Source organism: Amblyomma americanum, chromosome 2 (assembly GCF_052857255.1).
Source record: "Amblyomma americanum isolate KBUSLIRL-KWMA chromosome 2, ASM5285725v1, whole genome shotgun sequence".
NCBI classification, from domain to species: Eukaryota; Metazoa; Arthropoda; class Arachnida; order Ixodida; family Ixodidae; genus Amblyomma; species Amblyomma americanum.
In genome coordinates this window covers 152,129,780-152,201,868 of record NC_135498.1, presented here as the reverse complement: position 1 = coordinate 152,201,868, position 72,089 = coordinate 152,129,780, and the positions used below count along the sequence as shown (strand labels likewise).

At 47.4% G+C, this 72,089-nt stretch overlaps 1 protein-coding gene, 1 long non-coding RNA gene and 3 pseudogenes across 2 annotated transcripts; 4 read left to right on the top strand and 1 right to left on the bottom strand.

Annotated features, from left to right (window-relative positions):
• Positions 1–12,991: 12,991 nt before the first annotated feature.
• LOC144119177 (uncharacterized) lies at positions 12,992–28,074 on the top strand. Its single transcript, XR_013312283.1, has 4 exons — positions 12,992–13,027; positions 18,480–18,548; positions 24,968–25,027; positions 27,939–28,074. It is a non-coding gene; the product is annotated as an uncharacterized LOC144119177 (long non-coding RNA).
• A 12,839-nt stretch (positions 28,075–40,913) lies between these two features.
• On the top strand, positions 40,914–45,416 carry LOC144120157 (uncharacterized; annotated as a pseudogene).
• A 432-nt stretch (positions 45,417–45,848) lies between these two features.
• LOC144120156 (uncharacterized) lies at positions 45,849–51,420 on the bottom strand (annotated as a pseudogene).
• LOC144119115 (uncharacterized) lies at positions 46,583–49,586 on the top strand (annotated as a pseudogene).
• Positions 51,421–52,685: 1,265 nt separating the features above from the next.
• On the top strand, positions 52,686–67,441 carry LOC144120155 (uncharacterized). The gene is made up of 4 exons (XM_077652586.1): positions 52,686–52,952; positions 65,525–65,718; positions 65,789–66,863; positions 66,914–67,441. Exons 1-4 carry the CDS (start codon positions 52,686–52,688, stop codon positions 67,439–67,441), a joined length of 2,064 nt encoding a protein of 687 aa, XP_077508712.1.
• Positions 67,442–72,089: the final 4,648 nt, after the last annotated feature.

Here is a 72,089-nt window from a genome sequence, read left to right as displayed (position 1 = left end):
CACCCCACCCTTTCGAGTTCTTCCCAGGCCCAATGTGAAAGAACCGCCTGGTTGTTTTTCTTGATCTGAGATGAAAGTCTAAATTGATGCTCTTAGCACCCTAGTTTACGAAATGCGGTGTAACCCTCGCAACCAAGATGAGCACGGTGCGCTCGAAACCGCGGATGTATCCGTAAATTGATGAATTCGTAGATGTTTTCAAGTTCTGGAGGTGTTTAACAAGCGAGCCAATCGCTGTAAAACGAGCATACGAGACATAAATGGGAGTAATTGGGACATTCCGTATTACTTGCTGGAGCCGAAGCAGCAACACAAATAGATATTTATTATCCCTGTGATGCGTATTCTATTACAGCACCGAAGGTCGATAAAAATAACGTGCATAAACACAGGTTGTTAACCCTTGCGTTGTTGTTAGCTATCCTGGAATTTTAGTACCACTTTGATTATGCTTATATAGAAAGATGTTTGCTTTCTAAATACAGGATTGCGTGAAATATCAGCAAGGCACACGGCTGAGCGATCCTTGGGCGGTGCTGTCGGTATGTGACGTTGGATGTCATCAAGTTGGAATATTCATTTAAATACTCACTCTTTTTTCTGACGCTACCGAACTGAGACAGGCACCGAAAATACGCAAAGCTTAATGTCCTCAGTGCTCTATCGTGTGTATAGCGTCAGCGGCCTTATGTTGCGCTGTTTCCACAAGATAAATTTCTAATTTGTTCGCCCTCACACTCTTAAACATGGCGCGCATTCTACTGTTATAAAAAAAAGCGCTGAACGTAACTTGACAGAAAGAGCTTCCGTGATGAGCATAAGAAGTGTGAAAGCTCACCTGATGATGATTAAGGCTGATGACGATGGTGGATAAAGATTATTTTTCTTTAGAGTCGCAATATAAACCCTGCCCCATTGTCGAGAGAGCCAATATAATGATATACAATTTATTCTAATATTTAGCGGGCAACCCCTACAGTAAACTGCCGAAGAAGACACAGGGTCATCAGAGAGCGATGAATGGAAACATAGGACATGTGTTGATTGCCTATCTGTAGATCTGGTCATACAAAGCTTTGAGCAAACTTGATTTACGTACTCTCTATGAAAAAAGCACATCTGTCCACAGTCACCCAATATGTATGCATTAAAGACTTTATGACGCTTGATATCAGACAGCAAAGCAATTCTGAATGCTTTTGTAACGCCCCCAGAAACATTCGGTCCAGGCCGTTCGCTAATTTTGGATCATTGCCTAAAAGAGATTACGTTCTTCGTGCAGGTAAAGAAAATAAATCCACTTCCTCTTAAGCAGAAAACCAAATAAAGGAAAACATAAAACATAGCCTACCATAGGATTCATATTATAAAACGACAGGAGCCCGAGGAGTATGGTTCTAAGGCATGCATTGGGGCTTTTGCAGAAGCTGTGGTAGTTCTAACATTCCGAGAAGCCATGCAGACAGTTGTACTCAACTTTAATTGAATTTGCGCGCAGGCTCAACGTAGCCGGTTCGGCTGGGAAGAAAGCGCCCTCGGCTGCATCTCTGCTGCAGTATGTATAATACTTGCGAGCAGGAGGAAGCAGTGGGTTATCCCCTATTCCTGAAAAGATCTCTGCCGATCTTTAGTGGTTCAGTGGAATCACTCGATCACTGCCGGCCTTTAGGGGAAGTAGTTTCAAAACTTAAATTCTCAAAAGCAGTCTCTTTGCGCTACACAAAAAAATCAAGACGAAAAACTGAGCATGCGAAACGTATTGCACAACACATTTCGCCTCTTATATGACAATGGTTTTATTCCCAAATTTGCGAAACTTTGTGTGCACTTTATATAATATAAAACACAACATGCAAAATCCATTTTAGACTTAACAATTGTCGCCATACTAAGTACACTTTGATGATCTTTATAATTCTTCATTGCAGGAGGAATCAAAGGAATTTCTGGCCTTCCGGGCAGGGAGATGACGGAGCGATCTCTCGGTGGAGCCATTGGTATGTTACCCTTCCACGTCGCCGAAGACTTCCAGAAGGAATTTCAATGAAATACGATTAGCAATAATTTAAACACTACAAGTGGTCACACTAGATGCTAAGTAATTTTTAATACCCGTGCCAGTTTACGTCATGGAGGTAACTGAACGAATTCCGCCATTTCCAAGCTTCTCAGAACAGAACTTGCGTTTGACTACACTTCAGCAAAATTTCCGGCGTGCACTCTACATAATATAAAAGCTCTACAAGCGAACTCCATTCCAGACTTAACGATTGCGCCATACTCAGTATCCGTTGATGACATTTACAATTGTTCATTGCCGGAGGAATTAAAGGAATTTCTGGCCTTCCGGGCAGGGAGATGACGGAGCGATCTCTTGGTGGAGCCATTGGTATGTTACCCTTCCATGTCGCCGCAGGCTTCCAGAAGGAATTTCAATGAATTACGATTAGCAATAATCTAAACACTAGAAGTGGTCACACCTGATGCTAAATAATATTGAATACCCCTGCCATGTTTACGTCACAAAGGTTACTGAAATGATTCAGCCATTTCGACGCTTTGCAGAATAAAAGTTGCGTTTGACCGTACACTTCAACAAAATTTCCGCCGTGCACTCTATATAACGTAAATGCACTGCAAGCGATCTCCATTCCAGACAACGATTGTCCCCATACTGAGTATCCGTTGATGACATTTACAATTGTTAATTGCAGGAGGAATCAAAGGAATTTCTGGGCTTCCGGGCAGAGAGATGACGGAGCGATCTCTTGGTGGAGCCGTTGGTATGTTACCCTTCCACGTCGCCGAAGACTTCCGAAAGGAATTTGAATGACTTGCCATTAGCAATAATGTAAACCCTACATGTGGTCGCACCTGATGCTAAATAATTTCAAATACCCCTGCCAGTTTACGTAACGGAGGTTACTCAAATGATTCTGCCATTTCCAAGGTATTCAGATCACAACTTGACTTTGACTGTACACTTCAGCAAAATTCCCGGCCCGCACTCTACATAATATAAAAACTCTACAAGCGAACTCCATTCCAGACATAAGGATTGTCGCCATACTGAGTATCCATTGATGACATTTAATACTGTTCATTGCAGGAGGAATCAAAGGAATTTCTGGCCTTCCGGGCAGGGAGATGACGGACCGATCTCTTGGTGGAGCCATTGGTATGTTACCCTTCCATGTCGCCGAAGGCTTCCAGAAGGAATTTCAATGAATTACGATTAGCAATAATCTAAACACTAGAAGTGGTCACATCTGATGCTAAAGAATATCGAATACACCTGCCAGTTTACGTAACAGAGGTTACTGAAATGATTCTGCCATTTCCAAGGTTTTCAGAACAGAACTTGCGTTTGACTAAACTTCAGCAAGATTTCCGGCATGCACTCTACAAATTAGAAAAGCTGTACAAGCGAACTCCAGTCCAATCTTAAAGATTGTCGCCATACTAAGTATCTATTCATGACATTAAAAACTGTTCATTGCAGGAGGAATCAAAGGAATTTCTGGCCTTCCGGGCAGGGAGATGACGGAGCGATCTCTTGGTGGAGCGATTGGTATGTTACCCTTCCATGTCGCCGAAGGCTTCCAGAAGGAATTTCAATGAATTACGATTAGCAATAATCTAAACACTATAAGTGGTCACACCTGATGCTAAATAATATTGAATACCCCTGCCAGATTACGTCACAAAGGTTACTGAAATGATTCTGCCATTTCCACGCTAGCAGAATAAAAGTTGCGTTTGACCGTACACTTCAACAAAATTTCCGCCGTGCACTCTATATAACGTAAATGCACTGCAAGCGATCTCCATTCCAGACAATGATTGTCCCCATACTGAGCATCCGTTGATGACATTTACAATTGTTAATTGCAGGAGGAATCAAAGGAATTTCTGGGCTTCCGGGCAGAGAGATGACGGAGCGATCTCTTGGTGGAGCCGTTGGTATGTTACCCTTCCACGTCGCCGAAGACTTCCGAAAGGAATTTGAATGACTTGCCATTAGCAATAATGTAAACCCTACATGTGGTCGCACCTGATGCTAAATAATTTCAAATACCCCTGCCAGTTTACGTAACGGAGGTTACTCAAATGATTCTGCCATTTCCGAGGTATTCAGATCACAACTTGACTTTGACTGTACACTACAGCAAAATTCCTGGCCTGCACTCTACATAATATAAAAACTCTACAAGCGAACTCCATTCCAGACATAAGGATTGTCGCCATACTGAGTATCCATTGATGACATTTAATACTGTTCATTGCAGGAGGAATCAAAGGAATTTCTGGCCTTCCGGGCAGGGAGATGACAGAACGATCTCTTGCTGGAGCCATTGGTATGTTACCCTTCCATGTCGCTGAAGGCTTCTAGAAGGAATATCAATGAATTATGATTAGCGATAATCTAAACACTAGAAGTGGTCACACCTGGTGCTAAATAATTTCAAATACCCTTGCCAGTTTACGTAACGGAGGTTACTCAAATGATTCTGCCATTTACAAGGTATTCAGATCACAACTTGCGTTTGACTGTACACTTCAGCAAAATTCCCGGCCTGCACTCTACATAATATAAAAACTCTACAAGCGAACTCCATTCCAGACATAAGGATTGTCGCCATACTGAGTATCCATTGATGACATTTAATACTGTTCATTGCAGGAGGAATCAAAGGAATTTCTGGCCTTCCGGGCAGGGAGATGACAGAACGATCTCTTGCTGGAGCCATTGGTATGTTACCCTTCCATGTCGCTGAAGGCTTCTAGAAGGAATATCAATGAATTATGATTAGCGATAATCTAAACACTAGAAGTGGTCACACCTGGTGCTAAATAATTTCAAATACCCTTGCCAGTTTACGTAACGGAGGTTACTCAAATGATTCTGCCATTTACAAGGTATTCAGATCACAACTTGCGTTTGACTGTACACTTCAGCAAAATGTTTGGCTTGCACTCTACATAATATAAAAACTCTACAAGCGAACTACATTCCAAACATAACGATTGTCGCCATACAGAGTATCCTTTGATGAAATTTACAATTGTTCATTGCAGGAGGAATCAAAAGAATTTCTGGCCTTCCGGGCAGGGAGATGACAGACCGATCTCTTGGTGGAGCCATTGGTATGTTACCCTTCCATGTCGCTGAAGGCTTCCAGAAGGAATTTCAATGAACTAAGATTAGCGATAATCTAAACACTAGAAGTGGTCACACCTGATGATAAATAATTTCAAATACCCCTGCCAGTTAACGTCATGGAGGTAACTGAACGAATTCCGCCATTTCCAAGCTTCTCAGAACAGAACTTGCGTTTGACTACACTTCAGCAAAATTTCCGGCGTGCACTCTACATAATATAAAAGCTCTACAAGCGAACTCCATTTCAGACTTAACGATTGCGCCATACTCAGTATCCGTTGATGACATTTACAATTGTTCATTGCAGGAGGAATCAAAGGAATTTCTGGCCTTCCGGGCAGGGAGATGACGGAGCGATCTCTTGGTGGAGCCATTGGTATGTTACCCTTCCATGTCGCCGAAGGCTTCCAGAAGGAATTTCAATGAATTACGATTAGCAATAATCTAAACACTAGAAGTGGTCACACCTGATGCTAAATAATATTGAATACCCCTGCCAGTTTACGTCACAAAGGTTACTGAAATGATGCTGCCATTTCGACGCTTTGCAGAATAAAAGTTGCGTTCGACCATACACTTCAACAAAATTTCCGCCGTGCACTCTATATAACATAAAAGCACTACAAGCGAACTCCATTCCAGACATAACGATTGTCGCCATACTGAGTATCCTTTGATGACATCTACAATTGTTCATTGCAGGAGGAATCAAAGAAATTTCTGGCCTTCCGGGCAGGCAGATGACAGACCGATCTCTTGGTGGAGCCATTGGTATGTTACCCTTCCATGTCGCTGAAGGTTTCCAGAAGGAATTTCAATGAATTACGATTAGAGATAATCTAAACACTAGAAGTGGTCACACCTGATGCTAAATAATTTCAAATACCCCTGCCAGTTTACGTAACGGAGGTTACTCAAATGATTCTGCCATTTCCAAGGTATTCAGATCACAACTTGAGCTTGACTGTACACTTCAGCAAAATTCCCGGTCTGCACTCTACATAATATAAAACATCTACAAGCGAACTCCATTCCAGACTTAACGATTGTCGCCATACTGAGTATCCTTTGATGACATCTACAATTGTTCATTGCAGGAGGAATCAAAGAAATTTCTGGCCTTCCGGGCAGGCAGATGACAGAGCGATCTCTTGGTGGAGCCATTGGTATGTTACCCTTCCATGTCGCCGAAAGCTTCCAGAAGGAATTTCAATGAATTACGATTAGCAATAATCTAAACACTAGAAGTGGTCAGAACTGATGCTAAATAATTTCAAATATCCCTGCCAGTTTACGTAACAGAGGTTACTCAAATGATTCTGCCATTTCCAAGGTATTCAGATCACAACTTGCGTCTGACTGTACACTTCAGCAAAATTTCCGGCCTGCACTCTACATAATATAAAAGCTCTACAAGCGAACACCATTCCAGACATAACGATTGTCGCCATACTGAGTATCCGTTGACGACATTTACAATTGCTCATTGCAGGAGGAATCAAAGGAATTTCTGGCCTTCCGGGCAGAGAGATGACGGAGCGATCTCTTGGTGGAGCTATTGGTATGTTACCCTTCCACGTCGCCGAAGACTTAGAGAAAGAATTTGAATGAATTACTATTAGCAATAATCTAAAAGCTAGAAGTGGTCACACCTGATACTAAATAATTTTGAATACCCCTGCCAGTTTACGTCACAGAGGTTACTGATATGATTCTGCCATTTCCACGCTTTGCAGAATAAAAGTTGCGTTTGACCGTACACTTCAACAAAATTTCCGCCGTGCCCTCTATATAACATAAAAGCACTACAAGCGAACTCCATTCCAGACATAACGATTGTCGCCATACTGAGTATCCGTTGACGACATTTACAATTGCTCATTGCAGGAGGAATCAAAGGAATTTCTGGCCTTCCGGGCAGAGAGATGACGGAGCGATCTCTTGGTGGAGCTATTGGTATGTTACCCTTCCACGTCGCCGAAGACTTCCAGAAAGAATTTGAATGAATTACTATTAGCAATAATCTAAAATCTAGAAGTGGTCACACCTGATACTAAATAATTTTGAATACCCATGCCAGTTTACGTCACAGAGGTTACTGAAATGATTCTGCCATTTCGACGCTATCAGAATAAAAGTTGGGCTTGACTGTACACTTCAAAAAATTTCCGCCGTGCACTCTATATAACATAAATGCACTACAAGCGAACTCCATTCCAGACATAACGATTGTCGCCATACTGAGTATCCGTTGACGACCTTTACAATTGCTCATTGCAGGAGGAATCAAAGGCATTTCTGGCCTTCCGGGCAGAGAGATGACGGAGCGATCTCTTGGTGGAGCCATTGGTATGTTACCCTTCCACGTCGCCGAAGACTTCCAGAAAGAATTTCAATGAATTACTATTAGAAATAATCTAAACACTAGAAGTGGTCACATCTGATACTATATAATTTTAAATACCCCTGCCAGTTTACGTCACAGAGGTTACTGAAATGATTCTGCCATTTCCACGCTTTGCAGAATAAAAGCTGCGTTTTACCATACACTTCAACAAAATTTCCGCCGTGCACTCTACATAATATAAAAGCTCTACAAGCGAACTCCATTCCAGACTTAACAATTGCGCCATACTCAGTATCCGTTGATGACATTTACAATTGTTCATTGCCGGAGGAATTAAAGGAATTTCTGGCCTTCCGGGCAGGGAGATGACGGAGCGATCTCTTGGTGGAGCCATTGGTATGTTACCCTTCCATGTCGCCGCAGGCTTCCAGAAGGAATTTCAATGAATTACGATTAGCAATAATCTAAACACTAGAAGTGGTCACACCTGATGCTAAATAATATTGAATACCCCTGCCATGTTTACGTCACAAAGGTTACTGAAATGATTCAGCCATTTCGACGCTTTGCAGAATAAAAGTTGCGTTTGACCGTACACTTCAAAATTTCCGCCGTGCACTCTATATAACGTAAATGCACTGCAAGCGATCTCCATTCCAGACAACGATTGTCCCCATACTGAGTATCCGTTGATGACATTTACAATTGTTATTTGCAGGAGGAATCAAAGGAATTTCTGGGCTTCCGGGCAGAGAGATGACGGAGCGATCTCTTGGTGGAGCCGTTGGTATGTTACCCTTCCACGTCGCCGAAGACTTCCGAAAGGAATTTGAATGACTTGCCATTAGCAATAATGTAAACCCTACATGTGGTCGGACCTGATGCTAAATAATTTCAAATACCCCTGCCAGTTTACGTAACGGAGGTTACTCAAATGATTCTGCCATTTCCAAGGTATTCAGATCACAACTTGACTTTGACTGTACACTTCAGCAATATTCCCGGCCCGCACTCTACATAATATAAAAACTCTACAAGCGAACTCCATTCCAGACATAAGGATTGTCGCCATACTGAGTATCCATTGATGACATTTAATACTGTTCATTGCAGGAGGAATCAAAGGAATTTCTGGCCTTCCGGGCAGGGAGATGACGGACCGATCTCTTGGTGGAGCCATTGGTATGTTACCCTTCCATGTCGCCGAAGGCTTCCAGAAGGAATTTCAATGAATTACGATTAGCAATAATCTAAACACTAGAAGTGGTCACATCTGATGCTAAAGAATATCGAATACACCTGCCAGTTTACGTAACAGAGGTTACTGAAATGATTCTGCCATTTCCAAGGTTTTCAGAACAGAACTTGCGTTTGACTAAACTTCAGCAAGATTTCCGGCATGCACTCTACAAATTAGAAAAGCTGTACAAGCGAACTCCATTCCAATCTTAAAGATTGTCGCCATACTAAGTATCTATTCATGACATTAAAAACTGTTCATTGCAGGAGGAATCAAAGGAATTTCTGGCCTTCCGGGCAGGGAGATGACGGAGCGATCTCTTGGTGGAGCGATTGGTATGTTACCCTTCCATGTCGCCGAAGGCTTCCAGAAGGAATTTCAATGAATTACGATTAGCAATAATCTAAACACTATAAGTGGTCACACCTGATGCTAAATAATATTGAATACCCCTGCCAGATTACGTCACAAAGGTTACTGAAATGATTCTGCCATTTCCACGCTAGCAGAATAAAAGTTGCGTTTGACCGTACACTTCAACAAAATTTCCGCCGTGCACTCTATATAACGTAAATGCACTGCAAGCGATCTCCATTCCAGACAATGATTGTCCCCATACTGAGCATCCGTTGATGACATTTACAATTGTTAATTGCAGGAGGAATCAAAGGAATTTCTGGGCTTCCGGGCAGAGAGATGACGGAGCGATCTCTTGGTGGAGCCGTTGGTATGTTACCCTTCCACGTCGCCGAAGACTTCCGAAAGGAATTTGAATGACTTGCCATTAGCAATAATGTAAACCCTACATGTGGTCGCACCTGATGCTAAATAATTTCAAATACCCCTGCCAGTTTACGTAACGGAGGTTACTCAAATGATTCTGCCATTTCCGAGGTATTCAGATCACAACTTGACTTTGACTGTACACTTCAGCAAAATTCCCGGCCTGCACTCTACATAATATAAAAACTCTACAAGCGAACTCCATTCCAGACATAAGGATTGTCGCCATACTGAGTATCCATTGATGACATTTAATACTGTTCATTGCAGGAGGAATCAAAGGAATTTCTGGCCTTCCGGGCAGGGAGATGACAGAACGATCTCTTGCTGGAGCCATTGGTATGTTACCCTTCCATGTCGCTGAAGGCTTCTAGAAGGAATATCAATGAATTATGATTAGCGATAATCTAAACACTAGAAGTGGTCACACCTGGTGCTAAATAATTTCAAATACCCTTGCCAGTTTACGTAACGGAGGTTACTCAAATGATTCTGCCATTTACAAGGTATTCAGATCACAACTTGCGTTTGACTGTACACTTCAGCAAAATTCCCGGCCTGCACTCTACATAATATAAAAACTCTACAAGCGAACTCCATTCCAGACATAAGGATTGTCGCCATACTGAGTATCCATTGATGACATTTAATACTGTTCATTGCAGGAGGAATCAAAGGAATTTCTGGCCTTCCGGGCAGGGAGATGACAGAACGATCTCTTGCTGGAGCCATTGGTATGTTACCCTTCCATGTCGCTGAAGGCTTCTAGAAGGAATATCAATGAATTATGATTAGCGATAATCTAAACACTAGAAGTGGTCACACCTGGTGCTAAATAATTTCAAATACCCTTGCCAGTTTACGTAACGGAGGTTACTCAAATGATTCTGCCATTTACAAGGTATTCAGATCACAACTTGCGTTTGACTGTACACTTCAGCAAAATGTTTGGCTTGCACTCTACATAATATAAAAACTCTACAAGCGAACTACATTCCAAACATAACGATTGTCGCCATACTGAGTATCCTTTGATGAAATTTACAATTGTTCATTGCAGGAGGAATCAAAGGAATTTCTGGCCTTCCGGGCAGGGAGATGACAGACCGATCTCTTGGTGGAGCGATTGGTATGTTACCCTTCCATGTCGCCGAAGGCTTCCAGAAGGAATTTCAATGAATTACGATTAGCAATAATCTAAACACTATAAGTGGTCACACCTGATGCTAAATAATATTGAATACCCCTGCCAGATTACGTCACAAAGGTTACTGAAATGATTCTGCCATTTCCACGCTAGCAGAATAAAAGTTGCGTTTGACCGTACACTTCAACAAAATTTCCGCCGTGCACTCTATATAACGTAAATGCACTGCAAGCGATCTCCATTCCAGACAATGATTGTCCCCATACTGAGCATCCGTTGATGACATTTACAATTGTTAATTGCAGGAGGAATCAAAGGAATTTCTGGGCTTCCGGGCAGAGAGATGACGGAGCGATCTCTTGGTGGAGCCGTTGGTATGTTACCCTTCCACGTCGCCGAAGACTTCCGAAAGGAATTTGAATGACTTGCCATTAGCAATAATGTAAACCCTACATGTGGTCGCACCTGATGCTAAATAATTTCAAATACCCCTGCCAGTTTACGTAACGGAGGTTACTCAAATGATTCTGCCATTTCCGAGGTATTCAGATCACAACTTGACTTTGACTGTACACTACAGCAAAATTCCCGGCCTGCACTCTACATAATATAAAAACTCTACAAGCGAACTCCATTCCAGACATAAGGATTGTCGCCATACTGAGTATCCATTGATGACATTTAATACTGTTCATTGCAGGAGGAATCAAAGGAATTTCTGGCCTTCCGGGCAGGGAGATGACAGAACGATCTCTTGCTGGAGCCATTGGTATGTTACCCTTCCATGTCGCTGAAGGCTTCTAGAAGGAATATCAATGAATTATGATTAGCGATAATCTAAACACTAGAAGTGGTCACACCTGGTGCTAAATAATTTCAAATACCCTTGCCAGTTTACGTAACGGAGGTTACTCAAATGATTCTGCCATTTACAAGGTATTCAGATCACAACTTGCGTTTGACTGTACACTTCAGCAAAATTCCCGGCCTGCACTCTACATAATATAAAAACTCTACAAGCGAACTCCATTCCAGACATAAGGATTGTCGCCATACTGAGTATCCATTGATGACATTTAATACTGTTCATTGCAGGAGGAATCAAAGGAATTTCTGGCCTTCCGGGCAGGGAGATGACAGAACGATCTCTTGCTGGAGCCATTGGTATGTTACCCTTCCATGTCGCTGAAGGCTTCTAGAAGGAATATCAATGAATTATGATTAGCGATAATCTAAACACTAGAAGTGGTCACACCTGGTGCTAAATAATTTCAAATACCCTTGCCAGTTTACGTAACGGAGGTTACTCAAATGATTCTGCCATTTACAAGGCATTCAGATCACAACTTGCGTTTGACTGTACACTTCAGCAAAATGTTTGGCTTGCACTCTACATAATATAAAAACTCTACAAGCGAACTGCATTCCAAACATAACGATTGTCGCCATACTGAGTATCCTTTGATGAAATTTACAATTGTTCATTGCAGGAGGAATCAAAGGAATTTCTGGCCTTCCGGGCAGGGAGATGACAGACCGATCTCTTGGTGGAGCCATTGGTATGTTACCCTTCCATGTCGCTGAAGGCTTCCAGAAGGAATTTCAATGAACTAAGATTAGCAATAATCTAAACACTAGAAGTGGTCACACCTGATGATAAATAATTTCAAATACCCCTGCCAGTTAACGTCATGGAGGTAACTGAACGAATTCCGCCATTTCCAAGCTTCTCAGAACAGAACTTGCGTTTGACTACACTTCAGCAAAATTTCCGGCGTGCACTCTACATAATATAAAAGCTCTACAAGCGAACTCCATTTCAGACTTAACGATTGCGCCATACTCAGTATCCGTTGATGACATTTACAATTGTTCATTGCAGGAGGAATCAAAGGAATTTCTGGCCTTCCGGGCAGGGAGATGACGGAGCGATCTCTTGGTGGAGCCATTGGTATGTTACCCTTCCATGTCGCCGAAGGCTTCCAGAAGGAATTTCAATGAATTACGATTAGCAATAATCTAAACACTAGAAGTGGTCACACCTGATGCTAAATAATATTGAATACCCCTGCCAGTTTACGTCACAAAGGTTACTGAAATGATGCTGCCATTTCGACGCTTTGCAGAATAAAAGTTGCGTTCGACCATACACTTCAACAAAATTTCCGCCGTGCACTCTATATAACATAAAAGCACTACAAGCGAACTCCATTCCAGACATAACGATTGTCGCCATACTGAGTATCCTTTGATGACATCTACAATTGTTCATTGCAGGAGGAATCAAAGAAATTTCTGGCCTTCCGGGCAGGGAGATGACAGACCGATCTCTTGGTGGAGCCATTGGTATGTTACCCTTCCATGTCGCTGAAGGTTTCCAGAAGGAATTTCAATGAATTACGATTAGAGATAATCTAAACACTAGAAGTGGTCACACCTGATGCTAAATAATTTCAAATACCCCTGCCAGTTTACGTAACGGAGGTTACTCAAATGATTCTGCCATTTCCAAGGTATTCAGATCACAACTTGAGCTTGACTGTACACTTCAGCAAAATTCCCGGTCTGCACTCTACATAATATAAAACATCTACAAGCGAACTCCATTCCAGACTTAACGATTGTCGCCATACTGAGTATTCGTTCATGACATTCACAATTCTTCATTGCAGGAGGAATCAAAGGAATTTCTGGCCTTCCTGGCAGGGAGATGACAGAGCGATCTCTTGGTGGAGCCATTGGTATGTTACCCTTCCATGTCGCCGAAAGCTTCCAGAAGGAATTTCAATGAATTACGATTAGCAATAATCTAAACACTAGAAGTGGTCACACCTGATGCTAAATAATTTCAAATATCCCTGCCAGTTTACGTAACAGAGGTTACTCAAATGATTCTGCCATTTCCAAGGTATTCAGATCACAACTTGCGTCTGACTGTACACTTCAGCAAAATTTCCGGCCTGCACTCTACATAATATAAAAGCTCTACAAGCGAACACCATTCCAGACATAACGATTGTCGCCATACTGAGTATCCGTTGACGACATTTACAATTGCTCATTGCAGGAGGAATCAAAGGAATTTCTGGCCTTCCGGGCAGAGAGATGACGGAGCGATCTCTTGGTGGAGCCATTGGTATGTTACCCTTCCACGTCGCCGAAGACTTAGAGAAAGAATTTGAATGAATTACTATTAGCAATAATCTAAAAGCTAGAAGTGGTCACACCTGATACTAAATAATTTTGAATACCCCTGCCAGTTTACGTCACAGAGGTTACTGATATGATTCTGCCATTTCCACGCTTTGCAGAATAAAAGTTGCGTTTGACCGTACACTTCAACAAAATTTCCGCCGTGCCCTCTATATAACATAAAAGCACTACAAGCGAACTCCATTCCAGACATAACAATTGTCGCCATACTGAGTATCCGTTGACGACATTTACAATTGCTCATTGCAGGAGGAATCAAAGGAATTTCTGGCCTTCCGGGCAGAGAGATGACGGAGCGATCTCTTGGTGGAGCTATTGGTATGTTACCCTTCCACGTCGCCGAAGACTTCCAGAAAGAATTTGAATGAATTACTATTAGCAATAATCTAAAATCTAGAAGTGGTCACACCTGATACTAAATAATTTTGAATACCCATGCCAGTTTACGTCACAGAGGTTACTGAAATGATTCTGCCATTTCGACGCTATCAGAATAAAAGTTGGGCTTGACTGTACACTTCAAAAAATTTCCGCCGTGCACTCTATATAACATAAATGCACTACAAGCGAACTCCATTCCAGACATAACGATTGTCGCCATACTGAGTATCCGTTGACGACCTTTACAATTGCTCATTGCAGGAGGAATCAAAGGCATTTCTGGCCTTCCGGGCAGAGAGATGACGGAGCGATCTCTTGGTGGAGCCATTGGTATGTTACCCTTCCACGTCGCCGAAGACTTCCAGAAAGAATTTCAATGAATTACTATTAGAAATAATCTAAACACTAGAAGTGGTCACATCTGATACTATATAATTTTAAATACCCCTGCCAGTTTACGTCACAGAGGTTACTGAAATGATTCTGCCATTTCCACGCTTTGCAGAATAAAAGCTGCGTTTTACCATACACTTCAACAAAATTTCCGCCGTGCACTCTATATAACATAAAAGCACTACATGCGAAATCCATTCCAAACTTAACGATTGTCGCCATAATAAGTATCCGTTTATGACAGTTACAATTGTTCATTGCAGGAGGAATCAAAAAAATTTCTGGCCTTCCGGGCAGGGAGATGACGGAGCGATCTCTTGGTGGAGCCATTGGTATGTTACCTTTCCACGTCGCCAAAGACTTCCAGAAGGGATTTCAATGAATTACGATTACCTATAATCTAAACACTAGAAGTGGTCACACCTGATGCTAAATAATTTTGAATACGCCTGCCAGTTTACGTCACGGAGGTTACTGAAATGATTCTGCCATTTCCAAGCTTGGCATAATAAAAGTTGCGTTTGACTGTAAACTTCAACAAAATTTCCGCCGTGCACTATATATAACATAAAAGCACTACATGCGAAATCCATTCCAAACATAACGATTGTCGCCATAATAAGTATCCGTTGATGACATTTACAATTGTTCATTGCAGGAGGAATCAAAGGAATTTCTGGCCTTCCGGGCAGGGAGATGACGGAGCGATCTCTTGGTGGAGCCATTGGTATGTTACCCTTTCACGTCGCCGAAGACTTCCAGAAATAATTTGAAGGAATTATATTAGCAATAATCTAAACACTAGAAGTGGTCACACCTGATGCTAAATAATTTTGAATACGCCTGCCAGTTTACGTCACGGAGGTTACTGAAATGATTCTGCCATTTCCTCGCTTTGCAGAATAAAAGTTGCGTTTGACCGTACACTGCAACAAAATTTCCGCGGTGCTCTCTATATAACATAAAAGCTCTACAAGCGAACTCCATTCCAGACATATCGATTATCGCCACAATGAGTATCCGTTGATGACATTTACAATTGTTCATTGCAGGAGGAATCAAAGGAATATCTGGCCTTCCGGGCAGGGAGATGACGGAGCGATCTCTTGGTGGAGCCATTGGTAAGTTACCCTTCCATGTCGCCAAAGGCTTCCAGAAGGAATTCCAATGAATTATGATTAGCAATAATCTAAACACTAGAAGTGGTCACACCTCATGCTAAATAATTTCAAATACCCCTGCCAGTTTACGTCACGGAGGTTACTGAAATGATTCTGCCATTTCCAAGCTTTGCAGAATAAAAGTTGCGTTTGACCGTACACTTCAACAAAATTTCCGCCGTGCACTCTATATAACATAAAAGCACTACATTCGAAATCCATTCCAAACTTAACGATTGTCGCCATAATAAGTATCCGTTCATGACATTTACAATTGTTCATTGCAGGAGGAATCAAAGGAATTTCTGGCCTTCCGGGCAGGGAGATGACGGAGCGATCTCTTGGTGGAGCCATTGGTATGTTACCCTTTCACGTCGCCGAAGACTTCCAGAAATAATTTGAAGGAATTATATTAGCAATAATCTAAACTCTAGACGTAGTCACACCTGATACTAAATAATTTTGAATACCCCTGCCATTTACGTCACAGAGGTTACTGAAATGATTCTGTCATTTCCACGCTTTGCAGAATAAAAGTTGCGTTTGACTGTACACTTCAACAAAATTTCCGCGGTGCACTCTATATAACATAAAAGCACTACAAGCGAACTCCATTCCAGACATAACGATTATCGCCACAATGAGTATCCGTTGATGACATTTACAACTGTTCATTGCAGGAGGAATCAAAGGAATATCTGGCCTTCCGGGCAGGGAGATGACAGAGCGATCTCTTGGTGGAGCCATTGGTATGTTACCATTCCATGTCGTTAAAGACTTCCACAAGGGATTTGAATGAATTACGATTAGCTATAATCTAAACACTAGAAGTGGTCACACCTGATGATAAATAATTTCAAATACCCCTGCCAGTTTACGTAACGGAGGTTACTCAAACGATTCTGCTATTTCCAAGGTATTCAGATCACAACTTGCGTTTGACTGTACACTTCAGCAAAATTTCCGGCCTGCACTCTACATAATATAAAACATCTACAAGCGAACTCCATTCCAGACTTAACGATTGTCGCCATACCGAGTACTCATTCATGACATTCACAATTCTTCATTGCAGGAGGAATCAAAGGAATTTCTGGCCTTCCGGGCAGGGAGATGACAGAGCGATCTCTTGGTGGAGCCATTGGTATGTTACCCTTCCATGTCGCCGAAAGCTTCCAGAAGGAATTTCAATGAATTACGATTCGCAATAATCTAAACACTAGAATTGGTCACACCTGATGCTAAATAATTTCAAATATCCCTGCCAGTTTACGTAACAGAGGTTACTCAAATGATCTGCCATTTACAAGGTATTCAGATCACAACTTGCGTTTGACTGTACACTTCAGCAAAATTTCCGGCCTGCACTCTACATAATATAAAAGCTCTACAAGCGAACACCATTCCAGACGTAACGATTGTCGCCATACTGAGTATCCGTTGACGACATTTACAATTGCTCATTGCAGGAGGAATCAAAGGAATTTCTGGCCTTCCGGGCAGAGAGATGACGGAGCGATCTCTTGGTGGAGCTATTGGTATGTTACCCTTCCACGTCGCCGAAGACTTAGAGAAAGAATTTGAATGAATTACTATTAGCAATAATCTAAAAGCTAGAAGTGGTCACACCTGATACTAAATAATTTTGAATATCCCTGCCAGTTTACGTCACAGAGGTTACTGATATGATTCTGCCATTTCCACGCTTTGCAGAATAAAAGTTGCGTTTGACCGTACACTTCAACAAAATTTCCGCCGTGCCCTCTACATAACATAAAAGCACTACAAGCGAACTCCATTCCAGACATAACGATTGTCGCCATACTGAGTATCCGTTGACGACATTTACAATTGCTCATTGCAGGAGGAATCAAAGGAATTTCTGGCCTTCCGGGCAGGGAGATGACGGAGCGATCTCTTGGTGGAGCTATTGGTATGTTACCCTTCCACGTCGCCGAAGACTTAGAGAAAGAATTTGAATGAATTACTATTAGCAATAATCTAAACACTAGAAGTGGTCACACCTGATGCTAAATAATTTTGAATACGCCTGCCAGTTTACGTCACGGAGGTTACTGAAATGATTCTGCCATTTCCTCGCTTTGCAGAATAAAAGTTGCGTTTGACCGTACACTTCAACAAAATTTCCGCGGTGCACTCTATATAACATAAAAGCACTACAAGCGAACTCCATTCCAGACATATCGATTATCGCCAGAATGAGTATCCGTTGATGACATTTACAATTGTTCATTGCAGGAGGAATCAAAGGAATTTCTGGCCTTCCGGGCAGGGAGATGACGGACCGATCTCTTGGTGGAGCCATTGGTATGTTACCCTTCCATGTCGCCGAGGCTTCCAGAAGGAATTTCAATGAATTATGATTAGCAATAATCTAAACACTAGAAGTGGTCACATCTGATGCTAAATAATTTCGAATACCCCTGCCAGTTTACGTAACGGAGTATACTGAAATGATTCTGCCATTTCCAAGATTTTCAGAACAGAACTTGTGTTTGAGTAAACTTCAGCAAAATTTCCGGCATGCACTCTACATAATATAAAAGCTGTACAAGCGAACTCCATTCCAATCTTAAAGATTCTCGCCATACTGAGCATCTATTCATGACATTTAAAACTGTTCATCGCAGGAGGAGTCAAAGGAATTTCTGGCCTTCCTGGTAGAGAGATGACGGAGCGATCTCTTGGTGGAGCCGTTGGTATGTTACCCTTGGACGTCGCTGCGAACTTAATTCCATTATCGATTTAAATGAATTACGATTAACAATAATCTAAGCACTACAACTGGTCCCACTTGATGATAAATAGTTTTCAATTCCTCTGTGAGTTAACGTCAGGGAGATTACAAAAATTATTCTGGCAATTCAAAGCTTTCCAGAACAGAAGTTGCGTTTATTTGTGCGCTAGAACAAAATTTCCGCCGTGTACTCTATCACCATGGAAACATAGCAGCCTAAATATATGCCAGATTTAACAGGTGTCACCTAGTAAATTTCGGTTGATAAAATTTACAATAATTCATTGCAGGAGCGATCAAAGCGATATCTGGCGTTCCGAGTAGGGAAATGAGAGAGCGATCTCTTGGTGGAGCAGTCAGTGCGCGACTGTTCCACGTTCGCTACTAGAAGCTCTCTTATAGGCTGTCATAGAAATGGTTGCAATGATGTGAATATTAGGGCTCAGCTTTGGTGGTAAAGTAATTTTGGTATCCCCTTTCATACATGAAGAAAGACAGCGACATTATCGTTAATTAATTTCTCTCCATAACATAGGTTCCGTTTCCCTATTCTCCATTATGAAATCTTTTGGGTGCATTGTATGAAAGCGAAAAGCGACATGATAACGGAACTATGCCGGGGGTTGTCTTTTCTGTCTTAAGAGCGTAAGCTCTTACTCATCACCTTTCGAGATTTCGTGTGGTCTGCTGCCACCCTGAGATCACAGCGTCATCAGTGGCAGCAACTATATATAGAAAACAGCACACCTTGCATTGAGACTTGTAGCGCCATCTACAACATCATTGTAGAAACAACCACATGCCGCGTGCCAATGATGACTTCACGGTCCAATATGGCGGATAGGGGTGGAAATATGTAAGTACGACGTCAGGGGATGAAATGGCGGCATATTTTCGGTTTCTTGAATCCACGATGGCAGCCATAAAAGTTGGTTGTGCCCTCCCATCCTTTTTCTCCCCCCCTCCCCAAGATATATCCTATAACGTGTTTTAAGAAAAGTGTATTGGGCTCAGATCTGATAAGGGACAGGACAGGATCTGATATCGTACAAAAGATACAGTGCGGCGACTGATGTCGTGCGACACACGCACACAGGGAGAAAAAGTCTCCAAAAACAGCGTTCAAGGAGGTCCATAAGCGCGAAAGAAGCACGCGGGAGGGAACCGCACACAAACATCGCGCACATCACTTGCGCGCACCACTCAATACGGCAGGAGCGGCACCGTCACACGGCTCCCGCTTGCGACGATGAAGCGAGTGCTCCACCGTCGGAGGAACTCTTCTTCCTGCAGCGTCACCCTGTCTAAGCACGCCTGCTCAAAGAGGCGCGCTCGGACACGCTGCAGCATCGGAAACATGGCCCTTTGGGGTAGGCCCTGTAAGGAAGCGACGCCTCTCTGGCGACAAAACAAAAGCACCAACACATTACAACCGCCGCACAAATGTGTCACGCGCTATGGTGCGCTTGTCAAGCGACAGACAGAACATATGCGACATCAGTCGTCAAAAAGTGCGCGTCACAATGCACTCAAACAGCGCGTGCACAAATTTTTCTGTTCCGCCGCACTGCGGACACCGCGAAGAAGGAGCGATGCCCCACGCTGCGATGCGGACTCTCGAGGGCAAGACCCTCCAGCCTCGCAGCCAGCCGAAGTCACGGACGTCTGATGGAAGAGAGAGAGACGTCAAGTCTCGCTACTGCACCAGCCTGCTCCGCTCTAGCTGCTCTAGGGGAGCCTCGTGTATTGCAAGGAGCTCGCAAACGCGGGAGGCCTGCGTCTGGCTGCCTTGGGCAGGGTAGCGGTGGGAGTCTCGGTCGTCCGACAAACATACCGAAAGGACATCGGCTGCTGTTCGGCTGTAGGATCAACTATGCGACCAAAAAAGAGGCGCCGCGACGTCCCGAGAATATAGGCGAGAAACCCTCTGCCCGGTTAGTCGGTGGCATTGACCAGGTCGCGGACGACTCGGACAGCGAGGATTCTGCACATTGTGCGCAGGTTCGGCAGGCTGAACCCGCCCATGCGCGTGAGAAGGCGTAGGAGAGCGCGTGCGACGGTCTCCGTCTTTCCCGCCCAAAAAAAATGCGCCGCACATTGTGGCCAAGCGACGCGTGAAAGTGCGCGGCGGACAAGCAACGCGGGCGATCTAAAAGAGGGACGCGCACACTGAAGATCTGATAGTAAATGCGCGCTCCGACAGCGACGGGCGAAAGCGCGCTGCCACTGCCAGGCGTTGCTCAGCGGTTGCTCTCAACTGCGTCCACGACTCGGGGGTTACCTCCCCTGAGGAAAGGTACACTACGCATAGCACTCTGACTGCCGAGACCCACTCCACATCGCCTAGCAGGTCTGACGCAAAAGCGCCGAAGCGCAGAGCTTAGCTCTTGCCCCTGTTAAGCAGGGCGCCGGACAACTCGCTGTAACTCACAAAGCCGTAAAAACGCTACGTAGTTCTCCTCGTCCCGCAAGAACAGGGACACGTCTACAGCGTATGCGGACACCTTCACCTGGCCTTGACACGGCAAAGGGAATCCGTGCACCGATGGACACTCTGCTATGCGGCGAAGGAGCGGGTCTAAGCGTAATACAAATAACATTGGCGATAGGGGACAACCCTGTCTAATACCACGCTTTATACTAAAGGGGTTAACACTCCGTTAAAACGTAAACGAGCTGTAAGCTCGGAATATAGCCGTTCTAAAAACTCCACGAATCCCGGCGCAAAGGCTAAAGCACCGAGAACGCCAAAAAGGTAGCGGTGCTCAACTTCATGGAAGGCTTTCGCCTGATTGAATGACACGAAACAACCTGGTATTCCCGTTCTCGAAGTGAACGTGAACAAGTCACGCGTTAGTGCGATAGACGAAAACACCGAGCGTCCGGGCACGCTGCAGGCCTGCGCAGGGCTTACGAGCACCGCAAGAACCTTGCTCAACCTTTTAGCCAGCAGTGACTCCACGATCTCGCAATCTGCGTTAAGCAAAGTGATCGGGCGCCACGCCTGCGGGTGAGATGGATACCCGCCAGACTTCAGGATGAGCACTCCACAGCTCTTTCTAAAAGATTCCGGCCTCTCACCATCCCTAGAAAAGGCGTTCACCATCCGGAGGTGTTCCTCCAGGACGGTGTAGAACCTGGCATAGAAGCTGGTAGGAATGCCGTCAGGACCTGGAGCTGAGGCGGTGTTCATGACTAACTGCAGCGAAGAGCTCCTCGGGGCTAACTGGGGCGCTAAGCTGTGTGCCTAGATCACTCGGCACCTGATGCAACTAGCCGCAAAAACAACGAACTGCGTCAGTGAAAGAGACTGAGCCCCACCGTCCGGCGCCAGAAACAAACAGCTGCGAAAAGCGACGCGTAAAAGTGTCAGAGATGACAGCCACACTGCTGCTCCTGGAATCGTCAGGGAGATGCGCCTCTTCCACGCGAACCTGTCGTGCCTCTTCCGGTCTATCTGCTCGCACCTGTCGTAGCACGGATGAATTCGAAACTGGCCTGCCCTGTACGAGCGCCTGGCTTGCTGCACGCGAGGACTGGCGGAATAGCGTGTGGTAGCGCGCTTTCAGTAAAGTAAGATAATCACGCATCGCGAAGGTGAGCGGCGCGCATCGCTGCACGGCACGTATACGGGCGAGGGTGTTGTTTATCTCGCTCGTGATGTGCTTTCTGTGCTGGTTCAAGCGTATCACGCTCGACCAATCTCTCAGCAGGCATGAATCCATACGCCACGCGTCTAAACGTGAGGCGCCCCCATGCATGTCCAGTACTGCTGACAGAGCTCGAAGATCGCTAATGCGTGGGGTGTCCTGGGAAAACGCGAGCACATCACAAGAAACCACACAGCACCCCAGTTCGCGCGGGAAAAGAAACTTATCAAGACGGCTAGCTGACCTGCCCCGCTCCCAGGTGCCACCAAAACTATCACCGTGTAGCTTAACTCACGCGTCTGTCAGAACTGAATACAAATATCCCGTATAGACCGGGCCCCGGCGTAGGGTCACCCCTGGCCTGGACCGCGAACATCTCGTGCGGGATCCAAAACGCAGTTAAAATAACCAACAAGAAAACAAGGATAACAGTCTAACAGAAAATAATCCAACAAATCAAGGAAATTAGAAGAATCGGCGAACAGGGCGAAGAACATGGCGACAAACAAGGCGACAATTAGAAGAAGAGGGCAACAAATCCTAGAACGGGTCGGGCTCCAGCACGACAGAGGGCCAAATCCCAAAACCAGCCTAAGCTAAGGTTGCAGAGCCAACTTGCGCATCTCACGATGCCAAGAAATATGAGTCCCACCCACAACGAAGAAAGAAGAAAAGACAGGGCCAAGGCCGTCGAAAAAGAAATGAATGGACTAGATCCAAACACTATAGCATTCACAGACGCAGCCACTGGCAAGTCAGGACCTGCAGTCGCGGCAGTGGTAAACGGCAGTGGCACCCCCTTGATGACGGCATCGGTAAAGACAAGAGATGCAGACGTCGCTGAGAAAGTGGCGATCGCACAAGCCTGCATCGGCACGAAGGCAAATATAATAATTAGTGACAGCAAAACGACTATATGGAACCTAGCGAAAGGAAGAGTCTCTGTCGAGGCGAAGAAAATCCTCGAATCAAGAGAGATCACACGTAAGATCACAATCAAATGGACCCCAGGCAACGAATCGGTGTCTCGAAACGAAGCCGCTCACGCGCTCGCCCGAGACATCTACTACCGGACGAGCGCAGAAAGGCTCGACAACCCAGAACACGAGGAGACGCTAAACACATACAACGACACGTGCGAATGTTACAAGCTCAGCAGGAAAATATTCCCAACACCACACAAACAACTAAACAACAGAGAGGCCGAAAGCCTTCGAAGGCTGCAGGCTGGAAACTACCCTACCCCGTATGGCTTCACCACCTCAAGATCGGTGACAGAGACCACGATAAATGTAAACATTGCGGACAGAGACGCAGCGTCATTAGACCACATCATATGGGAATGCCCCTTTTCACCTGGGGCTATGGCCGGCATCCCAGACGTAGAAGCTTGGGAGTCCCTCCTTCAAAGCGCAAACCCTGCAGACCAAAAAGAAGCCATCCGCCTGGCGGCTGAGGCCGCGAAGAATCAATGTATTCTCGCGCGCTTTTAGTTGCGGAGTCCCGGCCCCCTGCTGGGGCCCGCGTACATGAGTAGGGGAGTAGGGGAGCCTCCTATATTGGTGGAAACAAACGTCTTCAACGTCTTCCGGACGGTGGCTGCCTTTTTATAAACCGTGAGAGAGATATATTGGCACGGTCTCTGCAGGTTGATTGTAGAGCAAGGTTGACATATGTACTGTAATAGAGCTGAGTGATTATACAACCATTTAACTAATGCAACTAACCGTCTTTTAGAGGCAACATTAAATTAAGAGTTTGGAGGTTGTGAACATGAAATCTGAGTCCGTGTTTTTAAATGCTTCTTTATCAGCAATGTATTTCTAAATGTTTGCCGTCAAAAATACTAATTTCTAGCTCGTGAAGTTGACTTCGAGCAATGCGCTTCCTGAAATGCGTCGTTAAGCGTAGTACTGCCGCGGAAATACAGCTAACTGCTTGGACGTGATAAAATAGACAAGCGGGTTCTGTATTTGCTGTATTAGAAATGTGATGGACGCCATTTTACAAATATACATTGCGCGAAGCCACCTCGCCGACCTAAAAAATGCGAATTTTTTACTTTAAATATTTCGAACTGCATTGCCGATAAACAAGATTAAAGCACTGGACTCAGCTTTAATGTTGATGGACTTCAATTTCTGAACATACTGTCTGCCCCTAAAATGATTGGTAAAAAGTGGATAGGTAATATTAGTTAATCATTTAATGACAGCTCTATAACGTACATAATGTCCTCCTTGCTGTACAATCCATCTGCACAGACCGCACCGGCGTATCTCTCGCAAAGTTTAAAATAACGATCGGCAAACAATTAAAAAAATCATCTGGTATATCAGTGCAGTAGTAGGACTGATTTGACTATTCGGCAAAACCAACGATGTGTTCCGTGCCCATAGTGAGAAATAAGATATGTGTCAGCGTGCTAACAAATGCTTCACTGTGCATTTTCATTCCCTTCAGAAGCATGCCCCCCTTATGGCCACGCTTATAACTCAATGCTTGCTGCAGCTCGAATGCCTAACCGAACAAATTTTCGCAGTGCGTGGAAATAATGGTCTCTTTGTAAGATTGCTGTAAGCAGCGTAAAGACATTGCAGCCCTTAAGACTGTCAAATGACACAGCTCGGCGCATTTTCTGTGAGTTAGGAGGTTGTGTATTACACTCAGTTCTAGGGTACATGTGGAAATAAATTCACTGCCTTATTAAAATGCGCAATGTCTGATGCAGGAGGGACCAGTGGGATATCCGGCAGAGACTTGGCCTTGCGCTGATCGGGTCGACGGCAAGGTATGTTTCGTTAACAAACGGTATAAGAAGGTTTGTGATCAAAATTATAACTTGGGTGAACTTAGAAAAATGAATTGCAAGGAAATGGTATATGTGAAAGTGTTTTGAATTTGACGCGAATTAAGCTGAGTTTCACAGGGAAGGCCCTGATATCTTTGGTTATTTAGCAACTTCATAATGGTTTGAGAAAAAAAATTCAAGCTGACAATATTTCCTGTGCAGTCTAACCGTGAGCAGGCAGGTATGTCGTCCTCAGTACGAACTAGTTATCTTTGTTCGCAATATTTTTAGACGGTGTGTTTTACTTAACAAAGCGAGGACAGAAGACGAAGAATAATGTGTCGCTTTGAAGATCTGTTTGCGGTAACTCACAGAAGGGTGAAAAGGTAGGCAAGTTGGGTGACATATTGTCACGTAGTTGTGACGGCAGTCGAAGGAGCAATGAAGGCAGACGAAAGCTCTTCTAAAAGAAAACATTTATTGGGGCTCACTTGCGCCCACAATTAACTGAATCACTCGGCGGCGGCGAAGCGACAAGCGTGCTCTGCGGTCGTCGAACAGAATGCCCGCCGCTGTCGGCAGTGCTCCTTTTAAAGCTGATACCGAACTTTCGAGATACAGCATGCAAAGTTACTAGAACATTCCGGAACAACGTAGAATCAGCTCTGCCTCGATGCGATCAATCGAGATAAATCTGGTCGCGTGTTGCGTCACAAACGATGCGGTAAAGTGGCTTGGCGGCAGATTTGAAAAAGGAAAAAAAACAGTGCAAAGATTCGCGGCAATATTGTTGGGGTATTGCATACACGACATGAACCGAAAAGGAACGGCAGGACGAAGCAGTCAGTTTCAAATAAAAAGATTTAATAAAATCATGAAATATACAAAAAGGTATAAGCTGCACAGATTAATATTTAGAGGAATAAAAAAAACCAAAACAAAAGCGACCCGTGCAAACCGTCTGCACCTGACGAAACAAAAATTTGACACAAAACATTTTCTGACCAATTTCAACCAATTTCAGCTTCAAAAGGAAAGATGCAAAACTGACTCCCTGGGTGTAACGGGCCTCCCCGGAAAACACTCGGACCGAAAGAATGGACTAGGCCACAGGTGTACACACACCGACGCACATTTAATACACCCTAGCCCACAGCCGCCGCAGTGGCTAAGTGGTTATGGTGCTCGGCTGCTGGCCCGAAAGACGTGGGTTCGATCCCAGCCGCGGCGGTCGAATTTCGATGGAGGCGAAATTCTAAAGGCCCGTGTACTGTGCGATGTCAGTGCACGTTATGGAACCCCAGGTGGTCGAAATTGCCGGAGCCCTTCACTACGGCGTCTCTCATAGCCTGAGTCGCTTTGGGACGTTAAACCCCCATAAACCAAACCAAACACTAGCCAAGAAAACTTACAAACTAACACAAAAATACTATAAATACACACGACCCGGGAACACTACTACCAGCGTCTACTACTGGCGTTCTACTGTTAGCTGTCGGCGTTCGTGCTCACGGTTGGTTCGGTGCGGTTGCGGCGTTGTATGTGTCCAGTAGCCGGCGTCGAGGTGGCGTTCGACGTGCTTGAGCTGGCGTCGCTTGCGGCGTCGTACAAGCTCCCGGTCCAAGCGTCCGTGGAGTTTACGCCCGTGTTATTGGCGTTCGGGGCACCACCCGGATGGGTGGTAACAGCGCTGGAGACACCCCTGGCAGTAGCAGGTGGTAGCGTCCTCAGATAACTACCCGCGACGAGCTCAGGAACGGCTTGGAAGCCGTAGAAAGCGAGCTCGCCGGAGCAGTAGCCCAATTATTATTATTATTGCAAGTGACGAATTACGCAAGCCAGTTGCGATCCACTGTTTCTGCATAGTTTAACCATCATGAAGGCCTACAGAAAAGTTTTTTTTTTTGCTAGAATCTTCTTTACCACTATACAGCCCAATTCATGTGGCAGAAGTTAGGCAGTGTGGGTATACAGTGGGTGCAGCTGACAAAGGGAAGGGTTAATTGGACCGACATGGGAGAGACCTTTACTATGCAGAGGGCGTAGTCAGGCTGATGATGATGGTCGAAATTATTTCGAGTGGTCGAAATTAATCCGGAGCCCTCCACTAGGGCACCTCTTTCTTCCTTTCTTCTTTCACTCCCTCCTTTGTCCCTTCCCTTACAGCGCGGTTCAGGTGTTCAACGATATACGAGACAGATACTGTGCCATTTCCTTTCCCAAAAAACCAAATATTATTATTATTATGTATTCAACTAGGCTACTGTCCCTCTGTGAATTTGCACGACGAGCGGGCACTAACCCTCACATTTAAGCTCATTGTCCTTAGCCCTTCTCTCCCTGAACTTTGCCTTCGTTCCAGCTATATTTACAAAGGCTAGTCACTAACAACACATTTTCCCACTCTAAATTACGGTGTTGTAGGATCTGACTGAGCAGAATAAACAGAGCGCCTGCTGCAGGTACAGAGATCAAAGGCTGCTCTGCCCTTATTAGTATGTTCAGGCTTCCGATACGTCACTAAGGATTCATTGATTACACGCTTAATCAAAATGCCTTCTCTCTGGCAATAAATCTAAATTAATCACATAATTGTTTGCACTCTTTTACTACCTGGTTGTTGCGCGTATTTTTCAAATATCTCCTATCACACTTGATATCTTCCGACCAGTGCATCGCCTATGGAACGGGACAAACTATTGTGATCAAGCAGTTTCTCGGGAGGGACATTTCGATATTCTTTGAATAATTGTTAAGCAAAGTGCACTAAATTATGACGAATCGCAGACAGCAGTCGCTGAGCACTCACAGAAAGTCACATCTAAAGGGCGCTTTCTCTAGCCGTTATTTCTGGTTAAAGACTTGTTCTAAATGTACATTAACCAGATATATTTTTCTTTTCTTTTTGCAGGAGCACAGCGCAGTTGTATGTACCGAAAACTGGATATGCCATGAAGAATGCCTGATTGCTTTGAAGTTTTTACTGATCTTTTACGGTTTTAGAATGGGTGAAAAAATAAAAATAAATAGAGCATTTTAATGCCGCGCAATGACGCCACATGTGCTGATTGTAATGAAGCCCAAATAGTTTCCTTTCCTTCTTATAGTTATGACTAATAATAATAACTGGTTTCTGGGGAAGGGAATTGGCGCAGTATCTGACTCGACTCATATCGTTGGACACCTGAGCCGCGCCGTAAGGGAAGGGATAAAGGAGAGAGTGAAAGAAGAAAGGAAGAAAGAGGGGCCATAGTGGAGAGCTCCGGAATAATTTAGACCACCTGGGGATAGTTATGACTGCATTGCAAAATTTGCGTGCGAGAAGCAGTTACGACGCCACTATTTTATGTTAAAAGCATGCTGAATAAAAATTAAAAAAATAAATTTACGGTAGTTTAGTTTGGTTAAAGTGAGGCAGATGCCGTAGCTTCACGATGATTTAGCCTGAACACATGTGGACATCGTGCTTAGGGGCGCTGGCGCTCCTTCCATTATGTACGCGGTTTAGGAAACTTCACGGCCTAGCACGTGAACACCGCATGTCGGCTTCGTCCCCAGGCGCGCCAGCGCTCTTCCCGTTTTGTACTCGGTTGAGGGCGCGATGTCACGCTTATTCACGTAATCGTCGCGTTGCGGCTCCGCGCTGAGCCAAGAGTCAATTACGTGACATAATTTTGGTTGACCTTGACTTGACCTTTGGCGCGACCTTGACAACCGTGATGACCTTGACTTGACCATGAAATGCCCTTCACCCTTGCTATAGTTTTGGTTGATCTTGTCGCAACCTTGACGTCCCGGATTGACCTTGAAATAACCTTGACCTGTCGAATCGCTTGACAATTGGTCTGACCACTGGCCATACACTGGTTCTCAAAGCTTATCAACATAAGGTTTCCCTTGGCTGAGCCTTGAAGGTCATCAGCAACGCACGGCGGTCTCAGCCCGAATCCTCTAGTAGCGAAGCCACCGCTTCAAAATTCAGGCCCGCAAGATCGACACAAGAGTAACTCGCAGCTGTGCCTGCGCCGATAGCATGCGTGTGCTGTAGGGCGGGATATTTGAGACGAAGCGCTGGACGAGATGCATTAGCATCGCGTTATTCAGTATTCGATGAGGCAGTGAACATCCTCGAAAAAAAAAATTTGGTTTTTGAAGAAAATAAATGGCCCAGTAATTGTCTCACATCTCATTGGACAGCCGAACCCCGCCGCAAGGGAATGGAGGAAGATGGGAGTGAAAGGAGAAAGGGGAGGTAGTGGAGCGCTCCGGAATAATTTCAACCACCTGGGAGTCAACATGCACTGACACCGCACACGAGCGCCTTTACGTTTTGCCTCCATCGAAACGCGACCGGGTTCGAATCCGCAAACTGTCCTTTAGTAGCCGAGCGCCGTAACCACTGAGCCACAGCGGCGGGTACTTCTCACGGAAAATGACGGCTGTGTTCATGCCACCTCGAGAAGTGGACCAATTAGCATAGTCAGAGCATCTGCCTAGGGTGCAAGAGGCCCATGATTATGTCTGCTTCCGAAGCATTAAAGGGACGATGCAATAAATTGAGGTTACGTAAATCAGACGACAGAGAGGCATTCCACGACCCGTCGCCCCCGCGCAAGGAATTTTGACCTAGCATTAATAGCATTGACCCGCCGGGCTGGCTCAGCGGTTAGGGCGCTCGGCTACTGATCCGGAATTCTCGGGTTCGAACCCGACCGCAGGAGCTGCGTTTTTATGGAGGAAAAACACTAATGCGCCCGTGTGCTATGCGCTCTCAGTGCACGTTAAAGATCCCCAGGTGGTCCAAATTATCGGCACGTTTATTCCTTTCTTCTTTCACTCCCTCCTTTATTCCTTCTCCTACGGCGCGGTTCTGGTGTCCAACGATATATGAGACATACTGCGCCATTTCCTTTCCCCAAAAACCAATTATTATTATTGTTATCATCTTGCTTTCTTCTTTCACTCCCTCCTTTATCCGTTCCCTTACGGCGCGGTTTCGGTGTCCAACGATATATGAGACAGATACTGCGCCATTTACTTTCCACCCCAAAAATTATTATTATTATTGTAAATAGCAACAGAGATATAGACGATTAAAAATTACGCTCCTCCTCTACCCCCTCAATTCGTATACGCGGGGCACCAGAAAAAAACTAAGAAAACAGCTCTGGGACTGGGCCCCGCCCATGAATACGTCATCAGCTGGAGTTCGGTTTGAGACTGCCGGTTGTCGCACTCCAGCAGCAGCGTCGGTCTGGTCCCTCTCGCCCACGACCGGTCCCGAGGGGGGCGCGCACGCTCCCCTCGAGACTGGCCATGCTCTCGTCATCCTGGATTGCGGTGCGCATCGGATTCCTTTGCTTGCCGTCTGTTGTAGTTTTGAGGGCCTGTCACACTAGGCCAACAGTCGGCCGATTCGGTCTGCCAAAACTGTATCGTTGTTACGTCTGGCTCAATGTCACACTGTGCTCGCTAAAACAGGCTAAAACAGTCGGCGCCAGGTCTCCCACAAAACGGCCCTCGGCCGATGGCCCGCCAACTCCCATGTCGTACTAGCGAGGCGCAGTGCGAGACCTCCCGCCGAATTGGCGCTTTCTCTTTCTCACTCTTCTTTTCTCATAACTCTTTTTAATAAATCCCCGTGCATAAGGAAACTTCTTGACAATCATGAATGTGAACCTAGAATTAATGCCGCCCAGTAGGAGCGGCATGCACTGATCAGAAAGGCATGGCACAAAAAATAAATCTAGTCGGTCGCAGGTAAACGAGGAAGAGTTTAAGGCTTAAAATATAAAAAAAGCAAAAAAATGCTCAAAGTACGAGGACTCGAACTTGGCACCTCCCGACTGAGAACTAACGACTACACCCACGACGCCTCCGAGAACAGATATATTTGCTGCCTTCAGAAGTGCAGATCTGAAGTGTGGCACTCGCAACGGGAGTAAAGAGGGCAACACATGTGCGAAAACTTGGCCGGCGCACTGCACCGGTCGCCCCTTGCGAACAGCAGCCCCACTGCAAGCAGGGACACTCGGAGTGGCAAGCATCGAAGCGCCGCTTGGCCCAAGCTCAAAGCGTACGGTTAGCCGCCGCACAGCAGTGACCGACCGCTTCTTGGCTTGGTGTTGAAGATCGCACCCGAAAAGACCTGAGCCATATTATCAGGAAGACCGCTTGACACACACTCGAGCAGCGACACAGCATGCCTGCCCGAATAGCGAGCTTTCAGCAATGGCGCCGCCCGAGGTCGCACCGGCCGGCGAATCGCGCTGCTGCCTGGCTGCCCTGGTCGTCGCTAGGCCTATAGTTCGTTTCGCATCGAAGGCGCAGCGGACGCCGCTTCAGAAGTCGCCTGCGCTACATTAAAAGGTACTCTCATATACCGGCCGCTTTGCTGTCAACAGCATAATCTCGCAATAAACTATGGTAAATTTCCGCGACGCCTTCGACAGCCTGCCGGGCAGCTGCTGGCAGATTTCTGGCGGCTAGCGGTGCGGTTTAGCAGCAGCCGAAATGAAAGCTACCACCGCCGTACTTTGAAGGCATCTATCGGGGGTCGCTTCCGTCGTTTCGTTTACGTTTGCACCGGCGTCTTGCTAGCGTTACGATGGAACACGTTCCCGAACCCGACGACGAAGTTGTCGCAAAAACTCCGGCGTGCTTTTCAGCGACCTCAGCCTCACAGAACGTACTATGCTTCTGAGGCCTCCCAGGTGAAAATCTCTAACTGGTTTCCAACTGGTCCCAGTCCATCTGGTTTAAGGAACAGATTTACAGTTGCATCTGGAACCAGTTGCAATCCCAGATGCAACTGGAACACATTTCAATACCAGACGCATCTGGGACCCGTTGCAATCCCAGATGCGGCGGGGGCCTAATGCAGACCATTCACAGACATCTCCACGGGAACGTCGGGACGTCCAAGCACTCTAGCTAGCTCAAATACATTTGAGTAAGCGAGTGTACATGGTCGTCACGGGAGTTCAAAACACTGAAGATAAGTTTTGAGTGCGTCAATGTTTATTGCCCTTTGCACCTTCACTGAATCTTGAATCTTCTCGCTGCGCCTGTTAATCATGTTTTATGACAGCTGCGGTGGCATTAATACTCTTCTGCCGAGCCCGATAGGTCGGGGTTGCTGCAAAACAAAACATAATAGTTCATTTTTATAGGTTACAAACAAGAGAATCGCACACAGCAAGTACAAATAAAATTTACGCTCTTTAATCACGCAAGTCTATGAGGAAAGAAAAACCGATGCTTGAGCAAAGAAAACCGATGCTTGGTGGCTCCACAGGCAGCCAGGAGAGTTTCGGTTTGTTATGGCGCTCTGCGTCTTAAGAGCTTTGCGTGCCCCGTGGTTTTGTTTTTGACGCACCGCAATTTACAAGCACCGAACAGCAGAGGAACTCCAAGTGCCACTTCAAGTGCTGGTTAACCTTTGAAGGAGCCAGTTAAGGCTGGTCAGATGATCGCCACAGTCGAAAAACTATGATGGCACGATAGTCGGTGATTGTACAAGGCAGTTAACAGCATAAAGAGCACTTGTGTCTTCGTACGCTTGCCCGACAAAACGTTCCCGGCTGTGCCAGTCAACTTTGGACTACTGAACGGAAATCGTTTATTAGGGATGGGAGACAAGATACAAGGCAGTTAAGAAAAAATTGTCAATGGCCTAGCTCTGTTAGGCCAGGATATCCATAGCGAAAGCGCGGAGACTTCTGCATTGAAAGAATGCATTCACTAGACGCGCTTTTATTCATGTTTAAACATTAGCCATAGTGGCGGAGTATTAGCGTCTCCGCCTGAAACGCTAAAGGCCCTGGTTCGATTCCGAGCCTCGCCACAGGTTTTTTTTTTATTATTCAGTGAGTGTGCGGGAGGTTTCAGTGGATCCCATTGATGCCGCCACCAAATATGTTGGTTAGCGGTTAAGCGCAGGCGTGTTTATACTCCGGCGTAACGCGCGCTGCATGGCGACGTCACGTCGGCCAAAGCGAGACCCTTTATAGTCCAACTGCGCTTGACCGCCGACGCGTTCTGCGGTTTCGGTGCACTCTGACCGCAGTGGCGGAGGCTTGGAACACGTCTCTATTTCGAGTTGAGTGCGCCAGCCGCCGCCAGCCCGGTTCGGCTCCGCGCGTTGTGACTTCATGTGCCTCCTCGGAGCACCGCCACGGCGAAATCGCAAGTTCGCGGTCACTAAAGCTTTCGCTTTAAAAGAGATTTAGAACCTGCAGAGAGCATGACTCCGCTATCCTCCAACTCGTTTGTTTGCGGCTCCATTCAATAGCTTCGGCAGTTGGGCGGAGCTGTTCTATTCGAGCTCTCAGCTAATTTAATTCATTCACATAACACATCTGAAGGTACATGCAAGTGGGCGAGAGAACCCGATCCAGTGGACCTCGTACCTCCGTAAACGCGCAAGACCCGTTGAAGCGTCGTGCGTCGGTTTTACTTTAAAGCAGCCAACTTTAAGCGCAAGCGCCCTTCAGCACCCATCCGTTTCTTGTGGAAAAGGAAAAAAATAACCTGGCCCTTGCAAACCGTGAGAAACCCCCTCGACGCTGCCTGCTGCACCGTGCAACAGCGCCTTTCAAGGGGTCACAATCCGTTGGCCCCAAAGCCTCGGACAGCCTCCGATGCGCGCGATGTGCCGACCTTGTCCTGGCCCCTCGTGACTCCCCGCACCGGGGTTACGATATTTAATTTGCAACGGCTGCTCACGGCGGAGAGGGAAACGACCTGGCGTCGCCTAGCCTAACCGTGCTCCCTCAAAAGCATCACAAGCTCTGTGGGGCTGAGGTCGCTGAAATGCAGGCCGGAGTTTTTGCGAGAACTTCGTTGGCGGGTTCGGGAACGGGATCCATCGTAACGCTGGCAAGACGCCGGTGTGAACGTAAACGAAGCGACCCCCGATAGTTGCCTGCAACGTGCGGCGGCGGTAGTTTTCACTTCGGCTGCTGCTAGACCGCACTGCTAGTGCCAGAAATCACGGAGTTTACGTCACGTTTCACGTCACTCCGTCCTCTGACGTCATAAGTTTCCGTGACGTCATAAGAGTGCGCCGAGTTTGAATAGGAGGGCGCGATTTTCAACTTCGAATCCAAATTTCTTTTAAATAAATGCATCTTTCGCTCCCGGACAAGTGGCAACAAAGCCATGAATTGTCAAAATATCAGATTTTGCTAACAAAAAAAATTGATAGAGTTCTCACTGTCCCTTTAAGCATGAGCACGAAATGGACAGGTCCAGTGCCATCTCAATATTATAGGTAGCCAAGTGATGCTTTCATGCGATTTGGCTAAATGTTTTGTGCTTCACATCTTAGTCCTTCGAGAACACCAGGGTCTAATACAGTATAGAGTAGGAGTGTTTGTTTATGGGGTTTAACATCCCAAAATGACTCTGGCTAGTACACAGAGCTCATTTAAGGCATTTGAAGAAAATTCCTTAGCATTAAATACGACTAAAAAATGAAACTGAATAAGCACTACATAGCTAAATTTTATTGACCAGGGGGCACACATTTATAGAAAAATACACACAGATACAGATGTGCACAAACAAAAAACCATGCCAGCTGTTCCTATCGAGTAATCTTGCATTGCGCTATTGTCACACCTCTGCCTAGAAGTTGTACGCATGCACTTTCTCCATGTTGCCCTGGTCAATAAAAGTTTCTTTACGTCTAGCGTCTGCCCTGTTTCGTCATATGCATTCTCTGCTCCATACTAGAAAATCATGTCTTAAACAATGACTGCTCTCATCATCAAAAATGCTTTTTTGAGCCCATGTGAATTTGTTCACGACAATACGCGCAACTGCATTTCAGGAATATTTTAAGGCACAAATTGCATGCTAAAGGGAGGGTAGAACATTATATGAGAGCAGAGGAACAGACCATTTAAAGGCGAAGTTTTAGTATGTAAAACTAAATACAGGAAAGCTGGGAAAGCATCTGTAAGACAAAGCAAATTAGGCATAGGTATGTTGCACCAGTCCATGAATATGCAGCACATGTGATGGAAAATGCCAAGACTTTTCAATAACCCGCACAACAGAGGAGAGCAGGCAAGCAACAATGGGTTGGCATGAGTAATCAAAGTGCAACTCTACACTTCAATGAAAATGTCAGGAGACAGGCTTCCGACCTAAAATAAAAGCACATGGTAAGAAACAGTGCCAGTGCAAAAAACAATTCTGAAAATTAAAATGCCACCGACTTTTGTTCACTGCCCAGCACTCATAGTATGTAGCTGGTCTTCAGTCCTTGTCCCTTAGTAACACTGGTTCTATGTCACCATGCTTAAAGTAACCAACTAGCCCCGCTTCAGGGCTCTTTTCCCTTAAATTATGTTTCAATTTTCAATTTTTTTTATGCAAAAACAAAACAGAATGTGCCAATTCATGATTCCTGTAAAATGTTATAGATACTACAGAAAAAAAAGTAGACAATGCCAGAGTGGACTGAAGATCTTGGTTACCAATGATTATGGATTTTCTATGGTGCAAGGGCATCTATGGCCAAAGAGCGCCATGGCACAAAGTATTTTTCGATTAGTCGAGGTGGGGTACCTTCGGTACCACAGATGAATTCAAACACCAAAAAGTTTTCCATACCTACTAGCTTCCAAGGACTGCATTCATTTGAAAACTGCCTAGATATACAGAACAATTAGTATCTTGGCTGTCAATACATACGAGATGCACACAACGAACTACAAACTGTATACTGCTTTCGCATATAAGATAATGCACATTATAAAAAAGAAAAGAGAATGAAGTCTCATTTGCCACTATCAAATACAAAGCACTCAGTAGATAAAAAATGTAATTCCTTTATCTCATTTCCACTTGTTATTGATCAGAACTGCTATGAATATTAAAGACTGGTAATAAAGAAGCATGCCACCAGAAGACAGCAAAAATGTTTGCAAAGAGACCCCAAAGAACTTCTTGCAACCACTCAGCATTGGGATGTTCCTTCATGCATAATAATAGCACACATGGTCTGATCTTCCCAGCATTCCATTGTCACCAAAATTAAAATGCGGGTTTTATCCATGATTCTGAGAGAAAGGTCTCCTACATGTCACGGCCATTTCATCTCTCCAAGTGTTTACATACACCAATGTTATTTTATGCAATGGGTAAATTCCTTTTAGATATTTGGCTGTGAACGCGTGTCAAACAACATTAATTTAGTCTTTCCCATGTAACTGTGTACAGTTGAACCTCGGCGATACGAACACGGTTGATAGGAATTTCGCGATGATACGAATTCGTGAAATTCCCCAGCCGGAGTTCATTGTGCACAATGTGCTGAATTCCAGATGTTCCGAGCTCTCTCCAGCGCCACATCGGATGATACGAGCACACAAGCCGCGATCGCACCCTTGAGCACTAAGTGCTGCCTGCACATCGCTGCCGTCGCGATCGCTAATCGTGCGGTACACACCACAAGCAATAAACGGCGGTGCATGGCCCTCACATCACCGATGTCACGATCGCTGCGGTGGGTACCGCGAGCAGTCAACAGCGGTGCCCCCCCTCACATCACCAAGATCGCGATCGCTAATCGTGCAGCAACCACCACGAGCAGTCAATGGCAGTGTGCGCCCCTGACATCGCCGAAATTACAATCGCTAATCGTGCGTTATGCACCACAAGCAATAAATGGCGGTGCATGGCCCTCACATCACCGAGGTCGCAATCACTAATCATGCGGTAAGTACCGCAAGCAGTCAACACCCTCACATCGCCGAGATCGCTAATTGTGGAGTAAGCACCGCGAGCAGACAATGGCAGTGCGCACCCCTGACATCACTGAAATCGCAATCTCTAATCATGCGTTACGCACCTCGAGTAGCGTGGCCGCACAGCCAAGAATAAACCCCGTAGGCCGTAAAGAGGTCTGCGTGCATACATTTTCTATGCTTCTACATATAAAATTTGTTCGTTTGGATACAAAATTTCAGATGCTACGAATTTTTTCACGACCCCGCGAGATTCCTATCACCGAGATTCTATTGTAGCTTGCTGCACAGAGCTAAATCTACTAACAGGAGCAATCTCCACCAATTTTGCAGAAGCAAGGCGCTCGATTACCACCTTCCTCCTTGTCTTGGCTTCAGACGTGTCGCTGGCTGATGCTGCTCCCGTGTCAAAGAGTAGTGAAAAAAATCTGAAAAAAAAACAGCCGAAATGGTCAACTTACAATGGGCATTAAACATTGCTTTGCTTGTTTTACTTGCGTCACAGCCTGACCTTGTAACGTTACCAAATGGTGCATTACGAGCCCCATTCTAGTGTCGGCAACATGCCAGTGCGCAAGCACCTATACTCAAGCAGTTTCATGCAGAAAAGTTTTGTATCAGTAATAGGCTACTTAGCTAAAAAAAACGGTGTACGGCCGCAAATTATAAAAGGGAATGATAGACACCTCATGCAAACCCTGCATATAAAAATCATAGTGATTATTGAACCTTTCTTAACCTCAATTTCCTGTTTTTATAGCTTAGTCACATATTTGCAAGAAACAAAATGAAACAGTGAGACATGCATAAGGTTACTAGAATGAAAGGTAGACCTGGTTGGTGCATTTTTGACAATGCTAACTGCAGTGGTACAGAGAAAAAAACGAGCACACGAAAAGGTGAACGGCACAGAGGATGAAAATGTAGCATGGGCAATGTGACTGCAGAGTTGACTCGGTGGACATCAGCATGCTGCACCTGTTGTGTCTACAACTCGTTTTTCTGCAGTTTTTAGTCTCTTAAATAAATCCTGTGCTATAGCTTTTTACATAAAATATTTTGCTGCATGAACACTGCACTATTAGAAAGCTACCTTGCCTACAGCTACATATCGGAAATAAAATAAGCTAGTGGACAAATCCTTCTTCCTGAGGACAACTAACTGTAGGCTGAGATGCACTGCTACTAGAATTCATATACACGACTCAAAAGAGAAACACTGCCCATGCAGAGCCAAAGCATTTTTTTTTCTTTACGATTAAAACTCGGCAAGACATTAGCGGGAATGAAGCACAGAAGCAAAGAAATGCATGAGTAGCCGCTGCGAACAGCCAGCAAAAGCTAGCCTAAAACCGATGTCGAAACGGTGCAAATGGCACCCGGGGTCCGTATTCAGAGTTTGCGTCATAACAGCTAGTGTCATAACCTGCTGGTCGATTGGTCAAAACGCCGGAAGCGGATGTGGCAGTTCGGATACAGCGAAAAGAATCGAAGAAACTGGACAGTGACATAAAACACATAGCGTTCAAGAACAGCGAACATGGCGGCGCGCTATGAAGCGGAGCTTCTTGCTTCAACGTAAACTCACCGGTGCTACTGCGTTTTTCGTCACTTGAACTGGCTATAAATTGGGTATGGGGCTTTCGCTTTGTCTTATCTTGCCTATAACAAATTAGATGGACGATAAATTTGGCCTGTTTTTTATTTCGTTGGACAATTTGGTAGCTTCTAGACCTAACGAGCGCTCGTTTGTAGTAGAAATTGCTCTCTTCATTCAAACCGGATGGTGCCACTATCACCAGAGCTATCTCATCTGCGTACTTTTGCTTTGAATGATGTAGCATAAAGCATATAATGTCCCACAAAATGCTTGCGTTTACTGTTCGCAAACGTGCATTTTCTATTTTAGAACTCTCTATAAGCTGTTGAAGTGTCCTGCACCATGATCGTGTGTAATGCCTGGCAGCATGAAGCCACTCATGTGCACGGATGGTCAGTCGCCAGTGAAGCGCTACTACACCAACACGTTTGATATGCGAGAGGTGGTTTTTCGGCGTCCCTTATGGTTGATAGCCACGGTGGTGTGGCTCTGCATTGCACGAGTCAGCTTGCAAGTTAGTTTTCAGGCATCAGTATGGGCATGTGTGCGCTTCGTACCATGGCGAACCTATGAAAACTTTGTCTGCGAAGTCTCCCAACGCATATATGAAGAGAAACACAGCAAAATTTTTTAGCTCATCAGTTTTATTTGCTGCACAAAAATTATAAACCTAACAGCAGTGCCTGCATAAAAGGAATAAAAAACATTAATTACCGTCTGCCCTACCTTTCGATCACAGGGCCAACTTGTCGTTCAGCAATGTTACAGACGATAAGTCATCACGCGTCTTGATGGTTCAGCACGGCACGGAGCATGCATTGTGCAGCAAGTGAGTGGATGCAACAAATTTTCCGCCTATCTGTTCCTTTCTGCCCTCAAGATACATCTAAAACACCATGTTGTGCGAGCAAGCTAGCTGCCATTTATTTGCCATCGGCGATCGACAGCTGCAGCGGCCACCTTCTGTCACTGAAAAGCCATGCGTAGTTATGTACAATATTTTCTTCTTAAGTACGCCTCCAGCCTTTACGGTGCAAAAAATATCCGAACTATTCTTTCTATTTGTTGAAGTCCACTGGGTAAATAATGTAGTAATGATATTGCCCCTTTACAGTGGAATACGATGCGCAACTAAACTTGTGGCTGAATTTTTTTTCTGTCGCATTGGTCGCGTTCCATTTCTTGGCAAAGAGCAATAGCGCCGCTGGACGTTTTGCTGCGGCAACCGCAACGCAGCGAGATGCTGCCGCCGCTCGCAGTCTCAACCGAGCCGACATCTGCTTCCGGCATTTCGACCAAGCAGGTGTGGCCAATGCGGCAGATTATGACGCTTTTTATTATGACACAAACTGAATACGGCACCCATACAGGACAGTGCAGTTCATTATCAAAGAATGTGTGTGAAGCACTCTACAAATCAAATGGCAGCTTGCTACAAAGTTGTGCTTGTCAAGCTATAATTAAAACTCACATAATTTCACAAGTGGCCAACGGCAAAAATAGCTCCAGCGGCGTTGACGCGTGACTGCAATACAAAGCCTAGCAAGTGGAAGATTGCAATCACTCATTCAGAGCATTGTATGCTGTACTACAGTTCACGTATATACATGAGAACATTACCACACAATGACGATAATACAAGGAATATAAACGCCGCGCCGGGCCTCTCCCAATTCCCGGGCCTCTCCGACTTCTAGCCCTCCATTGCATTTTTCCTACGCCATCTTTTCAAGCCAAACACATCACGTGCCGTACTTCTTTAATAGTTTCCAAGGATCTCGAAAAGTGATGTGTATCTCTTTCTGGTGCTGTTATCTGCTCGTTGTTCCCTAACCACTATTGCATTTCCTCTTGACCTACTTGAAATATATGTACCTTCACTGCATTCTGAAATATCTGTTTTGGACTGCTCTTACTCAAGAAAAATTAATTATCTGAATATCCAAATTTGCTTTCAAGTATTTCATGCTATCTTTTTTCCCCTCTCCTCCAGTGTTCAGATCATTGACCGTGGAAGCTTAAGGGTATTCTTAACAAATTAAATAGTTAAACAGCCTAGGCAAAGCTTGTTCTCATGCAGAGAGACTGGCCTCCCACTTGTGTGTTGTAGACTAGGACTAGAACAAAATTTCACACACAGTTTGCTTGTCAAACATTCTTTATTTCACAAAACAAACCATTTTTGCAAAATGCTGGACGTGGCAGCAGAATAAGCAGACAGGCTGGCAGCGGCTGCACATGAGAAATGCTCTGTCACGTACAGTTAGGTTAGGAACAAAACATTTGTTCACATTTCATTTCGAACTTGTAGCGTTGCAGGAAAAATGAAGATAATTTGTTGATGGCAAACATGAGTCGCCACATGGAGTTTGAGCGTGCCTGCTGAACAATTTATAATTTATATTCAACTGTAATTTTTATCAGACTAGGCTGCCGTCACTGCACACTATCAAAATATATACAACTGGAGCGCACGGAAAAGGCGGTAACACGCCGCAGCCAACTGCACCGGATGCGTCCGATCACGATGGCAGCCGAGAGGGTATTGGGGTTGGCGAGGAACCGGCGTTGCGCCTGGAAAGTCGGCTCCTCCAGTTCAAAATGGAACAAACGTCGTCTGCAGAATCGCGTGACGGCCGCTCACAGAATGGCGTCCAGAGCGGCGCGAGGAAAACAGTCGCGCAACTCTGCTCCCTGCGGGAGCATATACAAGAACACTAACACTATGCAGCGGCCGTCCCGGCTACGCGTCTCGGCTCGTGGATCGCTGCTTTTCTTGTCTTCCCTGTTCGCCAAAGCAAGGCTTCGCTGCACTAGCACGCTTTGTCTTTACATAAGAAGCGTGCATCTTTTCACTTTAATGGTTTCCATTTGCCGCATTCACCATGCGGTACTGTAGTGTGCCTATGTGTGTGTCAAGTGCCAGACGAAAGGACCAAGGAGTGTCATTTCACGAGATCCCGGCTGACCTCGCACTGCGACAGCAGTGGATGAAGGTGATTTCACGCAAGAATTTGGTGCCTAATTCTACTTCAAATTATTCAGTAGTGTGCAGTAAGCCCTTCGTACCCTCTGATTTTAAAGAGAATGTGAAAATCCGCCAGTTAAAAAAGGTAGCAGTGCCAAGTGTGCTCCTCCTATCCTTCATACAAGCAGCCTGCACCTTCGAAGCGGCGCAGTGACCCTAGCACTTGGAAGCGAGCGTCGGAGCTAAGCACCAGCGGATGCTGTGCAAAGAACAGAATCAAAGCGGCACTTTCAGCTGACGAGAGCGCCTTAGGACCCGTTGACAGTACTGCGGAGCCCGACGACGCCTCAGCAGCTGTCGTGAGCCAAGCAACGCGCTACTGTGCGACAGTACGGCCCCAGCCCCGTCGTCCTCGGCTCATCCGCCGCTTGATTTCACCATCAACGAGGAGCACACCACACTGGCTCGTGTTCGGCTATCTGCGTTCGCAAGGCGAACATTTGGAACTCAGACGGACTCGGCCAAAACGAGCTCCAGCAGTTTTGTACACCACAGGAGGTGTAGACAAAAGGAGCGCGATCTACGGCTCCAGATTGCGAGACTGCAGACAGTTGACAAATATAAGGCGGAACTGCGCAAACTGAAGGATAATTCAAGCGTGAGTGCTTTTCTGGTTGTTGCTGCCGATGCTGAACAGAAAAAAGTGAAAGCTGCATTTATTTTAGATCAAGTTAAGAATTACCGCAAGAAGAGAGTAACATGGGGCGAAACGACTGGCAGATATTGTGTTGTTCTGAGGAACTTATCCACTAAAGCCTACGAATACATCCATTCCAAAGGGCTGCTGCGCTTGCCATGCAGGAATACACTGCACAAATACATAGGCACGTCAAGTGGGGAGGTGGACTTCAGTCCACTAGTGCGTTTAAGACTTAAAACAGCTTGCAAACTTGCAGATCAGTCGAAAGTGTGCAGCTTGATTGTAGATGAAATGCACATAAGGCAGAAGCTGGAGTACAACAAGCAACGCAATGCATTCACTGGTGACGTCAACTTGAGCTCTGATTTAGCGCACTTGACGCCAAGTAACAAAAGCAATCACCTTGCAAACTCACTGCTTTGTTTCCTCCTTTGTGGCCTAGCTGGACACTTTAAAATACCAGTAGGCTATTTCTTCACAAAATGCTTCTCAGGATCTAACCTCGCTGCGGCGATTGCACATGTTGTCAAGAAAACAGAAGAATTGGGATTTGAGATTGTCCGTTTTATGGCCCACAACCATAAAACCAATGTTTCAGCAATGGACATTATGTGCAAAGGGCAGGCACAGATATCAGCCCCACATCCATCTGACCCTTCAAGACGGCTCTTCTTGGCATTCGACCAGTGCCATATTCTGAAAAATATACGATCCCATTTTCTCGCAAAATGCATAGGCGGAAAAAGGAGCTCTAAAGCCCCTTTGAAGGAGCTCTAAAACATGCAAAAAGGATCCACGGTGAAACCAGTGAGGTTCCTGACATATAAACACCTTTACACTACTAATCTGGAGATGAGTGTCAGACATGCTGCGCAGATTTTCTCGCCCCTGTCACAGCTGCACTGCAGTTTATGAAAGACCAGGCCAGACACACGTGTGATGTTGAGTTTTCCACAGTGGGCCCTACTGTAGAATTCATGATAGCAGTACATAGATGGTTTGTTTTTATGGATGTGAGCAACACACATCAACACATCCACAAGAATGACCCAGACACTAGGCACTTTAGTGATCCGAATGATTCAAGGTTCCAGTGGCTGGAAGAAACCTTCCTAGCATATCTCAAGAGACTAAAAGGTGAAAGTCACAAGTACCATGTAATAACTTTCGGGCATATCAGGTGTCACACCTCCGTTTTATAAGAGTGCTTCAGATACACGGTGTCTGACTCTAAATATAAGTTGGTACTCTTTTATTTACTGAAACGTAGCTTTCTTATGTATATCACTTCATGATAACTCTCAAAGAGATCAAACAGAAATGGTGAGACGTAGCTGGCTAAACGCCAAATTGTGTGTTTTCATCAAGTGCACATTTTTGAGCCTGGACCTTTATATCAATTTCTTCTTGTTTCTCAGGCAAAGGTCAAAGAGCCTCCTCAACCTGAAGGTAACATCCTTGGACCGCTCCTTAAGAATTTGGGCCATCAATCTGCAACAAAAATGCATTCGGAGAGCGCCACTGAAACAGGCATCAATGCAAGCTTATTTTAGATACTGGCTGGCCACATCAGTGCAGTATACATAGCAGCTGAGCCTATTTATATGAAATGAATCCGTGCAGTCAAAAGTTGCAGTACATAATACCATCATGCAGGCATTCATTCATCTACATAGTAGTTTATCCCATGTTACTTTGCTACATCCAAATTTATTTGTGCAACAGCTGGGAAAAGAAGAAGACTGCTGCTTGATCTGGTAGCAGCATGGTATGTTATATTTTCTGATGTGCAACACTGTTAGCAGTAGAACATCCCCTACATGATTAAAGTAAATGTGAACTTCACCTATTGAAGGAATTGGGACCTTTGCATGGCAGCAAGGTACTCTTGTGTACAACTGCCTACATTGCAGTTGGACCATTTTAGTGTGACTGCTCATGTAGTGTTTTTAACAAGGAGCATGCAGTAGTGAAACTGCAATACTGGTTGAGATATGACTACACATTTTGGGAAAAACCAAGCCATCCAACATGCTGCGATTTAGGCTCACTGAAGTTTCAGTAGGTGGCCTATGAGGATACTCGGCCACCCTTAAATGCCTATAACTGTGAAGCTGTCTATGGGCCTTTGATATCTGTCACTCTGCACTCAGAATGTTGTACCTCATGCACTAATGAGCATCCAACAATATCCGTCTGCTTTACTATAAGGTCATGTATTGTAGTATGGGTACTAAGCCCAAAATACCAGCAATTTTCCAGCATGTCCATATGCATCTTATATGTATCACGTTGTTCTGTTGGTGCCGTTTCACTTGTCAGGCCTTTTAGAGTCAGTAAAACCTGAGGCAATGCAGACCGCTAATTTTGCGTGGTCTGCTTTCTCTCCAGCTGTAGCAGACTGTGGTGAAAATCCTGACCGATGTGAGCCTGAATCTAGAGACAGCACTGTGATGGGTACCTTTCACGAGCTGAGAAGGTTGCTTGGGAACTGTGACCTGCAAAAGCTGCTCGAACACTTAAACAATGCAGGAAGTTGCAAAGATATTGCTGCAATTGAACAGTTGACACGACACCAAGCAAAATCTGGCCTCTGGTGGCAGCACAAGGGTTGGCATGATTACTGCCTCCATCGCCTACAGTGTCTTCACAAGGGTGAAGACACTACGAACAAAGATGGGACCACATGACCTGAGACCTATACTAAAAAAGGTCATGCGGCAAACGAACGTCTGCACAGCAGCAATGCGTCGTGGCAGCATATTGGAAGAAAGCGCAAAGAAGTGCTATGCCCAACAGTAGCAATCGCAACACAAGGACTTGATTGTGACACAGTGTGGACTTATTATGGATGGACCATACATTGGTGCAAGTCCAGATGGACTAGTATGGTGCCAGTGCTGCCCCAAGCGTGTGCTTGAAGTTAGGTGCCCAGAGTCCTTGGAAAAATTTGTAATGGAGATCACCAAGAAGAATGACAAAGCAACAACTGAAAAGCTGAAGCGTGCAAGCACGTACTTTTGCCAGATACAAGTACGAATGGACTTGGCAGGACTGAAGCAAGGGGAGCTATTTGTCTTTTTGAATGATGAAAAGAACATGTGCATATCAGTGTCATTCGATGAGGAGTATTTCAGGGACGTGGTTGAGTGGTCCTCCTATTTTTTCAAAGAGTATGTGCTCCCACATATTCTGTGTGTGTGATAAGGCTTCTCATTCTGCTAGCTGACCTACTCTAAGTATTTATTGAAAGATATCATGGGAATAATTATCTTTTGTTACATTTTTGCAGAAAGTGTTACGTGCGATTAAGAAATGTAGAAGTCAAGCATTTTGTACCTGTATTACACCTGCCAGCTGTTTTTTGCTATTCAACGCTTTTTTATCATATAAAAGTGATACACACTTTGTGATACATCTGTGATATAACACAAAACAAAGTGAGCAAGAGTTGAGGGCAAGCCTCAGTCGGCTAGCCAATGTTTTGACAAGAGGACTTGCGGAAACGAAGCCCTCTTGTGAAATCAGTGGCTGGCGTACTGAAGCTCCCCTTCAATTCCTGTTCACTTTGTTATGTGTTGTCAAGAATCCCATCTTCCTGCCCCCTCTCTACTGTGGATCTGTGATATAACTGTGTTTTGAAGAAATAATGAACTCAGGGAGTGAAGGTTTTACTGATTACATACCGTTCTAAATGTTACAAATGAAGATGATATGACAGAAATACATATTTTACAACACACATGAAACATACAACACTGATCTGTTTACTCCATAGACTCAAGTCCAGTGACTTACGAGTGGAAGAGGAACTTGTTATCCTTAAACAAAGGCTTCGATAGGTTCACTGTGCAGGCAATTACTATGAGAATGTTGTCTAGGTATGGCAGAAGGTCGAGATTGAACCGATTTCTCAAAATATGAAAGAGATTCATTCTTTGAATGGCTCTTTCTACATGCACACGAGCACTTGCGATCGACTGATTATTTTTTGCCTCCTCTGTTGTCAGCTGTTTTTCCATAAGAAAGGGAGGTCTTATCATGTTGACATATTTTTCTCTACAGAGTTCGCTGAAAAGAAATCCTTTATCGACCATGACGCTGTCAACATGTGCAGTGGTGCTCCAGCTGTGCCAATTGCGCCATTCTGATATTTACATTCTCCTGCGCCATTCTGCTCCAAAAGCAGCAAATTGATCAATACTGCGCTCTAGCTGCGCCAAAAAGACGACACGGTCACGGGAAAGCAGCTATATTTTTGGAACCTTTCAAGCTTTCAGTTGGCAATCTACTAAAACGTTTCCGCAGTTGGCAACGCAGTGCGCTGGTGGTCCGTGGTAGAATTTAGCAGCTACTAACTGTTCATTCGCGCAACTAGAGTTCACTCTTAACGCAAACAAACATGTGAAACGAGGCAGCGGTGCAACTGCGACCTTCAACATCGGAATTCCGTGCTTCTGCTACTGTGACCGCGGACGTGGTTTATGTGACATCGTCTGCTTATCAGCACTTTTTAGGATCACTGATGATGAACAAGCGTAAGTAATTTTTTGCACTTGTGGGATAAAAGTGGCGTGTGTGCGCAGGCGTGGTTTATCATTCTTTGTTTGGGCAGTTTGCTAGAACTCTTTGGAGTTTCATTAACGTGAAGCTTCATTAACGTTAGCACTCTTTGGAGTTTCATTAAAGTGAAATACATTTACGCCATTTAAGCTGTTAAGGTTGGAGTTGTGTAATCATACAGTAAGAAATTGTAGTGCGAGAATCGGATTGTAGTTTTGACAGAGCGGCGTAGTTTCAACAGGTCGGAAATTCTCCGCCGATTCGCGCTGCACGTTCTCGCAATCGCTCAAACGCTTGCACGTGAAACAGGTTTTACGCGGACATATTGAGCTTACAGAATACGCATTTTGCCACCACCGAATGTATTTACATGCACAATCAGACGAGAATAAAGGGAACCTTGTTTAACAACCATTACGTTCATATTTGCGCGCTTTCGCCGCTCAGGAGTTAACCATTCCCGCTTTCGAAGTTTGCACTTTAACATGCGTTGCATATGCGTGGCTATCGAAAGAGGTAGCTAATGTGTCCGTTAGCAAGACTCCACGCAGATGCTCCGATTATTTTTCTTCAGGAGATTTACTTCGGGCTAATGTTTCATGATGGGAACATGTGTTCAGTGTGGAATTATTTATTTTCTTCATTGAAACGTCCTGTTGTTTGTAATGCAAATTTTAATGTTTTGTCTTTCTAGGGCGAAGCACAAAATTTAATGAATCCATCCTCAATGAAGTGGACTCGAACAATGATGTCATTAATGTGTGGTGCAAAAAGGGAACTAAAGAAACGGATGCCATCTGTGTGCTCTGCAATAGTCATTTCATGTGCTATGCATGAAATTGCAGCCATGAAACGCCATGCAATGCTGAAAAGACACATTAAATTTGCTGCAAAGCACAGGGACAAAGATGGAAACCTGAAGCCACTGAAACTAGTGCAAACTACGTTGGACTTCTCACACGGGACAGCTGGCATATCTGTCCAAGATCAAGTTATGAAAGCAGAAGCCATTTTTGCTATGTCCGTCATCTGCAAGTCTGTACCTTTTCCTGCAGAGACACAGCAACAGAAATGTACCAGTCCATGTTTCCAGATAGTCAGGTTGCAAAGGGGTTCAGCTGTGGCAGGACCAAGTTGTCCCGCATTGTTTTTGATGGGCTTGGTCCTTACTTCAAATCTCAAGTAATAAGTGAACTGTGCCACCCAAATGTCTACTTCTCAATAATGGTTGATGAAACCCCGAAACCCGAGCAAAGGGTGCAGCAGGTGTATGTACTTGTAACATACTTTTCTAACAAGCAGCAACAAGTGGTTGTCGACCACCTCCAATCATTTCATCTTGGACGTGGGACTGCAGAGAAAATTGTTGAATGCATTGAAGATGCTTTGACAGAGCTTCCGAAGCAAGGGCTTATTTGCTTGTATAGCGACGGCCCTAATGTCATGAAAATTGTCAGAAACAAACTTGACAAATACACAACGTCAGGCCTGGTGGACGTTGGCCACTGCAATTTGCACAAAGTGCATAATGCCTTTTCAAAGGAACTGGAGGCATTTGGTGCAGACGTCGAGGAGCTTGTGCGAAGCATCTACTACTACTTTAAGGGCGCCGTCCGTAGCGAAGGCATTAAGGAATGCCAAGATGCGCTAGAAATTTCTTCCCATGCGTTTCTTAGGCACATCTCAAATCGCTTGTTGACGCTTCAAGATTCTCTTTGTCGCAAACAGGAACAATTTCAAGCACTCCAGACATACTTCCGAAAAGATGATTTACCTGGACGGTGTTTGGAAGCTCAAAACCTGCACAACAAGCTTTCTTCGGCATTTGCAGACAAAACCCTGTATGCAAAGGTGCTGTTTTTAAAGAACTGTGCAGACCTTTTCTCGGGTTTCCAGAAGTTATTTCAAAGTAAAGAACCACTTCTGCACGTGCTTCACTTGGAGATGATGTCGTTAGTGAAGCGAATCCTCAGTCGATTTTTGCGAAGTGAAGCCTACATCAACAAAAGTGCAGATGACTTGAAGGCTCTCAATGTGGAGGACCCCGCGCTGTGGAAAATCAAACCCGGGGTTGGTGCGGACACAGAGCAAGCTATGGTGGTGTGGAATGCAAGTCAAAGAAAGCGATTGTGTCTTGGTGCATTCTACATGGCTTGCTCGAAGGACCTAATGCAGAAATTGCCTCTGAACAACAAAGTTCTTCAAAGTGCAACTATTCTTGTGCTTCAGCTATGCAGGGTAGATGCCGAAGTGTGTTCTTTATGAATGCTCGCCTGCGAACTTCCACAAGTCATCCAAAGTACTGAAGTGTCTGGATTAGTAGATGAGTGGCATATGCTCAAATGTGACTTGGCTAACAACATTCACCTTGCAGAAGGCCGTATAGATGATCGGTGGGCAGAGCTGTTTCAACAAAAGAGTGCGGCTGGTGAAATTAAGTATCCATTTCTTTCAAAGTTGGTAAAAGCGTTGTTATCTCTACCCCATGGCAATGCTGACTGTGAGCGTGGCTTCAGTCAAAACAAACGAATGCTTGAAAGTCGAGCTTCACTATCCATCGACAGCATCAATGGCTTACGACATGTGAAGACATATTTAAGAAGATATGGCAGCGATGCCACGAAGGTGTCTTTGTCAGCACAGCTTCTTCAAAGCGTAAAAAGAGCACGAGCCATGTACGCAGAAAGAATTCAGAGCCGAGCAGCAGACCTAAAAAGAAAAACACCCGAGAATTCAGCGGTGACGGAGATGGCTGTGATGTGAAACGGTCACGGAAGCAACTCGAAGAAAAGGTTGCATCATGTCGATCAACCCTGAAGAGGGCCGAAGAAGTCGTCTCTTCTGGGTTGAAGAACAAAAACTTGGAGCAGGTCCAACAAGGTCTAGCTTTGTTGGAACAAGAAAATTCAAGTCTTGCTGATTCATTTCGCGAGCTCGATGAGTTCGTAAACAATTCCAAGAAGCGTTAAGATAGTGCCGACATAAAAAAAATGGTTATAGTAGACGTGTTCTTTGGACTCTAGTACACTTGACTGAACACGCCTGCAGGACAGTGCCAGCAATAATAAAATGTTTTTGTCACTGTTTTTTGTGAATACTTGTTTTTTTCTTAGCTACACATGGCTGAACCTGATCTCGTTAATAACAACCGCTTCTGGGTGACTCCTTTATTCCGTTCGTGCTGCTCCGGGGTTGCTCCAGAATTATTGTTCTGATACAAAGGTGCTCCAGAATGGCTATTTGTCTGCTCCAAAAATTGCTCCAAAACTTGAAATGGCTGGACCACCACTGCATGTGGCATACACTTGTCGAGCACTTTGCAGTGTTTTGTGATATATGTATCCGATGGTTTCCCACCACATGCTGGGCTTATATAGCTAATTAGACCGCCTGGAGTCTCGCTGACCAGCATCTTTGCAGTGTAGGTACGTTTGTAATGGCTGTATGTTAGCAGCCGTGAGGTGAGGTCTTTTGGCCGCTCGATTTCTATTTCTGTACAGTCGAGCACCATTCTCGTGTCCTTGTACTCCTTGAAGTTGTGAGGCAGGTGACCACGCAGGCCTTTTCAGGCAAAAATACTGCGTGCTTTAAAATGCTGGCCAGGATCAGAATGGACTTTCTGAACAAGTTAGACTGATTTGTGCGGTGAACTTGAAACAGCACAGCCAGCAGTGAGAAAGTGAGATCATGATACAACTTAATGAATGTTAAGAGGACAGCATCATCATTGCTTATACAGAAGCTGCGGGTTGTCTGCAAGACACGTGCTACTGTGAACAATTCCGTGATGTTATAAAACCACTCAAAGGATCCTATCCCTGTGAGCACAAGCAATCCACTTTCATCTGAAATTTTTGAAATAGTTATGAGCTGTTCACGTTTGAAAATGCCATTTGTTGTATTCACTTGTACTCCAGCATCTTTGCAAAGCTTCTGCAGCTGCAAGGTAACCTCTAGAAGAAAAATACAAGCAATGTAAAAAAACAGCTGCATGTGAAAAACGAAAGTGGTCAGTACCTTCTGAACTTGCTGCGGGGTGGTCTAGACTCTGTGCTAGAGCTGCTAAAGCATTGAAAGAAAAATAAACAGCAGAATTAATGTGTATCATCTGATATACTCTGTGCATGTATAGGGATATTACTAAATTTCCACAAATATTGAAAACTGCCATTTTCTGCTAAGGGGGCTGATGCGAGTGGTTAGAAGAGATTTTTTGTGTAGTTACTGAGATAATACATGTGGCTTTATATTTTGTACCGGGGAGGGGGGGGGGGGGCGCTGCGTTCGCCGTGGTGAGCAGACGTGCTCATATCGGCTCCGTCGTTAATGCCCGCTTTGGCAGTGCTGATTAGTTTGGATTACGAAGATTTTATTACCACTGTGTTCGTGAAGGTATCCGCTATCATCCGATACCCGACTTTCCATCCAAGGTGCGTTTTTCATCGATTCATCGGACTTTTCCTGGTTCACCGCCAAGAGGAGACGCTAGGCCGAAGCGAACCCAGGGCTCGCTAGGCCTACCCAGCTGTTCTTCTGCCACAACATGGAGGGTTCCGCCGCCGCTTTGACGCACGGTTCCCAGGTTTCCCAAATGTGCGTGCAAGTAGAAGAAGAAATTACGCCCGAGGAATTCCGACGCTCGCCCGGTTGGCTGCACATCGGCGGGCACACGAGCCGAACACGCCTGCAAGGAACGCAGGGTGAGTCGACTTTTCGTGCCGATACTCCGAGCTCTCGACAGAAGCCTAAATTCAACAAGAACGTTAGGAGCGCAGTTATTCGGGCGGCTCGTATGCCCGCCATGCCTGTAGAAGAAATTAAGATCGTCGTGCGGCCCCGCGATGGGCTCGATATTTTCAAGGCAGGAGCTGCATGCGTGGCTAATGCCATCATGGCGGCAGCGGGAATTGAGACGGCAGACCGAGCTGAGGATATGGCGTGTCCCAATACCCAGCAGAACATTATGGTGCTCAGCACTCCGAGCGAGGAACGAGCGGAGAAGTATGCTCGAATTCAAGCTATCAACGTCCGAGGCAAAATATACGAGGTGCGCGCGTACGGAACGACCGCCCACGACACAGTCAAGGGCGTGATCAGGGGCATAGCACTCGAGGACAGCGAAGCCGAAATAATGCAGCAGATTGTTACCAAGTACAACCCCCTCGCCGCGGGGGCGAAGCGTATCGGAAACACGACGACAGTAATCGTAGTGTTCAACGGTATCAAGGTTCCCAAGTATGTGCGTTACGGATCCACGCTCTACCCGTGCAGTCTCTACAGGAAGCAAATAGAAGTTTGCAAGGTATGCGGCAAGGTCGGCCACAGGCGCGACGTGTGCCCCACACCGGACGTTCGCGTTTGCCTTGCCTGCGGTGTTTCTAATCCAAGAGAGGGCCACAAGTGTGTCCCCAAGTGCAAGCTCTGCGGCGAAGAACACCCCACCGGGGACCGCCTCTGCAGAGCCAAATACAAGGTTCCATACGTCGTACGGCGACGGCGATGGGAACGCCGCAACGCCGAAGAAGAGCAAAAGCAAGCACTCGAATCAAGCTCGTTTCCACGCCTCGGACGCTCCCGCTTGCGCAGTGCGTCCCGTAGTGGATCCCGCAGCGCGTCGCGCAGCGCGTCGCGCCATGCCTCACGCCACGCTTCCCGTCATGCCTCGCGCAGCGCATCCCGCGGCCGTGACTCATCTGACGGGAACAGCTTCGGCGTTCAGCGATCGCGCTCCCGTGACAGAGTCAGCTGGGCCAACGCCGCAAAGGGCGGAGTTAAAAGCAGCAGCGCTAGCTCCAGCAGCGCCACTAGTGGCCGAACCACGCCGAGCAGCTGGCAGGCGTGGATTACCAGCCCCTACTACAAGGAACTCGAACAACTCCACGCAACCAACGCGACGCTGGTAGAAACCACGCGCCGGCTCGCCCAAGAACTAGCCGAGGCCAAGAAAGAACTCCAAGCACAGCGAGCCCAGCCAGCCACTGTCCCAGCTCAGTCATCCGAGACACGTACACCCGCCGTTATCACCGAGCAGAAAACCGACACGCCATCACACCAAAGGCACACAATCAATGGATACAACCCAAGACGAGCCCCAGCCGGAGCAGACCACTGACCCAACCCCCAAGAAACGAGCACGCACCTCATCACGACAGTACAAGGACCTGACCCAATTGGAAACTCAGCTGGAAGCAAAAATCGAAGCGTTCGCCAACACCTACGCCAGCACGGCTGCCGTCACCGACCAACGCCTGGCGCGGCTGGAGGAGCTGATCACCACGTCCTTCTGCACCATACAAGAGCGTTTCGCCTTTATTGAACAGACCCTTAAGCCCATAGTACGCAGCCCCACCTTTGTGGCGCAATTCTCCAACCACCCATACCTTCAAGAAGAGACGCAAGCCCCAACTCCGACAAAATCATGTCCCAGCCCCAAGCCACAATAGGATCGCTACCGGGCCTTACGGTCTGGCAGTGGAACTGCAACAGTTAAAACAGCAAGAGAGCAGTGCTGCAACAACACATCACCACAGTAACCAAGAAACCCGACATCATCCTGCTGCAAGAAACGGCGACGGTGACCCCCACCCTCCCTGGGTATCGCGCTCATGTTAGCCCGGCGGAGGGACGGGGCGTCTGCACGTTCGTCCGCAAAGGGCTCACGTTCATCGAGCACCAACTCAAACACGGCCGCAGCAGGGTGGAATATACCTTCACCGAAATCATCCCAAACAAACAACGGAAAGGCAGCCTGTTCATCGCCAACATCTACAGTAACCCCAAGCACCAAACACAGAAATTCAAGACCCTACTACACACAGCCAGCACCCAAGCCAAAGACAACACGTTGCTGATCGGAGGGGACTTCAACGCCGCCCATCGAGCGTGGGGTTACGTGAAGGATACGGCCAAGGGACGGGACCTATTACACGATATCCTGGACCACAACTGTGCCCTGATCACGGACCCCGCTCATCCCACCCGCATCGGAAACTCCGTAGCACAAGACTCCACACCAGACCTTACGTTCATCAAGAACGACCACACGGGCAAAGTAACGTGGCACAACACCGGCGTCGACCTGGGCTGCGACCACTACATCCTTGAAATTACGATACCGAACCAATTCCGGGGCAACACCATTATGCACAAGTGGACGGACTGGGACGGCTTCCGTAAGGGACGTCCCAACACAGCACAAGACATCACAGACATCGAAACCTGGACGGAAGAGCTTTGCGATGCTGTGCACTCGGCCACCAAAACCATCGAAACGGACGAGGACGTCATCGCCATGGATAGCCGCCTGGCCCATCTGTTCGAGGCCAAACGTTCGATACAGGCGCGCTGGAAGCGGCAACGGTGGAATCGCAAATTGAGAAAGAAGGTAGCCGACTTAAACAGGGCCATTGAACACCACTCCAAGGTCCTGTGCCGTCAGCAATGGAACGAAATCTGCAACCGAGCTGACAGGCAACTGCATCGCGGTTGCACCTGGAATCTATTTCGGCACCTCCTAAACGAAACCAAGACCAAGTCACACCAGCGCGACCGCCTCGCCCGCCTCCTGCACAACACCACACAACAACAAGGAAAAGACGCCGTTATCAAGAGCCTGGAAGCCAAGTATCTGCCGGACACGCCAACGGAAATCCACCCGCCGTACGGGGGGCTGCCCAACGCGTGGCTCGACCGAGACATTACCGTGTCAGAGGTACGAGTAGCGCTGCACGAGCTCAACACCCGCTCAGCAGCCGGCCCCGATCTCGTTACCAACAAGATGCTACGAAACCTCGACAATGCATCGATCGAGGCACTAACCCGTTACTTCAACGAATGCTGGCGTTCGGGCAAGCTCCCCGGACAGTGGAAAACGGCAAGAACAATCCTGATCCCGAAACCGGGCAAACCACCGGACATCGGCAACCTGCGTCCCATCTCGCTTACATCCTGCGTGGGCAAGGTGCTGGAGCACGTGGTGGCCAACCGGTGGCAGGAATACCTGGAGAAGGAAGGCCTCTATCCGGACACGATGATCGGCTTCCGACACAGACTCAGCACACAAGACGCCATGCTACAACTAAAACAAGAAATCATCGACAACAAGACACAAGACAGCAAAGTAATTCTGGGGCTCGATCTACAAAGCGCATTCGACAAAGTCAAACACTCAGCCATATTAGCACAAGTATCACGACTCAACATGGGGGTAACGAGCTACAATTACATCCAAGACTTCTTGACCAACCGCACGGTGGAACTGCACGCCGGAGACCTCAGACTCCCCGAACGCAAGCTCGGTAGCACGGGTACCCCGCAGGGTTCGGTCATCTCGCCGTTGCTCTTCAACCTCGTTATGATCGGGGTAGCGAGGGCAGTAGCGGGGACCGGCGTCCGGCATACGATCTACGCCGACGACATTACCATGTGGGCGGCCGGTGGCACCGACGCCAGCATCGAGCAACAGCTACAAGCCGCGGTTACCGCCATCGAGCAGCACCTTGACGGCACCGGCCTAGTGTGCTCGCCCGCCAAATCCGAGCTGTTCGTCCTCACACCATTACGACCGGGACGGAAACGCGCTCCCCCTCGGGAGTGCGATCACATCAAGATCATGACCGCATCGGGGCAACGCATCCCCGAAGTTCCCAAGATCAGTCCTGGGCCTGCTGCTAAACAAGAGCGGCCGCAACGACGAGACCATCAACAAACTTACCACCAAGGCAATGGACGCCATCCGGCTCATACACCGAGTCTCGACACGACGGGCGGGCATGCGTGAAGACAGTCTCGTGCGCCTCGTCCAGTCGTTCGTGATCAGTCACATCGCCTACGTTGCGGCCTACCTCAAATGGCAGGTCACTGACAGGAACAAGATCAACACGCTGATCAGACGGGCTTACAAGACGGCGCTGGGCTTAACGGAGACCACGAGTACGGCTCGGCTCCTGCAGCTCGGCGTCCATAACACCCTAGATGAAATAGCCGAGGCGCAGCTCACCGCGCAAATGGAGCGCCTCTCTACCACCAAGACGGGGCGCAGTATACTGACATCCCTGGGTTACAACCCCCGAACCCCCAGCCGGCAACCATGCGAGATCAGCGAGGAGGCGCGGGCTCACATCCATGTGGACCCCATCCCGAAGAACGTGCACCCCGAATACAACCAAGAACGGCGGCAGGCACGGGCCCAGGCCCTCATCGAGAAACACGCCCAAGACCCGCACGCCCGGTACGTGGACGCAGCGGAATACAAACGAGAAGGCTTCGCGGCAGTGGTCGTTGCGGCGGCTACCGGCACCACGACAACGGCAGCGAGCGTGCGGTGCACGGACGCCACAGACGCCGAGGAGGTTGCCATCGCTCTGGCGATCTCCGAGGCCGAGTGTCACACCGTGCTCAGTGACTCGAGGAACGCCGTGCGCAACTTTGCCAAGGGGCGAGTGAGCGCGCCGGCGGCCGCTATCATAGGCAAGCTCCAGCCCCAAGACCGCCGCAGCACCATCCGTATCAAGTGGTTCCCGGCGCACGCGGGCGAGTGTGCATCCTCGCCGAACCACAACGAGACGGCCCATTCGGCGGCGCGAGCGCTTACCCTCCGCGCCCCCGAGAGTGACCGTTCCGTGTGGTGGTTCGAAACCAAGGACCGCGTAACCAGTTATGGCGAAGTTACCATGTGTTACCGCCTAGCTCGACGGACAATGCCGCCTCCCCACCCGGCACTCAGTCGGGAGGAGGCCGTCATCCTAAGACAGATACAGACCGGGTCACTCCTCGCCCCGGCAGTGCTACACGTACTTCACCCAGAACTCTATCCGAGCGATGTGTGCAATGTTTGTGCAGCTGGTCCGGCGGACCAATGGCACATCATGTGGGACTGTGCCAGGTTCCCGACCGAGGCTACCTCCAGGATATACCCGCCCGAACTTCAAAGTGCAGTGCAGTCTGCAGACAAGGACATTCAACTATGGGCCGTCCAGCAGGCCCGGGGTGCGCTCGAAAAGCACAAGCCTCACGACCCACCACAAACGGGCCGAACGGGGGTAGTGCAGAGGAGGGCATAACCCCGGGTCGACGCTTGGCCACCGTCACGACGCGTCAAACCGTCGGTTGCCGGCATTTTCAATAAAGTTTTTCCTACCTACCTATATTTTGTACCATGTGGTCACTCGTCCCAGCTGTCAGTGGCATAAGATTACTTTGGGGTAGCATCATGTCGCTTTGATCAAAATGAATGGTGAGGAGCTAAAGCTGGCCATTTATAATGCTTTGGGCCTAGTAATTTTTGTGGAGTACTGTTTCATGGATAGCGCTAAGCACAATGCAATTCTTTTTACCAAAAGGAGGGTCCTGTGGTTCGCATACGCCCTACAAAAGCTCAGCCACAACAACGTGAATGTTCACATGGGCGGGATAGACTGTAAATATACCGTCGCACTCCATGTGTACCACCTCCTCGTCTGATCGTGCAATAGATTCCATTGGAACGGCGGTTGAACTTTCACTGCCGGTCCCGTTTTTGTGTTGCCAATGCGTCAGTGTGTGTGCAGAGCTGAAACGATCTTGCGGGAACTGCTCTGTCACCTGGAATTTTAATCAAAGTGTTACGGGGAATTGATGAAGGTCTAATTAACACAGTCCAGGCATACTCTCAAAAGAAAATAGCACTGACCAGCTGTACATCTCGGGTACTCTTAAAGCACATCACAGTACAAGTCGGGCATGTAGCCAAGGGAGGGCCCACGGGGCCTGTCCCAAAGCTCGCGTGCCATACCCCTGAGAAAAATCCTACCTACGCATTGCCTTGTAGAACTGGCGTAGTTTACAGGCCCGTAACGGCTCTTTGCATGTGTTATATCAAATCTTCCTGCATGATCGAGCATGAGAACAGCTCTGCCATGAGTAGTCTTACACGCGACTAGAAGAATCGCCACAGCTGATCCATCTTAGTCGTTTGGCTACCGCGGAAGCCGTTTTCAGTGACTTCGCATGGTTTAAATAAATGCCTGAACATTCAGTGACGAAAAATAGAGCGAAGGACCGCTTGAACAAGATATGACTGACTTACGCCGCCGCCTCGTCAATCCCAAGTGCGATCGCCTTGCATCACTTGGACGCATAGGAAGATTGACGGGTGGAATAGCTTCCGGCACCAGCTTCCACTACTTGTAACCCAATAATTATAAAGAGAATCGCTGACAACCAGCACAGAAAAGCGTCGGCTGAGGACTCACCTAGTGTCTTGTAAACCGGGTACACAAAGTATTCCGCTTTAAAATGCTTGCTGCACACAAGAGCCGACGCTGACGTTGCTTCCCCATTTTTAATCTAATCATCCAAGCCTTCTTCATTTTTGATGACTTCGGGTAGAAGTGGAAGCTAACACCGGCTTCTTTACGTGATTTCCACTGCAGCACTGAACAGTAAGTCACCATGACTGCGAATTAGCGCGTGAAAACAAACGAAAACAGCCAGCGCGCCGGCCACCAGGCTGACGGAGTCCTTGCCGTGACGTCACACTGCGGCGATCGCAGCGGCGCCAGTGTTCGTTCTCGGGGCCAATGGGCCAGTTGTTGCCAACGCGGTTGACTATCTACAACACGCGTGTTATCCCACTGACTGGGCAGGTTTCCACTCTGTCTAATTTGTGGCCCATCAAAGAAACAAATGCAGCTGCGTCCTGTGAAGTGCATACCAGTTACGTTTAATGATGTGCGCCTCATACGTTCATACTGCAATATCTGAGATTCATGTTGATCGATCAAACAACCTTCTTAGAATCTCATGCGTTCAAACCGCATTATCTGCGACTCACGTTGAGCGATTACGCAACTATCTTAGAATAAAATGTGCTGCAGTAAATTAAGCTACCACTGTCCAACAGTTACTCTGCAATGTGCGAAGAATGGTTGCTTCCGCAGGCACAGAATAATAACAGTTCGAACTTACCTCCCAGCAGCAATATGCGGGCTCGATAAGAATCTGACTAGCCATCCTCTTCAATCCATTTAACAAAATAAAATGTTGGCACATAGTCACCATCAGTCCTAAATTCAAAGCCTCATACATATTCAATAGGACAATGGCACGGCACTTGTTATCTTCATAGCGAGCGTAGGCATGCGCGCCCATTGTGTCAACAGCCTAAAGAATTGCCACAAGAGCGCACGAGGCTGATACAGTCCAGTGGCCATTGCTCAGTCCTGCAGCCACCACAGCCCACCATGAATAGATGGATGATTCTGACTAGTTTTTCAGGCAGCAGATTGCACCACCTAGCCTAAAATTCCCTTCCTCTTTTTGTCGCCCTTTTTCAAAATATGATTTGCCAATATTTCTCAAGATGTTACTCCTCCCTTGACTTTTTTTCATCAAACATTTAAGCACTCCTTTGTAAACACAACACACTTCTCGTCTAATCAGTAGCGATGACGATGCAACTAGTGCCAAAGTGGAAAGGATCGCACCATCGTGTATGCACAGATCATAATTTTACAAAAAAAATATTTCTATCTCGCACATTTTTAACGCATTACTCAGTACTCAAGCTTAAAAGTGTTTGATTGCTGGATTGACCTTTTCGTGAATGCAGCCGAACTAGCCAGACCAAGCTGTAGTCACAGCCCCACAGCCGAGGCAACATGTCGGCAACGGGAGGTGCTGGCGGCAGCGATTTTTGCTCCAGAATCACGATAGCGCATCCACAGAGGCGGCAGAAGCGAGGCACTTACAAAGAGTACTTAAACCCTCGCGCAAAGTTTGAGCTGCCGAAGTCGACGCACTACTGGCGCAAAACCCACCAGCTAGAACAAAGCGCATTTGCCCACCACTTGCGCTTACGAACGCCGCTGACTGATAGTTTAAACATTGTTACACAGGAACTTTCTGCGGAAAACAATAGAGATAGTGGGCTGCAATCGCCACCAGAGAATATCGAGGAAACTGTCACAAACCATCATAAAGATTCAATGTTAAAGCCTTTATCTTGAAAAAAACATATCCTGCCATTATTTCTTACCTTCCCTCCTATAGGCCTTTATCAACTGTCCCGCCTGTACTACGAAATGAATTGCGTGCATTTACGTTTAAATTTTATTTGTCATCATCACCATCACTTATTGATTCCTTAAGGACCCTTCACAGGGTATTACATAAGGGGGGGGGGCGACGTACGTAGGACAATACAAGAACAATGTCAAAGAGGTTGAAAAAAAGAACAAATCTAGTAAAACATATATATAAACATACAATGAGGGCAATTAGGACAACGAATATAATCAGTAACATCAAATGAGAACACAATTAAAATAGTTACAGAAAAAAATCGATCGAGTAGAGAAAGGGATTTACAAACAAGTTGCTCAAGCACATCAAACTAAGGGCGAGAAAAGAAATATAGACAGATGTCATATGCCTTCGAATATGCTGCTACTATTTTTGCTTGTGCTGATGGAAGTGCTAGTATGTTGTGACGACTGGTTATTCTATTGCAAAGTGAGGGCTTTTCTTTCAAGCTGTCTTTGGATAGCTTTTTACTTCAGGCCCCCTTTCATAAAAAAGAATTCACGAAATAAAACTTCAGTGGTTTCTGCACTAAACATCGCTTTGGCATTACCCTAATTATGTTAAAAGCACCAGAAACTTTTTATGCTCCATTATGTTGCAGAAAATGCCTGTACAAACATGCCCATCTGCCTGGTCTGACTGAGACTGCGGTAAGTTCAAATAAGTGAAAGATACTTTCCGTATGTGTGCAAAAACATCACGCCCCAAGTGAGAGCACGAGCCTAAGCTCAAATGACGCTGCACTTGGAAATCTTTTCACAGATACTATATCAACAAAGTTGGCTGTAACAGAAGGTGACATCTTTTAATGGTCCTCAGATACGCACTCAAATTGAGGCTGACATTTAGTGCACTTCTTGCTCTTATTGACATGGTCAATGCTTTTTTTGAACGCCCTGTTCTGCCAGATTTGAAGTACATGTTGAACAAGATTTTTGAAGGCAGCGGGATAGGAATGACATTTCATTATTTTTGCCCACAGTGCACAATTTATGTGGCTGAAGCTGTGCCAGGCGCATCCCTGGACATCTGTGAATGTGGTCGGCCATGTGGAACCTCTGCCATAGTGAATGCACCCTTTTTTGTCCTTGTAAATCTTCATCACAATTGTGTAAAATTTTAGAAAAATCCACATTTCTCGATTTGACAAAGCCGCTCAAGTTAAATAGCACCTTGTCCGACACTTATGATGGCAGCATGTATCACAACTTTGTTGATGCTACTAGTCAACCTGGACACAGAATCAGCTTCACACTGAATGCAGATGGCAGTCATGTATTCAAGTAGAGTGGCACATCAATTTGGCCTATCCAAATTATGATTAATGAGCTGCCACCAACAGAAAGGATGACAAATTTGGTGCTGACCGGTCTCTGGTTTGGAAAAGAAAAAACCCACATGGGCACCTTTCGGGTGCCTTTGTGGAGAAGTCAGGAACAAATTATTGTACGAAAGATTTGACCTTAACTATAAAGACAGAAAAGAAAACTTCAAGGCCTTCTGCATTTGCTGTGCTGTTGATTCTGTGGCCTGAGCCTCCATGCAGGGCGTAACTCGGTTTAATGAATACCACAGCTTCAAATGGTATCTACAGAAAGGCGAGAGGGTTGGGAGAGCAACGAAATACCCAGTTGAAAATAAGAACAGTGCCGAAAGTAGTGAGAAGCAGATGGTGTCAGGTATGAAAAGGGCAATAATAGAGGAGTGATCTGTCAATGGTGTAAAATCTTTCTCCCCACTCACCAACATGCAGTAGTTTAATATAGTCTGGGGCTTTGTTCCAGGCTATAAGCACTGCATGCTGCTGGCAGTGGGGTGGCAGTTTCTGGACCTGTGGCTTGAATCGCCAGGTTCTCCACTCTATTTGGGCCGCTCTCAGGCTGCACTAGACAAACGCCTGATGACCGCTGCCCCTCCCAGAGATGCAAAATGCACACAGAGACCTGCCAGGAAGAGAAGATGGTGGAAAGCGGAGTTCAAAAACTGGCTGCTGTTTTACAGTGTTCCAGTGCTTGAGGGCATCTTGAACACTCAGTACTTGTAGCACTTGGCATGTCTGGTGGAGGCTGTACATATCATGCTGGAACCCAAGGTGTCATTTCCTGACCTTACTGTTGCAGAGAGCCTTCTTATAGATTATTTCTATGTCAATGCTCAAATCCTCTATGGAAAAGAGTGCATGACATATAACGTGCATCAACTTTTGCATATTGGAAAGAGTGTATGACACTGGGGTCCACTGTGGGCTCACTGCATTTTATTTCGAGGTGGGAAATGGCACCCTGAAGGAGGCTGTGAAGGATGCCAGTGGCATTCCCCACCAGGTATGCCGTGCGTAGCAGAATGAGGGAGTAGTTGAGAAGTGCATTAAAATTACTTATCAAGGTGCCATCCAGTACTGTGCTTCACTAGACACAGCACCAACACAGAAAAGTGTATCCATACCTGGGGGGCTGTGCTTCTTTGGTCGAGGTAGGCTGTATGTTCCTTCAAGCAGCATAACAAACAAGGAAATTGTGGCAGAAAACAGTATTGAGTATGTTCGTTTGTGTCGAAGTGGCCGTATATTTACTAGTGAAGGCTATGCCAGAAACTAAAAAACAAATAATTCTGTGGTAGAGCTGTCCGATAGCACTTTCGCAGTAATTGTGCGTATTATCAGCAGTAGTCAGACATTTGCAGTTGTGCAGCCACTGACATGCAGGGTGTTGAAGTATAGCACTGTTGAGATGAAGCACCTGTTTAAAGTTGTTTTATTCTCCAAGAAACATGAAGTTGTGCCATTTTCTTCAGTCAGCAATAATTGAGTCTTCATGAATGTAAGAATTGTTTTTATTTCACGTGTTCCTGATCGTACACCCTTTAGACAATTACCTTTTGCTGAGGTTTCTCCTGAAACTGTACCTGGGCTACTATAAGACCATAGTGTAGTGCTCAAGATTTCTTTCGAGCTATGAGGGACACTGTAGTGGAGAGCTCTGGATAATTTTGACCACCTGAGATTCTTTAACGTGCACTAGTATTACACAGTGCACATGCACTTACCTGTTTGCCTCCATCAAAACATAGCCATGGCACCTGTGTCCTTAGGATCAATAGTCAAGCACCCTAACCGTTAGCTACTACAGATTTTGATTAATTTGCATCAACAGGGAAACATTAATAATCTGAGGTAACATTGTACAGCATGTTGGTATTCTTTAATTTCGCCATCTTACATGTGACCACCAAAGTCTAAAAACCTCAAAACTCATGTTCACGCTGAAAAGCACCTCAGCCACTGTCAGTCAGTTTTAGGTAGTGAACATTCTCTTATATGCAGGTGTGTATGTGTGCAGATGAGTTTTGAGTGTGGAACACACTTGTTTAGGGGTGGAGTCGAGTCCACTTATAACGATGTTCAAGTGCCACGAAAATTCCATTGTTATAACCGATATTTGTTATAAATGGGTTGCACGAAAAAAAGCATAACAACTGCAAAGAGGGGTCACGGATGGCAAGTGACATGCGAGCTCCGCCAAGGCATGGTTTTGGTGGCATCAAAAGGGGCATTGTAAAAAATACGAGAAGGTTGCTGTGGCTGCCTCTCAGCTTGAAAAATCCCTTAGTGCCCGAAAAAACAAACAAAGAAAACATAAAAACTTGAAAGCATTTAAATAGGGCAAAATAGCTTGCACTTCTCACTTCTTTGCTGAAACAAACCCGTAATCGGTGAGTTTGACTGTTTCGCGGCAATCTTGCTGACATCGTTCTGGAGGGCATCAAATGTTGGACATGTCCAAGTGAAAGGTTTTTTGCAAAAATGAAGTCCCGCAGGGACTTGATCATTCTTGAGGCCTCCTGATGAGAGACAACTTGTACAGGCTCCGGTTCTTCTTCGTCATCGCTGCTGTCATCGTCTCCCGCACCGGTGACTGCTGCAACAATCACCTCGTCAGTCAATTCTTCGTTTGTGGTGACTGCATCGTCGGCGTGCAAGAATTTTTCAAGCCCATCCGCGTCGCCGGCATCACCGCGCACCGTAGACCAAAGTTCTGTAATCGCTCCATCGGCAGGAGCTTCGCGACACTCTGCGTCACTGATATCCCCGGCGAAGCCCGCTTTTCAGAAGCGATTCACGGCGGTGGAGGAGCTGACTTTTGCCCATGCCCCAAAAATGAATTGAACGGCCATCAGGAGCGAAATCTTAAAGTCTGGAGCGGGTCGGCATTCACGCACAGCAATGTCCAGGTTAAGAGCAAGCCTGCTCAACACACGCCGGCGATACAATGCCTTGAAGCACGCAATCACGCCTGAAGGCCGTTTCACATGATGCGATTGTTGCCGCAGCGCAGTGCGATTTCTGCCGCTGTGCCACAGAAATGCGCGTCGTTCTCGTCTCAGGGCCACTGCGACAGACTTTCAACAAGTTGGTCGCATTGTCGCAGCGTCGGTGCGGTCGCAAAGATGGCCACAGTAGTCAGCCAATAGGAGCTCAGCGACATGACAGGAAAATCTCGAAAACGTTTTATTGAGCTTAAGAATACATCACAGCTCAATATTATTACCCATGATTACGAAATCAACGCCTGCCACGATGTTTGACATTTATTGCAGCCGAAGAATTTTCGGCCACTGAAAGGCCGCACCGACGCTAGGGCGCTGGTGTAGACGGCACCGACTGAATTCATCGTTGTCATGTGAAACGGCGGCTGCGATTACCGTCGCAACGACAGTGCGACCGGGCCGTAATTTTTCGTTCCCGTCGCACCATGTGAAACAGGCTTTAGTCCATGGGCTGCAAGCCTGCAGTCGTGTTCGGCGGCAGGAAGAAAATTTTCACATGAGACAGCTTCTGGGCAGTCTGGTGTGCAGTACAGTTATCAAGGACCAACGCCACCTTCCTGCCTTCATGCTGCATCCGCTGATCGAACTCGCACAGCCACTCGCGGAAAAGTTCACGCGTCATCCACGCTTTCTTATTATGACGGTAACGAACTGGAATCCTCGCAGCACCACAGAAACAGCGGGGATTCCTAGATTTTCCAATTACGAAGGCGGGGCACTTGTCGCTGCCGTCCATATTCGCACAGAGGAAAACGGTCGCCCGCAATTAGCTCTGCTTGCCGCCCTTACAGGGATCGCCTTTGAGTGCATGTGTCTTCGACGGAAGCATTTGGAAGAAAAGCCCGGTCTCGTCACCACTGTACAAGCCCCGATCTGCATATACTTCGCGGATGTACGGCAGTGTCTCTTCCAACCACTTCCGTCTAGCGTCGACATCGAGCGACCCTGCGTCGCCCACGACTGCATGTAGACGATTCTGTGCCTCTCCTTGAAGTGCTGAATCCAGCCACCACCAGGCTGGAAATTGGTGTTTTGAAGGAAATACGCAAAGTGCTTCGCCTTCTCCGCTAAAATCGGGCCACTAATTGTCAAGTTCATAGCACGTGCGCTAAGGAACCACTGGTACAGTGCCTCCTCGTCTTTGTAGGCACCATGCCGAATCCTCTTCCGGCCGTCCTCCATAGCATGGCCAGCACTAGCATGGCATTCGTTTTCAGTCATCTTGAGCGCATTGCGGATAATGGCTGAAACCGTCGGCTGTGACAGGCCGTACTTGCGTACTAAGTTGCACACTTTTTCACCACCTCGGTGCTCCCTCAAAATGTTCCGCTTCGTTTCCAAATATTGCCGCTCGCTTTCTCTTCTGCGGCAGTTGATCCGGTAGAGCCACGCTGACCGCGCTTCCTGAAAGAGAATCGTCCATTGTTGAACTCTGGGGAGGAATCCCATAGGCTTGCAGAACCAGCAGGACCGAGGCCGGTGATGGGAGATCTCTGACGTGGTGGCCACACTTGAACAGGCCCGCGCCCTCGGAGAGGCAGCATTCCTGGTGTTGCTGGACATCAAGAGCGCCTTCGACTGCCTGCCCCACTGGGCCATCCTCGATGCCCTGGGCATCGGCGGACACCTGCTCCAATTTCTGCAGGCCTTCCTGCGGGACCGCTACCTGTGTGTGCGCGTGGGGCAGACCACCAGCTCCCGACACTCGGTGCCGTGCGGTGTGCCGCAGGGCAGTGTGTTGAGCCCGTTTTTATTTAACCTCGTGCTTGCGCAACTCCCACAGTGCATCCCACCTCGTGCGCGTCGCTGTGTACGCGGACGACATCGCGGTGTTCGCACGGACGCCCACCCGCCGCGGCCGCTCGGTGCGCAGCCAAGTGCAGCAGACACTCGACGCGATCAACGACCACCTGCGCAGCATCGGACTCGCCCTGTCACCGCAAAAGAGCGAGGCACTCATGGTGCATCCAACCTCGGCGGCACGGCGCTGGACGCCCCCGCTCCACCTGGATGGCACCCCGCTCCCGTGGCGCAAGTCCGTGCGCTACCTGGGGCTCACCATCGACGCGAGGCTGACGTGGGGACCCGCTGTCAAGGAGCTTCGCAGCCAGTCAGCCCTCATTGCCTCCCTGGCACGGCGGTTTCTCGCCAAAGGCAACGGCTGCTCTCCCGCTTTCTGCCTTCGCATATACGAGGCGGTGGCGACGGCCAAGGCCCTGTATGCGCTCCCCCTCGTTGGCCTCTCCAGGGCGCAGTGGAATGCTGTGGACAAAGTACACCGCGGAGCCATCCGGCAGTTCTACGGCCTGCCGAGGAACTCCCCAACGGCGGCTACGTACGCAGAGGCGCGCTCGTGGCCGGTCTCGCTGCGAGCCATGCTCACCGCGCTGAATCACATCGAGCGCATGCAGCGATCCGGCACGTGTGGCGACCTGCTCGCGCATCTCAAGGCGCAGACACGCAGCCACATGGGGGCAGCTGTCAACCAACTCTACAAGCTCCTGGGCCCGCCACCCCGCTTTCCGCCGCCGCACCAGTACCGGCCGCCCCGAATAAACGCAGTGCTGCCGGGCGTCCGGTCCAAGCGCAGCACCCCGCATTGCGCCCTGCGCCAGGAGGTTGCATCAAAGGTCCATCAGGAGTTCGCCGGCCACACCATTGTCTACACAGACGGGTCTGTGAGGGAGGAGGCCGCGGGAGCGGCGTGCATCGCCCCCTCGCTGCCTGCGGTGCGTCAGTTGCGCCTCAACACCCCGGCCTCGTCACTGACGGCGGAACTCGCGGCCATCTCCCTCGCGGCAGACGTGCTGGCGGCGAACCCGGCCGTCACACGGGCAGCCATCCTGACGGATTCGCGGGCATCCCTGCAGGCACTCCACAGCCCCGAGAGAGGTTCGCGCCTATGCAGTGGATCCCCTCCCACATTGGCGTGGATGGCAATGAGGCGGCGTACGAGCTGGCCCGCGCAGCGCTGCACCCAACAGTCCCACTCTCGCGCATCGTCACTCCGTACGACAGCGCGAGGCTGGCACTGCGTCGTTTCGTGACGCGGCTGCATCCAGACCCTCGCGTGGCCTCGGCGACCACAATGACGACCATCGACACCACGCGGTTTGCCAGGGCCGACTACGTGCTGCTCCTTCGGCTGCGCACCGGCTCGGGCTGGACGCACGATCGCCTCCGCCGCCACCGAGATCCCCCGGCGGCCCTGTGCGCGCAGTGCGGGAGCGCAGACACGCTTGAGCACATCCTGTGCGTGTGCCCGGCATCCTCCCGCGAGCGCCTAGCGCTGCAACAGGGCTACAGGGACCTGGGCTTGCCCTGCAGTGCGCTGAGCGAGGTACTCTTCCCGGCAGCGCCTCCCATCAGCCAGACTGCGGCGCTCCGCCACCTACTGCGATTCATCAGTGAGTGTGACCTGCGTCCTCGCCTGTAGCTATTAGAGCGGGACTTTGTGCGCGGCGGTTAATTTCTGCACCGCGGAGTCGAACGGTGCGTGTGTGTGTGTGGGCGCGTCTGGGCGGCGGCCGTGGCGTCGCGGTTTCGGCCGCATTGGAGTGGTCCCCAGGTGAGGTGCGCGCGCCTGTGCGCACTGAGGGTGCCAGAGTGCACAGCTGTCCCCCTGGTCATAACCCTGGGCCCATCCACTCCCTTCCGCCGTCGCCTGTTCCCGTGTAGCCGCGGCCGCCGCTCAAAACTGGCGATTTCCAGCATTCACCGCACCATCCGCCGCCCTTCCCTCATTGGCTGCGCCGCGTCGTGCTCCGCGACGTCCGCGCCACCTCGGTGGCCAATCCCGTCGCTGCCGCTCTGTTGGCCTCGCTGGCAGAGCGCAGCCAGCTCCCCGTGAGTGCAGTGTCGCCTTTTGTCTTTCTTAGCACGTGGTTGCCACGTTCTAACAATTTATGCTACCGCGCTCGTAAAACTAAGCCTTGATCACATTCTGTCCCCATCTCCTCAACCGTGTTTTTCTCGTTTTATTTTGACCTGCTCTAGCGTGTTTTTTCGCGTGTCGCCTTTGTCCTAGCACGTGGTTGCTACGTTCTAACAATTCCTGCTACCGCGCTCGTAAAACTAAGCCTTCATCACATTCTGTCCCTATCTCCTCAATCGTGTTTTTCTCGTTTTATTTTGACCTGCTCTAGCGTGTTTTTTCGCGTGTCGCCTTTGTCTTTCTTAGCACGTGGTTGCTACGTTCTAACAATTCCTGCTACAGCGCTCGTAAAACTAAGCCTTGATCACATTCTGTCCCTATCTCCTCAATCGTGTTTTTCTTGTTTTATTTTGACCTGCTCTAGCGTGTTTTTTCGCGTGTCGCCTTTGTCTTTCTTAGCACGTGGTTGCTACGTTCTAACAATTCCTGCTACCGCGCTCGTAACACTAAGCCTTGTGACGTCGAGTCCGAGATTCCCACGGTCCAATGGCCTCGCCGAGAAAGGAGTCCAAATTGTGAGAAGAATAATGAAGACTGGCGAGCTCAAAGAGTATTTCTGGTTGGGTCTACTCGGCTCTCGCTCGACTCCACCAGCCGAAGCCCTGTCCCCTGGAGAGCTCCTTCAAGGCAGGAAGTTACGCACTCGGTTACCGGACTTCGTGTCGTGCTCCAGACAACTGACGTCTCGGCGCCAACCACGCAACCTAAGACCATCCAAAGGAAACTCTGCCAGCACTCAAGAAAGATGCAGTTGTACGACTGCGAAGAGATGCATGGGACTGCAAGGCTCGAGTCATGGGCCTGGTGGCACCAAGGTTTTATCGCGTCCTTACAGAGGACAACAAAGTGCTTCGACGCAACCGACAACATCTTCTAGTCACAGGTGAACCATTCCGACGTGACTTAACGGAAGATGACTCTGACAGTGAATACACTTCCCAGGAAAACGTGGGAGAGCCTCAGTCTATAACACAGCCCACGCAAGCCCAGGAAAGCACTGGAGTATCGCAGCCTTAAAGATCCCCAGGTGGTCGAAATTATTCCGGAGCCCTCCACTACGGCACCTCTTCTTCCTTTCTTCTTTTACTCCCTCCTCTATCCCTTCCCTTACGGCGCGGTTCAGCTGTCCAACGGAGGACGGACGCTGAGCGGACGTGTTCCGCATGAGCTCCCGCCTTGAGACCGTTTTTCGGTGGAACGCGCTGTGCCTTGGTCTTGCTTTTTGTGGAATCGTCTGCAGGAAGTTGCCCTGTACCTGTGGACACCATATTTTGGCAAGTGTTCCCCCTTTTAAGGGTTTTCTTCACGATTTGTACTCGACCACGGTGCGGCAAAATTAGGCCTAATCTATAGGCCGAGCCGGCGCCTACGGCGCCGGGCTCCAGGGCCGTGCCTTGTGGTAGTGGGCCTTTGCGAGGCTAAAGATGATGGAGTACTCCGTTGAGGGAGAATCTATAACGCCCGAAGAATTCGAGGCGGGAGAACGGGCCTCGGTTTTGAAGGCGCAAGATCGCTTCAAGAAGACTGTGTACGGGGACCACACCGAGAGTAGGCCTACCGAGAAACAGGCGGGCAGCGACGGGCGCCAGACGCACGGAGCAGCCCAAGTCAAGCGGGGGAAAGCGCCGGTGTGGAAGAAACGGGGACCGTTTCTTCAGATGCCAGCCAAGGATTTCAAGGTTGTGTGTCGGCCCAAGAATTGGGACTTGAGCATAGTGACGCCGAGGGAGCTCGGATATGCCCTGAGAGCGGCAGCGAAGCTGACGAACGCGACTGCGGTGGAAGAAGACCTGGTGCGGGTCAATGAGAGAAACAACACGATGACGGCGAGCACGCCGTGTATGAATCGTAGTGGGGCATATGCGAATGTCAAGACGCTCAAGCTGGGCGGTCGTGACCTTGCGGTTTCGGCGTACGTGGCGGCGCCAGAGAATTCTGTGCGCGGAGTAATTTACAATGCGTACAACGGATGCCCACTGGCAGAAATTTGCGCAGGATTCTTGAAGAGGAATGAAGACATGGAAATTTTGGATGCCAGACCTTTGGGCAAGTCAAAGGCGATTCAGATCACGTTCGGGGGGAAGCGCGTTCCCCGGCAAGTCATCTATTGGAACTGTCTGTACGCTGTGATCCCATATAGAGAGTTAGTCGAGACCTGCTATAACTGCAGACGAGTGGGACATCGGGCGGACGTTTGCTATCGTCCGAAGACTAATTTGTGTCGCCGCTGCGGGAAAGAACATCCTGCACCACCGGAGGGAGAGTCGCTGACCTGCACGCCGGACTGCATCGTGTGTCATGGGGCGCACAGCACGGGAAGTCGGAACTGCAAGTTTCGCCTAGCCCGTCAGCAGCCGACGGGTCTGCAGCAGAGCAACGAGGACAAAAACCAAACGGGCAAGGAGGAGCGGCGTTCGAGGCCCAGGAAGCGGTCATCTATACTCCGTTTCATACTTAGCTGTCTACGCAGCCAAGGCTACGGTGCCTGTTTGCGATCCTCGTCCGCATCATAATATAGTGCGTCAAAAATAAAAATAGAAATGAATTGACAAGCAAAGTGAACAGTAGTTGATATTATAGTAGACCGATGGAAGTGTTTTATTTTGCAAATAGATTGATTTTTCTTTTATGTTTTCCAGAACCGAGTGACGCAGATTTTTCGTTTTCTCAGGCGCCGGCTGTATCAGGTTTTCGCAGCTGAGCCGGCAGGTCTGTTTGTGAAAATGGCGTCGCTGTCACCTGCTCGCTTGTTTTCTTCCCCCGCTTCGACTTCGAAAACATCTCCTGTTCGCCTCTTTTCCAAGGTGAAGTCTCCAAAGTTTTCTAAAGACTGCAAGGCGGTGATAGTTAGTCTACGCACGCATAAGGAAGCTCCACCCCGAGAAGACTGTGCGTGACGTTCTCGCAATTGTGGGCGAGATGACCGGAGTGAGCCCTCGGACAGTTGTGAGGTTTAAGAAAGGTCTTTCTGGCGGAGTAAAATAATTGAAGCCAGACTGAATTCTATCACCCCACAATTAATGATTCATTGTGTGCAGCATGCGAAAAAATCCGTGAACACCGAAAAACAGCGCCTCTCAGCACGTCCGTTGCCAACTCTCACTTCACTTTCGTTTCCCTGCGGAAAAAGTTAACAGCACGCTTCTTATTAAAGAAGTCATTTCATTTTGATAACAAAAAAGGCCACTTATATATGGCTCGCATTTAGACTTTCTATCTAGAGATTCGCCGAAAAAAGATAAAAAAAGGAACAAACCTACGCTGAGGATCGAACCTGGGCCCCCTCACAAAATGAACAAACATGCCCGCGCTTCGTACCACTCAGCCACGACGCGAGGCGGAGTGACACATTTTGTTAGTTTTTTTGACGGACTACTTCCGTACCTTTGGCTGTGTAGACAGCTATGTATGAAACGGAGTATAGCGGTGCGAGAGGCGATAGCAAGAGCAGGGACCGGTCAGCTTCCTTCCCGCCACTGCCCGGACCCGAGCCTGGCAAAGGAGGAGGGCAAGGTTCCGGTCATGGAAGAAGCCCAAGTGCCACGAGGAAAAAGGTGAGCTGGCCCAACGCGGGCTCCCAAAATGAGACTGCTCGAGAGAAGGAGCTACAAAGGCAGGTGCTGCAGCAAGCCGAAACTATCAAAAAGATGGAAGCTAGGATAGCAGAGATGGAACGCGCGCTTAAAACCGGCAGAGTGGACAGGGTACAGACGCCGTTGGCCCAAGCCCCACAGCAAGCAGCGCAGGCGAACGCTTCTCGCGTGGACGATAACACAGCTATGGAAGTGGAGAATCGGGGGACGGTCAAAAGGCCACCTCCGGCAGATGAGGGAGCTCGTGCAAAGAGAGTAGCAGAAACTTCGGCGGCGGACACGCCGCAGCCAGTATTTACAGTCACTTGTCTTAAGAGAGACATGCTTACCCTTGCGGAGAGAGTAGGAAAACTGGAAGAAAGACAGGATAGGCTGGATCGCCGGGTCGACAGGATAGAAGCTAGACTAGGCAACATTGAGGAGCGTCTTGACGCCTTCACCAATGACATGCGGGGTTTCCAGACCCAGGTAATGGACATGTTTAAACAGCTAAATGCTATGCTAGAGGTTAGATTGCCTCCCGTAGTCGGCCAAGAACCGATGTTAGTGAACCTAGG

Coding starts and splice junctions, on each gene's coding strand:
- LOC144120155 (XM_077652586.1), top strand. CDS start 52,686: ATGGATACAACCCAAGACGAGCCCCAGCCGGAGCAGACCACTGACCCA. Junction 52,953..65,524: donor AACAGACCCTTAAGCCCATA/GTACGCAGCCCC, acceptor ACACTTGAACAG/GCCCGCGCCCTCGGAGAGGC. Junction 65,719..65,788: donor AGCTCCCGACACTCGGTGCC/GTGCGGTGTGCC, acceptor CAACTCCCACAG/TGCATCCCACCTCGTGCGCG.